The sequence below is a fragment of the Grammomys surdaster genome, unplaced genomic scaffold, assembly GCF_004785775.1.
Source record: "Grammomys surdaster isolate TR1022 unplaced genomic scaffold, NIH_TR_1.0 125612, whole genome shotgun sequence".
NCBI lineage: Eukaryota > Metazoa > Chordata > Mammalia > Rodentia > Muridae > Grammomys > Grammomys surdaster.
Genome location: NW_021620455.1, coordinates 1698034 through 1768057, shown reverse-complemented (window position 1 = coordinate 1768057; position 70024 = coordinate 1698034). Strand labels below are relative to the sequence as shown.

Sequence of the window (70024 nt, the reverse complement as noted above, 5' to 3'; positions counted from 1 at the left end):
AGGCCTGGGAGAGTGGACCCCCAGGGTTGCTTATTCATGTGTGATTTTGAAGTATATTTTCACAAACTGAAAAAGATGTGCACACTTGGATAAAAGAGCCCTGAAGGAGCTGCAGATGTGACCAAGTGAGGATGAAGACCTCCCATGGTCAGTGCTTGGCCTCAGTGTCATCTCACCAACAATCAGGAACGCAGGGACAGGTAGGTGGCAGGTGTGGCTGGGCGACAGCGCCATGGCGAGGTGCTGGGCTTGTTTTCAGGGAGTATTTCCCGACCACACCTACTAAACAACTTCACTTTGTCTCTTGAACCAGCTAAATGGAAGGAGGTTAGGTGAGGTAAAGACAGCCGAATAGTCTACGGGTGCTGGTCTCCACAGTAGCGCCTTATTCTGTAGATACCACCCAAGACACTAGCCTCCGAGTACAGCCTGGGCAGCGATGAGCCACCTTTGTCCATCCTGAGATCCCAGAGCCATGTATGAGAATGAGTCACAGGACAGATGGCAGTGTGCCCCATCTGTGCCAGCCTTGAGCGCCAAAGCTGGTCAGGGACAGCCAGACCCCCTCCCCCGACTCCGCCCTCGCCAACTCTGCTTTAAACCTGACTCTTTCCTTCCATTGACCCAGTGTACTGGGGGTCCTCCCAACCTTGGGTCCCTGCCGCAGCCACCCCTCACCTCAGCCTCAGTATTGCATCATGGGCTTGTCCTTTCTATACTGTTCCACCATGCTTCCCAGACTTATCTGTGGAGGGCTGAGGGACAGTGAGGCCTTGGAATGTCCCCCACCCTTCATTCCCACCCAGCCTGAAGCTTCCTGGGTCTAGTTTTTTTGTCACTTCCCATACCCCCAAATCTAAGCCTGAGTCCCCACTCACTCACAGGCATGCACAGTCTCCCACCAGACAAGTTCACACGTGGACATGCAGCACAGCCCTACTTGTCCACTGGTCCCTCTGACCCACTGAACAGTATGTGAGCCTGGAGCTGTGGTCAACCCGGACCTGACCTGCAGATAGAGGCCTTGTCTACTGAGGTCTATGGTTGCCCTTTGTTGTTCAAGGACAGCATCCCTGAATCCAACAACAGAAGAACCATTCCTAGATTTATCCAGATTCAGGAGGCACTCAGCCTTTCCAGCCATACCAAGGCTCAGGATAGGAGTCCCATAACAGCATGGCTTGGGAACTCCCTGGAGAAATGACACCTCTCAACCCAGCCAGCTTAAGCCAGGTGTCTTCTTCCTTGGTCAAGGTGTCCTGGGATGTTCTGGAAACTGGAGCCAGGAGACATGGGTACTGACTGTATACTTAACTGTTCTTCAATTTCTTCTCAGCAAATGTGGAAGGGGCCAGGATTAGGGTCCACAGGCCCAGGCAATGCTGAGGGAGCCAGGCCTGAGCCAAGAACCCAAAGAAAAGCAAATCTGCCACAGTCTGCCTAGATTTTCTCCCTGTCCAGCTTATCAAAGAGACAAGGGCAGGGTTTGGTGGGGCCTAAAGTAGCGACTCTTCCTGATCCTGGGAGAGCTTAGCTCATTTCCAAGAGACTCCCAGGTTCTAGGAGTTGGTGGACATGACCACGCTGACTGGTGTCCTGGCTCTAGATATACTTTGAGTTTGGTGTCTAGATCCCTGTGGACAGAAAAGTCAACTAAACATGCAGGCTGGCATGTATGTATGAGTGTATATGTGTGATGTGTGCACATGTGAGGAGCTTGAGTGTGTGTGCGTGTGCGTGTGTGTGTGAGTGTATGTGTGTTTTCCAGGGTACAGGTATGCTATGGATCTGTTTCCTTGACGCTCAGCTCAGGTGCAGCCTTCTGGCCAGGCACAGCAGGGTCCCCTGGGGTGGACAGTCAAGTGAGTACTCTGGACAAGGCAATCGCAGTTCTTCCAGAGTTATACTTGAAGAACTGTTGGCTTGGTGGCCTTGGAGGGCCAGCGGGAGTTCTCACGGCCTGCAAGTGTTCCCGGTTTGTCGATGTGGGCAGGGGAGAAAGAAAGAAACATCAAGAAGCTGAGATTATTTCTCTGGAGGGAGTAACAGATTCAGCCTTGAAATGAAGCCCTGGGGCAGGGGCCAGCTCCACCCAAAGCTCAGGGCCATCTGTGCTACCCACCCACCCCCAACCCTACACCAACCTCCAGGGCTTCACAAGCCAGAAATCCTCCCAAACCCTGGGGGCTTCCCATAATGCCCCTGTCTTTCCCAGCTGAGAATGAAGATCCAAATCTGGCTCCTGACCTTAAGTCCACATTCTCTCTGTAAACTGTATTAAGCCCACTAAATTTAGCTGGTGAAAATTCAGAACACCCAGTTGAATTCAAGTTTCAGATGAGTGCATAATTTTTGTATCCTAATGATGGGAAATATTTATGTTAAGAATGTTTCCATATTGCTTTCCAGGTTCAGGCCTAGGCCATGATGACGTGGTTAAAGGCACCAAGAAGGACGAGATTGTCAGGAAATGCAGCAACAGCTAGGGCTAAGAGGGCTCAGTCACGAGCGCTTCAGCTTTTGCAGAGGACCCAGCTTGATTCCTAGCACCCACATGGTTCACAACCATTGATAACTCCAGTTGTAGGAGATCCAATACCCTCTTCTGACCTCCATGGGCACCACGGAGGAGAAACATTCACTCACAGAAAATAAATAGTGTTTTTTTTTTCTTTTTTTAAGTGGGGCCAGTTATGGTGTCTTCCTCCAGAAAATGGTGGATTAAAAGCAGCCAGCACACCAAGCACTGTGGCTCCTGAATGGAAACACTGCATGGTGAGACCTGAATCTACAACGCCACCTCTGCTGTCACAGTCAAGTCTATGGTCAGAAGACTGAAGGACTGCAAAGACCAGGAGAAGCGCTACCATTTGGCACGTCCCTAGCCTGCAATAAATGCATCAATGTATATAATTAAAAAAAGAAAAAAAAAAGGCCAGGTGGTTGTGGCGCACGCCTTTAATCCCAGCACGTGGGAGGCAGAGGCAGGCGGATTTCTGAGTTCGAGAGTTCGAGGTTAGCCTGGTCTACAGAGTGAGTTCCAGGACAGCCAGGGCTACACAGAGAAACCCTGTCTTGAAAAACCAAACAAAAAAAGAAAGAAAGAAAGAAAGAAAGAAAGAAAGAAAGAAAGAAAGAAAGAAAATAGTCCATGTTCTCTGAAATTCAAATCTGACCATGACTCCCAAGTGTGCTCTAAGCTTGTGTGTGTGCATGCACATATATGCACCTGTAGGCACATATGTGTAGGACAGAAGATATTGGGTGTCTTCCTCTAACACTCTCTGCCTTGTTCCCTTGACATGATCTCTCATGGAATCTGAAATTAGATAGGTTTCTGCTAAGCTGGCTGGCTGGCCAGAGAGGTCTCAGGACCTGCCTATCTCTGCCAATGCTGGGGTTACAGGAGCATGCACCCATACCTGGCTTTTCTTTTGTCTTCTCCTCCTCCTCCTCCTCCTCCTCCTCCTCCTCCTCCTCCTCCTCCTTCTTCTTCCTCCTCTTCTTCTTTTGATAGGCACTGAGAATTTCAACTCGGGTCCTCTCAGTTTCATAGCAGGTGATTTACCCTAATCTGTTTCCTATTTACTTGGTTAGATCTCACAGAATCAGCTGTTAAACTGTCTCAGAATTAAGACATCACCCCCACTTTTCTGGGCAGCTTTCATTGTATTCTACTTTTGTTTGAGACCTGTTCGCAGATGGTGTGACCCACAAACCTTCTAGGGTTGGGGCTCAGTGGTGACCCTAGGTTCGAAGATTCCTTGGAATGCCCAAGTCAACAAATCTCTCAAGTTCACTATCCAAAGATTTGACAAATGCTCGTGGCTGTGACAAATGCTTGTGGCTGCGAGCAACACTTCTTGGGACCCAGCTCCCTGGGCAGCCTATTATCCCACACGATGCGTGTTGCTTCTTCTATCTACTGCTTCTCTGTTCATGCTTGCCATCCTTCCTATGGTCTGGGAAGAGGGATCCAGCATGGGGTCATCCTTGCTCAGGTGTTGAGAGACCAGTGACCTCAAGAGTTCCTGGGCACACGTCCTGGGTAAATTGCCAGGCTATTGGGTACAGCAAGTTTATAAAACTCCCAGGGAGTTGTCATGTCCAGCACTTAGTCTGGTGGGTGAGGACACTGAGGCCACAAGAGCTATCTGAGCAGCACTGTTGTGGTGAGCAACTGTTGTTCTGGATGTGCAATGCTGTCACTCCCAAGATGTTCGTCCCAAGGAGAGAGGAGAGGCATGTTGGGGTACAGGGCATGTTGGTGTGATGTATGTTGGGGGTCCAGGGAATGTTGGGCCATAGGACATGCTATAGTGTGAGACTTATTTGGGTGTGGGACATGCTGGGTTGTGCTGCCTGTTAGTCTGTGGGGCATACTGAGGTGCGGGAACATTGTGCTGTGATATATGTGGTACATGGGCTATGTGGGTGGGCATGTTGGGCCATGAGGCATACCTGAATTTGGAGAATGCTGGTCTGTGCAGTATGCTGGGGTATGGGGCTTTTGAGCCATAGGGCACAGTGAATTAGGGATCATGTTGGTTTGCCAGACATGCTAGTGTGCAAGGTATGTTGGAGAAGAACATTCTGGAGGAGGAGCTCAACCTTATACTGTGGCCAGTGCATGGATGGAGGTCACTATTGAGGTACAGTGGTGGGCTCTTACCTTGGGAACCTCAAGCATGAAGTCCAACAAGATTAAGGATGGACTGCCTTGGAGACTGAAGCCTGGTTCTACGTGAAGACAGCTGCAGTTCCCCTCTACCCCAACCCCCCAAGCTCTGAAGGGCACAGAATGGAAGGAGTGACTGAGCTGCTGAAGGCCACTGCTTATCGTCGGGGTTCCGTGCCAAGCACGTCCTCCTGATCCACAAGGATACTTTCTGTCTCCTAAGCAGAGGGAGGCAACCACATGACTGCTAGCACAGGAGCTACTGCTGGGGGGATACACAGTGCCCCTGACAGCAGGATCAGCTGATGTGAGCACGGAGGTCTTCCTGGGGCTGATGTCTGGCTGCAGATGGAGGGCTCATCATTAGGAATGAGAAGAAGGCCCCTGTCTGGAGTGTCCCCTTTGCCTTCAGCCCCTTTCTCTCTGCCACTGTGGATCTCAGGCTGGGGCTCATAGGCAGGTGGGAGCTGGGCTCAACATGCAATAGGACTTCCCTAGGGGATCCTAGCAGCCTGCTCATAGGTTTAGGGTTTATTCAAGGAACTGAAGTGCCATGGAGGAACATTGCAAAGGGGTAGCCGTGGGTATACCCATTGGATAGACAGTTCTTGAAAGGGTCTGAGACACCAGAGATCATAAGACCTTTTGTCAGTCATGGCCAGGAAGGCCAGGCTCTAACTAAAATCTTTTTTACTCTTAACCTCTTGGCTCCCCAGGGAAATCAGCCCAGCAGCCTGAGAGAGGCCTCTGACACACAGGTCATTTAGCCTCACAAGATTCATAACTCCCTCTGGGCCATGAGAAACATACTGGGTTCACTACCTAGCTAACCCCTATTCTCCCCAGGTCCAGCTGACGGGTCAGGAAGAGGACAGTCCCTCATACACTTTTAGAGGAAGAACTGTTCCCACACAGGGCTGTACTCCACTTCTTGTGTTGTGAAGCCTCTCTGGGTTTGTACATTGCCTTGTTGTTAGCGAGTGTTGGTTTTATAATCCGGAAGAGGGGAGAAGGCACAGAAAGGCAAAGAACACAGTTCCCTCTCCCGTTGTCTCTCATCTTCTCTCAGTCTCCGTCCTTCATTCTCCGCCCCCTGCGCTCTCACCCGCCTGTCTCTCCCTCTTCCTAGTCTTATTTCTTCTATTCCTCTTGCAAATATGAGGCCGAGGCCATAGCCCAAGGTTGGGGACAGCACTGTAGCTGCAGCTGCAGACGGGAGGCAGCTTTCATGATGTGCCAGATGGAGGCGTAAGGGGATGGGGCCTCTGATGGGGCCCTATGGGCTCAGGTCCAGAAGGTTGGTTCTGAGTGCTCTTTTTTAGGGCCAGGAAAATTTGAAAGTGGGGCTCTTACCAACTGGTATCCCTGAGAACACTTGCTCCAACCCAGGGGTCAGAAATGTGTCCGAGGACAGGCATGGTGGCACATGCTTTTAATACCAGTGCTTGGGAGGCAGAGGTAGTTGGATCTCCATGAGTTTGAGGCCAGCCTGGTCTACATAGTGAGTCAGGGCAGCCAGGGCTATATAGAAGAAAAACAAAACAACCAGAAATGGTCAATGCTCTCTCTCTCTCTCTCTCTCTCTCTCTCTCTCTCTCTCTCTCTCTCTCTCTGTGTGTGTGTGTGTGTGTGTGTGTGTGTGTGTGTGTGTGTGTGTGAAAAACTCTCCACCAGGACAAAATCCACAGGCCTTTGTGGATTAGCCTAGGCCTCATGGGGTCCAGACCTCCAGGAGCCCCAACCCCCAGTCTTCCAACCACTCTTTATAATGTCTATCAGCCACCACTGACTGCTATCATGGCCAAAACCCAAGTCCATGGGTGTGTGGTAGGAGATGACTCTCAGAGCTATATGGTCAGCAGATCCTGTCACCCTCAGTCTCCAGAACTCCTTAAACCTCAGCCCTTATGACAGTCCAGGGCTGCAGTTCTCAAGTATTTGTGCCCTGTGCTTCCATGCAGTGATCTGAGCTGCATCCCGGGCATTTGTCATGAAGGCTCTGAGCGATTGGTCTTCCCTGGATTTTCTTGTATGTGCCCATGTGCAGGGGTTCTGTCCTTGTCCACTGCTCTCTGGATCTGGGCCAGACTGCTTTTCCCTATGAGGAGGAGGATTACCCAAGGGCTGTGCTGAGGTCCATTGAACTCATGATAACAGATGCAGCCTTAGTCTTGCCGTAGCAAGGCAGTGTGGCCTCCCTCTGAACATTACAGACATTTGCCATCTGGGTTAGGCTACCTCCTAGGCCTGGCTAGCACTGACCAGTTAACATTCACACACCAAAGAGCTGAGCTGCCCAGCCTGGGTGAGGAGTGGTGTATGTATCTGGATGTCTTCTGTACTTGGGCTCTGGTTCTGCAGATTGGAACAAAGAACAACCCAGACGAGTCCAGGAAGTCCATGGAGACCTCTGCTTCCTCACAGCCTCTGACTGCCCACATCCTGGGGAGGTGCCTGGTCAGGGCTAGTCTATGAGACGCTAGGGCATGGTATTTTTGTGCAGTCTCTGCGTGGGTATCCTTGGGTCTTTGATGTCTCTAAAGAGCCCCCTCTATGCTGGACATGGGTTCTTGCCATGAAACCTTGTAACCATGTCTTCTACACCCTACTGGGGGATCTGGGAAAGGGATAAAGTCCATGCCAGTTCTGTACTACAGGAAACTCTCTGGTCAGTATCCATCTGACCCTCTGTATAGAAGCCACCAGAGGTCCAAGTGGGGCTTTCTGGGAGCTTTCCAGGGGCAGGAGTCTGAATCTCAGTTCTCAGCTAAATAGAGGACAGTTATGAGACACTGTCTTACAGACCTCAGGCCTGGGATCTAACAAAGTCCAGCCTCGGGGCTACAGAAGCACCCAGAGAACAGCTATCACTGAGCTGGGCAGGTCTAGGAGGAGGAGTGCCCTTCTCCCCGGACTAGCAGTGCTCCTCCGAATGCATTTTCCGGGCTCCTGACGCAAGCAAAAGATAAAAGTGTTGAGGGGCAGCTGGCCAGGACTGGCCCTATCCCAGTTCCTGAGCCAGCAGCCCCCCTACCCTGGGGGCCCCATTGCCAAAGGACCTGCTTATTCACAGCAGGTCTTTGTGCCCCAGCCTAGCATGTGCGGGGGTGGGACGGGGTCCTTGGCATGAAACAGCTCCCTGACCACATGGGACTGTGCTGCCAAGGTCTCAGCCATGTATAAATGGAGTGCCCGGGTTGCAAGCAGCAGGACTTCACCGAGCAACAGCCAAATCCTCTGCCACTTTTTCCAAGCTCTGCATGGTTCTTCGACCACTAAGGACCCAGTGTCGTCCCCCCACCCCCCACCAAAGTCTGAACTCAGGTAAGGCTGGTTTGCCTCTAGGGACACATCCTGTGCTCAGCGGGGCTCTTTATCACTTCACAGGACAACAATACCTGCTGTCCCTGGCCTTAATCCTAAGCTTTTTCTGGTTGTCTTCTTCAGGGGACTGACCTTTCTGGTGACTGCCGCTGCCTGCAAGTATCAAAGAATGGCCCGTACATTCTCGCTGGCTGTTCCTTTTTCCTATGCATATACTTCTTTGTGGATCTGTTCTAAAGAGGTATAGCGCATGGGAAAATGGAGCAGTGAGATCTTCCTCACCCAAAGTCATTAGCGTCTACTTCCTGGTCAGGTGACTTCTGCTTCCCTCCCACTGGACCCGGGGCTGGGTGCTTTCCTGTCCGCTCCAGGGCACTGCCTTTCCCTGTGTCTTTCGGGGAACAGTGCTAGTCCTACCCAAGCAGCTCTTAGGAACCAGTTGTGCAGGTGTTAAAATGGAGGGCTTGGGATAGAATGGAGGGGAACGTTGGGGCAGATCTGACCTATCCAAGGTTTTACAGAGGGAATTGGAAAAGGAACTGAAGCAGATTCATCTGAGTTTGTGCTTAGGCAATCCTGGGGAGCTCAGAGGAGGAGGATGGGCTCAGGACTTGATCTTTGAAAATTTTCTTTACAGGTGTGAAATCAGTGTGAACATATTTACACACTAGTGGGTGACCTTGGGTCTGATGTCGGAGGAGGTAAAAGAATCAGCTGAGGGGCCAGTGGGCTCTAGGTTCAGTCTGTGTAGTTTCTTCTCACCATTATTCCATTTTTATAATGATGGGTGTGGTTGATTTTTTTTGAGCCAAAGTTCTAGTGAAGCTGACCACTCAGTGGCAGAATGCTGGCCACTGATGAGTGAGGTTGTCTTTGGGTTCAATTTCCAGAACTGAAAAAAAAAAAAAAAAGAAAATCAGGAAAGCCAACAAAAATAAAACGTTTGGGCCAAATTGCTCTGCTACACTGTGCTTTTTCTCCCTCCATGACTGTGGCCTGGTGTGTGTGTGTGTGTGTGTGTGTGCATGTTGGGGGCAGGAGTGCATCACACTGTGGGGAGTCACACTGAAAGGATCACATCGAGGGATATCAGAGGTAGCGCATGTGGGTATTACAATGGAAGGCCTCACATCAAGGAAAGGATGTTATGAGTATCACCCTGGGGTTTGTCACATGGGAGTGTTACATGAGGAATATCACATCAGGTAGATGGACATTGGAAGTATCACATTGAGGGAGTGGATATCACATCGATGTGAGGGACAATGGGGTGCCACATCAAGGGGTGGAGCATCAGGGGACAGACTGGAAGATGTGATCAAAGTGTATAAACACGAGGAAATGAGGACTCCCGGGACCCTTGGGAGGGCCCTCCCTGAGGATGGCATACGTTGGCTCACTTTTTAAAGGGCCAGACTCTTGGGAACTTGCTCAGCCAAGGAACATGGACAGTAGAAGCCAAGATAGAGAGATTTGTGAGTACAGTCTTTATGAATGAAAATAAGCCTTTGTGAGCTGAGCTGCCAAGACTGCCCTTGCCCTTTGAGTCCTTGGTCTTGGGGGGTGTGGGACCTTCATACTGTTAGCCTCAAACTGGGCTCAGCAAGTGGCTACTAGTTCTGTCCAGTAGTAACCCCCACTCCCACATCTACCCCAGGCTGTGCCTCACTTGTCCCTTAACCTTTTGAATTGTCACCAGTGAGCACGTCCCATCATGGACCACTGCCTGAGTATGGGGAAGGGAAAGAAGAGAGAACACAGTGAGGAGCTTCCCAGCAGGAAAGCACCTTGCTTCTTTCCCTAGCTACCCAGTAGGAGGGAGAGACTTGGAGGGTGGGGCCAGGATAAGCCTTGAGTACTATGATTAAGGAATAGGGCGGGGCTGGATCCTTCCTGCCTATAGGAACACTGCAGATCTGGGGAGACTGAGAGCTCCATGAAGTTAAGAGAATATTGAACCATGAGGTGCCCGTCTCGCAAGTTCTCACCCACTGAGGGAAGGGTATGGCAGTTATGGCGGCACTCAGGACTGAGTCCTTGATTGGTACAATAAGCAAACTGTGAAATCACAGACAGCGCCCCTATTATCTATACTCAGCTATCTCTAGGCTCCTGTTGAGACACTAGTTACTGTACCCCTCAGTGCAGATTTTATTAAGGCTCATTGTAAACATCCCCACTGCACAAACACCAAGAAAGGGAAGCCTAGGTTTCCACAGTCCAAGGTTGGCTTGCTGAGATCTCAGAACTACAGGACAGGCTCATATCTCCTCTCTCACCCTAGCCTGTGGTGCACATGGGCATGGTTCACAAAGGTCAACCTCATCTTCCTGAAGACTGAACAGGGCCCTGGAAATGAGTGTTCCCTGCTGCATGTTCCAGAAACTCACGTGCCGGTTGGCCAAGTACAGGCCCTTAGTGTAGGACTGGCAAGGGGAAGCTCCCCAGATTAGTGTACCACTAATCACAAGTTGGTACCACATTCCTCCCTGAGGGAAAGCTGCTGGTCCTTGGCCATTGTGCTCAAGGAGGCTGCTGGAACGCTCTGTCAGCTCCTCCTGCAGATGAAGTGCTGGGTCAGGAAGACTCACACAAAAGATTTAGTCAAGGCAGCCCCGGGTCCTCTGTTTATCCTCTACTCTGGAAAAGTTGCTGAGTGAGTGTGTACCTGGCTGTTGACACCATGGTGGCCATTGGCTAGGACCTTCTGTGAGAGGGCTTTCAGAGACTCAAGTCCAAGCTGATAAATATAACACCTACCTTTCCTTCCACAGCTCTTTCTTATCTGCAAGGTTGATAATTTTTATTCATTTTTTAAGATTTATTTATTTTATTTATATGAGTACACTGTAGCTATCAGACACACCAGAAAAGGGCATCGGTTCCCTATAATTTTTATTTTTATTTCCCAGTAGGAAAATCCATTTGCCAACACTTTTTTTTTATTGAATAAATTATCCTTACAGATTATGGTAAAAACCTTTACACATAGGCCTGGTGTAGTGGCACATAAATGCCAGCACTCAGGAGACAGAGGCAGGAGGATTTCTGTGAGTTCTGGGCCAAACTAATCTACATAGTAAGGTCCAGGACAGCCAGGACTACATAGAGAAATCATTTCTCAAAAAATAAACAAAACAACAAGAAGAACTTCACACACAACAAGCCCACACCTGGCCTTTGAATCTGTGCACTCACCTATCAATTACTTCCCACTGAAATTACTTTCAGTGACTTTCAGTGAAAGAATAGCTCTAAAACTTCAGCTCTTCTTCTTCAGGATGGTAGTGGTGCATGCCTTTAATCCCAGCACTAGGGAGGCAGAGGAACGTAAATCTCTGAGTTCAAGGCCAGCCTGGTCTACAGATCTAGTCCTAGGACAGCCAGGAACACAACAAAGAAACTCTCTAAGAGGGCTTGGAGAGATGGTTCAATGGTTAAGCACACTGGCTACTCTTCTAGAGGAACTGAGTTCAATTCCCAGCACCCATATGGCAGGTCATAACTGTCTGTAACTCCAGTTCCAGGGGATCTTGACATCTCACACAGACATTGTTAATGATGTAAAGAAAAAAAAATCATTAAAGAACAAAACCCAACAAAACAAACAAAAGTAGCCATAAAGTCCCATCTTTGGACTGACAGCTCACACCACCAAATTTGGGATGAGGCTACCATGCCAGGAATGTAAAAACTGAGCTTTGAGCAGGCATGATTTGTGAACTCTGCCAGTGGGAGGCCACAGAATGAAGTGCTTCTCCAAAAGGCACACCTTGTCACAGGCTTAGACCCACAGAGATTGCTGATCCCAGCATTCCCAGTGTATGTACCTGGCTGCTATGGTCTGGGAAGCGGCTTACCAGAGATTATTCTGACAGCACACACAGAGGCCTGAACACTTGACATGCTTGACAGAACCCCCAGGAGGAGTCAGAGGGCAGTATGAAAGCCAGGAGGAAGGGCAAGAGTAACTGTGCCTAAGGTTGTAGGAGCTGTGAGTTATGGTCCAGAGTGGGAGACAGGGAGAAAGCCAAGGGTGTACGTTGAGGCCCCCAGAAAGGTGCATTCAGTGGAGAGCCCTAAGTTTGACTTTTGTTTCGTTTGATGATTCTGAGACCATTTTTATCTGCAGAAATAAACAAGCCCAGAACAGCCAGAGTGACACAGAGAAACCCTGTCTCAAAAAAACAAACAATAAACTCCTAAACTTCCTCAGCTGGAGGCATGGTGGTGGTGCACGTCTGAGGCACCCCAGCTCAGCCTGATGCTGGCCCACTCACCTGCACCCCTGAGGGTTATGTGTCTCTGGTCCACTTCATCCATCCCAGCAATGAATGATGCTGAAATACACTAGGTGGGGTGAGGAGGAATGGTGCAGGGTTCCTTGTTCAATACCAGGGAGGAAGAGGGAACACTGGGTCCAAGCAGCTAAAATACTGTGCACATAGGCATGTTTCCTAACTCAGAAGGGCCACAAAGGCTTAGGGCCTGCAGGTGGTAGGCAGATGAAAAGGGATGGAGTGGCCAAAATGCCAACTTCTCATCAGCTGCCCATCCCTGTTCCACTATCCCATGCAGTGTTATTGAATACTCAGCAACTGGGAAAGCTCTCCTGGCTTCTCAGTTCTCGGGTGAAGCAGAGTCAGGTGACCAAGGAACTGCAGATTCAGAAGTATCCTCAAACAGCCTTGTTTAATGCATCCTACAGAGCTCCTCCATTGCACACTGACAAAGCTTAGAATCATCCGCAGTTCAGGTACCTAAAGTTTCCTAATTTTATTGTCATGGCTCTGGGCCTTTTTGTACAGGCTTTTCTTTTTTTTTTTCACCAACTTTCTTTCTTTCCTTCCTTCCTTCTTTCTTTCTTTTGTTTAATAATTTTTTAAAGATGTATTTTTATGTATATGAGTACACTGTAGCTGTCTTCAGACACACCAGAAGAGGGCATCAGATCCCATCACAGATGGTTGTGAGCCACCATGTGGTTGCAGGGAATTGAACAGTCAGTGCTCTTAACCACTGAGCCATCTCTCCAGCTCTCCCCACCCCCTCTTTTTTTGAGACAGGGATTCTCTATGTAGCCCTGGCTGTTCAAAAACTTACTCTTTAGGTCAGGCTGGCCTCGAACTCAGAGATCCACCTACCCCTGTCTCCAAGAGTGCTGGGATTAAAGGCATCTGCCTGCTCTGCCTAGTTACTTTTTCCCTTTTTTTTTTTTTGGTTTTCCGAGACAGGGTTTCTCTGTGTAGCCCTGGCTATCCTGGAACTCACTCTGTAGACCAGGCTGGCCTCGAACTTAGAAATCCACCTGCCTCTGCCTCCCAAGCGCTGGGATTAAAGGCGTGCGCCACCACCGCCCGGCTACTTTTTCCAATTTTTAAAAATGATATTTATTTATTATTTATTTGGAGGAAGTAGGTAGCACACACATACAGAGGTCAGAGGATAATCTGAGGAAGCCGATTTTCTTTCCACTAAGTAGGACCCAAGATCAAACTCAAGTTGTCAGGCTTGGAGGCAAGCACTTTGCTGAGCCCCCTCACAGAGCACCTTCCAGAAAGGTGCACTAGTACCACAGAGGTCACATTAGCAGGTGTGCTGTCAGGAACCCTAAGCCTTCCCTAAGATGGTGTCCTCAGAGACAGCAGGCAGCCTACGGTGGCCTAGTTTGGACAAAATGCTGTCTCCTGATACCTACTACTGTGAAGCCTCAGTTTTCACTATAGCTATATCTGAAGACAGGGTCTTCAAGATGGTAATTAAAGTTGAGAGAGGTTTAGGATTTGCTAGAATCAATTTAAGTAGGTTGCTCACCAGAGGGAAACGGCTAGGTAACCAGGGAAAGTCAAGGCTACGTGAAGTCACACAAAGAGTATGGGGTCAGGCAGCCACTGAGCAGCCTTGGAGGAGTTTTGTTTTGGTAACCCTGGCAACCAAAAACACCTTTGCCTGGTTCTCTATAGTCGCCCAGAAAGTCTAGGCTCAGAGTTGGTAGAACAAAAAGAGAAGGGAGCGTTGTATTTTCAGGGAACTAACAACTGAAAATAGCAAGAATGGGCGGAGGCGGGGTGGGGGGGGGAACTCCCATAAAATCCAAAATAACCCAGATACAAAACCACACATACTTCATGCTTGTAATCCCAACATGTAGGATGCTTAAGAAGAGTACCTCAAGTTCCAATCCAGGCGGGGTTAACCTAAAGAGACAAAACCACAAAAACAAAACAAAACTGAGCTGGCAGGATGGCTCAGAAGCTGAACCTGCTTGCCACACGAGCTTGGCGACCTGAGTTCCCTCCTAAAACCCAAGAGAAGGAAAGAACCTTCTCATTAAGATGTCTTCTGACTTCCATACGCTGCTGTGCGTGGCGTGCATTCTAGCACATGCGCAATAATGTTTTGTTTGTTTAATTTTAGGCTGAGGTTGTAACTCGGTTTGTAGAGTGCTTACCTAGCATACCTAAGGCCCTGGATTTGATCCCCAGCACCACACAAAACAGGCTTCGCTGAAGGTACACATCAAGTAATTCCAGCTTGTAGTGCGGTTGTCCCGTAGGAGGGTGGAGCTGCCCTAGGACTCTTCCCTAACCCCAACTACCTAAGCGTTCCTTAAGTCAACAGAGGCTTTTTGAGGGAACCGCTATTTCTTGTACCCAAAGCTTTAACAAATGAATCTGAAGCCATCGACACTGAAATGTACCAGTTGGGTGTCTCCATTTCTAATTATCAGTGGTCTCTCGGCCTTTCACAGAACCTCCCCTCCTCAGGGTTCTCCCATCAGCAGAGCCACAAACTTTCTCCTTTCTAATCCTTTAAGTGGGGTTGGGGCAGTCCCCTTCGCCCCAACACTGATCTCCCGGCTCAGTCGTCTCTGTTCCCCCTCCCCCGCCCCTCCAGCAACACCTCTTTCCACACCCCGAAGTAGTCCCGAACGTTCCCCGCTTCATTTTCTTAATTCCAAAGCCCTTCTAGAGAATGAGCCCTGCACGGGAACTGTGAACCCCAGTAAGCGCCGTCTCCAGGCCAGCGAAGCGACCATAGCACTTCTCCAAGAAGGGCACACGGACTCCAGGAAGCCTAAGTGTTAAAGAGGCGCGAGGCGCAGGTACAAGTGACCTTCAGGACTTAAAAGACCGAGCAATTCCCGCCCTTCCATCAGGGGCTTTTGGCCCAGCCCGCCTACCCCATTCACTTTCGTGATTAGCTCCGCCTTCCTACACTTTACCTACCTCTCCAATATTTCCCAACTCTCTCTTCCTCCACCGTCCCTACAGATCTTCCTAGAACAGACCCTCATTCGCCTTCCACATTTGTCTCATCCCCACTCACCCCTGTCCGTTCTCCAGATCCTCCTTACCTCTTGCCACAAATCCTCTTGCCACAAATCCTCTTGCTGTTTGCGTTCCTAAAGGAGAGCCGAAAGGGTGTGTGTGTGTGGGCTGCGTGGACGTCACCACGTCCTAACTGGGCCAGCCTCGGGAGAGATCCCCTGTAAACAGAGGTTTCTAGATTCTCCGGAGGCTAAGTCTTAGTGCCAATCTGGGGGTGGGGGTGCCTTCTGTTCTAGCTTCTAAATCCTTCTTGGGTGGGGGTGGGGCTGCTCCCAGGACAAAGTGCTTTTCTCTGTGGGTTTAGGAAGGGGCCTGCTTCTGTTTAGGTTACCGCCTGGTATGGTTCACCAGAACTCTCAGGAGGGCTCGGTGGGAAAGGAATATGTGAGCTTGGGGCCAAGTTTGAAAAACGTCCCCCATCCACACTCAGGTCCTCGGAAGACTGGGAGAGGAAACCTGCAGCTGCGCATTGTGCTTGTAAAGCCCCCTGCTGGAACTCCTATACATAGATTAGAGCGCTTGTTTCCGCCTCGTTATCAGGCTTGGCCGGCGTCACTCGCTCTGCCAGTGCTTGGAAAGCTTTAGCTATTAGCTCTGTCCTGGCTGGCCCCAGGCATCCAAGCATCTTCCCAACCCACTATAATGCCAGTGCTTTAGGGAGCATTCATTGGTCGTCCACCCCTCAGGGGACCTTCATGTCCCTTGCTGTGTGACCTTGGAGAGTGTGATTTTCAGAAGGGCATGCTCATGTCTGTCTTAGTGCAGAGGTGGTCGGTCTATGGGCACAGTTCATTAAGAAGACGAGCTTATAGAAAGGCAGAAGGGGTGCTGTGCAGTCAGGAAACCAGAGCGGCCCGCTGTGGGCAGGACACGGAAACGCATAAAAAGCATGGGGCCAGAGAGGAATATGGAGCTTCAGCTCATCAGATGCTTCATCAACCCCGGTTTAAAGGCACAGGCAACCACGGAGTTAACTAAACATTAGTGAGAAATGCTAAAACCGGTAAACAGAGGGTCAGTCAGTCACAGAGGAACCAATCAAGAGTAAAACTGTTAGATTGGCACTGGAATCATAAAAAGACATGAAAATAGAGACACACATGTCCACAGCTCAGCTCCAACAGGAAGGGAATCACTGGGCTCATTTAACAGAAAATTCCCAAGAGCAACTGCTCACATGTGTGGAACAGGCTGAAACTGGGCTTCCAGCTGAGGAAAAGAATTGTGATGTCCAAGGCCTTGGAAAAGCCATGGGCTGTCATGGATATTCTCTGTTACAAACAGATGAAGCCAGATTAACCAAACCTGGCATGGTGCTGAGAAATGTGAGCAGGTGACCAAGGATAAGACAGACCTACGGTGGGCATGGAGGCCCAAAGACCAGTCAGTGACTGACAACTTTAGGATGTTGGAGTGAGCTGTAGAGAAGAGGGAACCTCCACACCATCTAAGGCATACAAAGAGGGTTTTCCAAAACCAGGGGATGTGTGTATCTACTGATACACAAGACCAAAATCTAATGTCGTGGTTAGGTTGGGAAAGCCAATAGTCCCAGGGCTGTGAAGGGATTTGAGGACACACAAGCTAAAAAAAAAAAAAAAAAAAAAAAAAAAAAAAAAAAAATCACTACTGGGACATTGTATGCCTGACATAATTGAGAGAATCATGTGTAGACCAAGCATTAATTCAGACTGATAAGAACCAGGAGACAGGGAATTATGTACTTAAAGCTGTGAAGCATCTATTTCTATATTGGTGGTGTTAGAGACTGAGCTGAGGGCTCTGTGCAAGCAAGAGCTAGGCATGTCATTTACATTTGCTACATTTTAGGAAGAATAGAGATGAAGACACAGTTGCACTGTAGATCCTTGCCCACAATAGACAGGGTCTTGCCTTTTATTTCTATCACAGTGAAACAAAACAAAAAACCACCACCACCACCAACAAAAAAAAACAAAAAACAACCAAACCAAAAACTTAATAAAAGCCACAGAGTCAACTACTCCTGGGACAATGAGCCCCCAAACTGGTAAGGTTCTTTAAATATAAAACAAATAAATATTCCTTTATCAACAATATATTGAACCATTAGGAGGACTTTACTAAGGCCCAGATCCCATTAGGCATAAACTTGAGGAAGCATCAGGATGCTGGTACCCTCAAGAGCATAGATTTTAGATGGGATGAGAAGTCCAGACAGGATGAGCAAATAAAGGGGAAAGCCTGGTCCTCAGAGTGAAAGGCCTTTGCCACAGGATAGCCCAATAGTAGAGGGCAGTACCCAAAGGCTCACCCCAGTTTCTTATAGGAGCCTGGTCCCAACTCAGTGTCAGTACTCAACAACTCAGGTGAGACTAGTTACTTGGCTCAGAAACTGGAAGGCTGCCCAAAGTGTCCTACTTGGTGTACAAACTCTATACTGATAGGCTATGCAGCACAGAACTCTTAAGCTGGAAGCACAGTTCACTGGGATGAGGGAAAAATAAAATACCCACTTATAAGGGCATTTCCGTAAGTTCATTAGCTGTAAAACAAGATGTGAACCTCACACCCACTGGGATGATGACAAATAAGTTTGAAGACTTAAGAAATAATCGGGTTATGCTAGGTATGGTGGGTGGCCCGTGTATATAGTCTCAGTGCTCAGGCAGAGGCAGACAGAACTCTGAGCTGAAGACCAGTCTGGTCTACAGAGTGAGTTCTAAGGCATACACTCTCATGTGAACATACACAGAGAGAAAGAGAGAGAGAGAGAGAGAGAGAACATCAAGAGGCAGGCCAATCTGATCTACATAGGGAACGGAAGGCCAGACAGAACTACATAATTAAGTCCTGTTTCAAAACAAACATACAGAAAGCAAGGCAGGTCAAATAAAGTATCAGCCCTAGTAAACACACACACACACACACACACACACACACACACACACACAGAGAGAGAGAGAGAGAGAGAGAGAGAGAGAGAGAGAGAGAGAGAGAGAGAGAGAGAACAAAGCTTTTCAGATCCCTAAGGCGATTAAAAATAGACAAAACTCCCCCAAGTTTGAAGACTGAGGCAGGTTTGAGACCGATCCCTCCAGTAGTCGTCCATATACCCTCAGGTGAAGCCTATTCCAAGTCCAGGGGCCATCTTCTCCAGGACTAAGATTCCCATTAAAGAGGGTACATTTGCTGAGAAATACAAGAATTTTTTTCTTTTTTCCTGAGACAGGGTTTTCTCTCTCAACCCTAGCTGTTTTGGAACTCACTCTGTAGACAGGCCTCAGACTCAGAGATCCCACTGCCTCTTGGGTGCTAGGATTAAAGGCCTGCACCACCATCACAGGCTCGGAGAAATAAAACTTTTGAGGCCCCGCCCCTGTGGCTCTGAACTCCCGGGTGTTTGCTGGGGAGGCATTCCTAGAGTGAGCTTATTCATAAGGTTTTAGGGACTTATTCTCATTGTACAGTGGGATCCTCTCCAAGTTTGTCTCTCACAGAAGGGGTCCCAGGACCTGGCAGTAGACCCATACCACAAGTCAGTGCTTAAAGGTCTAGTTCTAGTCTACAGAAGGGGGTGGAGTGGTGACCTTGGGACCACCTGGATAAACTCCTCACGACTTCCCTTAACCAAGACTGCCTTAGTCTTAGGGTTAGCAGTGTGGCCGGATGGGCCCAGAATTTGTAAATCGGAGCCTTAGTCTGAGCCTGCATTGTTATGCTAGTGAAGTGCCTGCAGCCGCTTCCTTTCCTCTAACTGCACCCAAGCCCTCCCCCACTCTGACTCTCTAGTACCTGAGGCTCTTGGAATTTCAGCTTTGAAAGTTCAGCAGGGCAGACTGGCTTTGCTCCGTCCTTTGGAGTTGTTGATACCCAAGCCCCAGACTTTCTCAATAAACTTGACACCTCCGAGGGAGTTTTCCAAGAAACAGTTCACACGGACCAGAGTACTCAAATTGAGTTTGACCCAGGATAGGCAAGAACTTTAGGGATGTTTTACTCAACAGCATAAATCTTCGAGAGAGGCCCTTCAACTTCTTACCCTACCCGACATCCACGTACCTTATCCAGCCAGTCCCCGGGCTTCACTCACTGCTGACCAGTGGAGGGGTTCTGCACCTTGAGAAGGTCGGTTACCCCAAACATCAGGTAACAACTGTGTACCACTCCGCCAAATCTTCACCGAAAAGATGCACAACAGTGGGGCGAGGGGCTGCGTCTTTTAGTCTCTAACCTCAGGGGTCCATTCTTACCGAGACCTGGAGTCCGAACTCATTCATAGGATTAAGTAGAAAACACAATCTTTATTTTGGTAAGAACCTAGGTTTGGGGTGGGGATGGGGACAGTAACTGGGATCGATTCTGGAAAGGAGGATTGATAACAAAGATTTATTGGCGCAAGTCCCCAAGGATGCCTCGCTCGGAGGCTGCACTGCCCAGAATGAACCCCACAGCCAGAGAAACGGTTTGGTCGAAGGAACCTCGTAGATGCTCCACGTGCTGGTTCAGGGTCGACAGCTGGTCGCGTAGAGGGCCCAGAACTGTAGAGATGTCACCCAAGTGCGTCAAGGTCTGCAGCAACGCGGTATTCAGCGACTGGGGAGCAACCTGCGGGGAAGCATGGCCCTGGGAAAGGCCAGGAGGCTCATTCGGGTTCTCCACGTCGTGGTCGGAGGTTGGCGTCGGGGAGGATTCGAGGGTATGGCCCGGCTCAGGAGGCAGAGTGTCGATCGCCGTAAGAGGAGGGGAGCTGGTAATGCAGTGGGCACCTGCAGACTTCGTAGTGGAAGAGCTGAATCTGAGCGCCGGGGCAGGCTCGGCGTTCTCTGCAGCCAGCGGCAGCTCAGCCTCTACGAAGGAAACACGCGGAACGTCCGGAATCCCATCTCAGGGCTCCGCCCCTCCCCAGGAGACCCAGACTCTTCTTGCCCACATGGCTGCTCTTACCTTGCTCCACCGGTGCAGGTGCGGGTGCTAACGCGGAGAGGGCCGAGCGGCCCCGGCGCTGGGGACGTCCAGGGCCAGAAGAGCGGCGGCGGACCCTCGGCGGCCCATCGTCACCCAATAGCCCCATAAGCTGGCGGATCTGGTCATCGAAGGGTCCGGACGGCTGGCCCTGGGAGTCTCGGAGTTTGTCCTTGAGGAACTTGTAGCGACGGCGGCACTGTGCGGGCGTGCGCCGAACTTGCTGACGGGCCAGTGCGGCGGACACGCGGCGGTAGGTGGGCAGAGTCTGCCGGCGGTCCAGCAGTAGTGAGCGCCACATGGCCGGCTGCAGCAGCGTGCCCAGAAGTAGCTCCGTCTCCCGGGCACTCCAGGGCGTGCGCTGCGCCGAGCCCGGGGACACGGGAGCCTTGGGCGAGCCGGGTTCCGCCATCGTACCCGAAGTAGCGAAGGCATCAGACGTAGTCACCGGGACGTCCCCGGCCGGCCGCAGCTCAGCGTCGGGGCTAGCTGGCGACGGCGGAGAAAAAGCGGTCAACCTCCGGGGACGGAGCAGCATCCCTGAGCCAGGTAGAGGTGCGTGTACTCTGAGGCGTGGCCTCACCGGAGAGGAGGGCTCCTCCAGAGCCGCCCACACACGCTCTAAGGACCCCGCACCGCCCTCTGCGTCTGAACCTGATCGGTGCGACCCTCCCATAGTCTAGCCGCCCCGCCCATCTCTCCTGCCTAGTTCCTCTTGGCCCATGCCTTGGTCATTCTAGCCCATCCCCTTTCTAGCCCTTTCCTTAGGGACCCTGGCCCTGAGAATACAATTTGGCCCTGTTACACAAAACAGATCGTGTAAAATTTTTTAATTAAAAAAAAACCCATTTAATTAAGGTACAATATAATAAGATCCAGTGAAGAGGACAGATAGGAGTCAGCTCGGTTTTTTGTTTGTTTGTTTGTTTGTTTGTGCTACGCCCATTAATACCCATAAACAGCCCATAAAAAGCTCCAGAAACACAAAACTCTGGCATCTTTTATGGCTAGTGCACAAGAATGTGTTGTTTATACATGTAATTAGTAGGACCATCCTCTCCACTCTCATCTGGCTGTGAGCTTTGGAAGATGGACATATGCTGTATCTAATTTACTAATCTAACTAAGGAGGCTATTTGGGTGCTAGATTTGATAGCAGTCATGGCATCTGGGTTTGAATCTTAGTTCACACACACTACAAAAAGGAGTCTTTCTAGTTTAGTAAAATGTATCTACTAACAAAGGTGACAAAATAACACTTCTCCCAAGATTAATACTAAGAAAAAGATGCTCAAAGTTACTCTTAGTGTAGAATTCTTGGCCAATGTAGTTCAGACAAGAAAAAGAAACATCATATAAAGATGGCAAGTAAGTCCCCAATAGCCTGTGGGCTAGCTATACAAGCCCTGGTTTTACAAAGATCAGTTTAGTCAGAAGAAGTACCAGACTGCCATCTTGCCTCTGGGATTGTAGTGGTCTCCTGCTGTGGGACTCAAGACAACAATGCAGCAGCAAAGATTAGCGGCTGTTTCATTAGTGATTTCTGACTAGGGAATTGAACAAAGATGTAGGACCACTGGCTGTGTTCCTCATGACTGGGGCCGGCCAGGGTCACCTTTACTTACCATACCAAGCCTAGCTTCCCGGGGACAGTATTCTGAGTTACAGCCTGTTGTTTTCAAGGTCTTTATCACCTGGTTTGAGCCCCATGTGATGGTATCTAGTGGCTCTGAGGCTAGGCAGCTGGTGGTGCTGGGACCTCTTTGTCCAATCAACACACCATGTGGCTATCTAGAGCTTACTCTCAGTCTAGTGGTTTTAGAGCAGTTAAATTCCATCTATGTTGGAAGCTTCCCTCAGGACTAAGCACCAGGCTCAGCACAGGACCCAGATCTGAGGGGTGAGATTCACTGAACCTTGAGGGCCACTGGTTGTCCCTTAAAAACAAACAAACAAACAAAAACTCTGTATTGTCACCAGGCAGGTAGCTCTATTGTCATTGTCTTCCCTGTGTCTGGATTGAGTACACTGACATGCAACCCACTCCCCACCTCCTTCATGTCTCTGAGACACTGAGGGCTCAGGAGAGGTCCCAATGGGTGGCCAAGGGAACCAGCCAGCTCTGTCTTGTCTACAGGCTGATCAGTAGAAACTGGTTGGGGTGGACAGATCACAGCAGGGCAACCTTCCCCTCACTCCTCTACAGTTGGTGCTATGGGGAAATGAGCTGTAGTCATCACAGTCTTGGTTTTGGAGAGGACAGATGCATTAGAGAGGTGAGTCTGCCAGACCTGGTCCCTGTAGTAATGAGAGTATGAATGTCATGCAGAATGTGGTATGACCTGGAAGTTTGGCTTTCAGTCCTAGGCTAGGCTGGGCTTATTTCCTGTTGAAGCACTTGGAGACCCTAGGTGAGATGCCCTTGCCCAGCCAAGAAAGACCTTAGCCAGGCTGGTGAGATGGCTCAGCAGTTAAGAGCACTGACTGCTCTTCATTTGAACTCTTCATGAGTTCATGTCCCAGCAACCACATGGTGGCTCATACCCAACTAAATGAGATTTGACGCTCTCTTATGGAGTGAGTGGGGTTGGAGCAAGAGGAAGAAGGGAAAGGGAAAAAAAAAGACTTTAGCCTCAGAGTGGATGTTGCTTTTGAAATCTACAAAACGGACCATATGACAGTAGCTTGGTAGAAATTACTTTATTTAGAAATCTGTACCTTGTGACATCAGGGCGCCATGCAAACAGTGCTGAAGCCAAAAGCCTGTTCACTTCCCCACGCAATAAGTCAGCACCATTGGAATGCTGGTTTGCGCTGGACACCTCCTGCACTAGATACAAAATCTGAAAATGTAGGCGTTGATCAACAGAACATAATCCTTATAGAAAAGTCCCAAAACATTAAGTTGCATATGCATGGCCAGGACTCTCAGTCCCACTTACATCCAGTGTAAGCAGGGTCTGGTGTCTCCAGCAAATTCATGTGAGGAAACACCTCTCAGCATTAAAAATCCAGCATTTGGTCACAAGTCACAGCTTCCTAGAAATACCACTAGCTGCTTCACTACAAAATCCCTACTTTTAAAACACAGAACAGTCTTGGTCTTGTGGCAGGCAGGACTTGGGTTGCTGCCAGCTGCCTAAGGTGTCCGAACAGGAGTTTTTCCCACCTGCTGTTCTCCATTTTATTCCCAGCCCTCCTGGCCAGACGACCCCTTCCCAGTGAGCCAAAGCCCAGCGCCAGCTGTTGAGGATCCAGAAATCGAGGTGTCTGATGCCACTAAGGCAGCAAGTTTGACTCACACCTTTGTCTGTCTAACAAAGCGCTAGTGGTGTGCAGAGCCAAGGGAACACAGTGGATGGGTGTGCGCATGCGCAGCTGCTGAAGGCTGGTAGGCCGCTGCTTCTGGGGCCCACATAACAGTTAAGAGGGACTTTGCTCCCAGAGGTCCCAGGAAGGAGAACCTGCATTGGTGCTGCTGTTAGTGCGCAGTGTTCTAACCCCTTTTCCAGGGGCAGAGCCTCTGCCCAGCATCCCGGTCAGCTGCAGCTGTTCTAAGCTGGGGGTGGAGAGCAACAACAGGCCATGGGGAGGGTCAACAGCTAAGGCAGAAGGCCTAGCTGGGACAGAGGCTGCTTCTCCCCACTCTTTGGGGACTGAGAAGACCAGAGGACTTGGCAGGATAGGCCTGAGGATGGGACAGATTTATAAACGTGGCCAAGACAGGCTGCTAGAAATCTTGGGCTCCAATGGAAGGTTCCAGACCCTTGGAGCTGCTGAGTGCAAAAGACAGTTTTGGTCCTTCTTGCTGAGTGGAAACAAAAACACCGGTCAGCAAGCAGCTAAGTTTGGGCTTTTTTGGAGTCAGATGTGTGTATGTGTTGAGTTTTGGAGAGGTCAATGATAAGTAAATGAGAGGCCAGGTATAAGAAGGTCCGAAGCTCTGGGGATAACTGAATCTATTCCCTTTTCATTTTTAAAATTTGATTTTTAAATTCTAGCAGAAACAGGCCCACTGAATGCTGTGCCCACCCTGCCTTGGGGAGAGGGCTAGGTCAGAGTTGTCTCTGGCTTCCCTGTGGCCTCAGGCTACTCCCTTGCAATTTCCACTTCTTTGAGGGAAGTAAAAAGTGTCTTCCCTAAGAGCACTCAGTGTGCCTGAGGTTCTGCCAGCAGCCCTCGGGGGTTCCTTCCACCTCACCCAACTTCCTCGATCTGGTCCCGTTTGGAGTCTACACCCAGGTGGAGCTCTCAGCTACTGGAATGTGGCTTTCATTCTCCTCAGTTTGTCTTGGATCTTCCGGGAGTGTTTTTCTCCTGGGATCTGGTGGAAGTTGGCCCTGTTATCTGCTGCTAAGATGGAAACATCAGCCCCGCTAAAACGGGCGATCCTTTGCTTGAGGTGGGCCTGTAGCTTGGGGTCAGGGCTGAATGTGTAGGGGTTCTCCTGGAACGCGTGCACCTGGCTTGCCACCTTGGCGATGTTTCTTTTGTTGAGAAAGAAAAGGTTCGTTAGTGAGTTTGCATAGGTTACAAGGCCCCTTGGCCAGCAAATCCTAATGTCTTCTCTGGAATGCCTCAAACCATTTCAAACCTTTCCCAAAGGGCAGCATCGAAGGATAGGGTTTTCTGTACTCATTCATAAGAACATACTTTATACCTGGGCTCCCCACCCCCTTCATAAATATTCGTTGAAAACCCTTGTCAGGTTGCTTCAGTTGAGGTCTTCCACATGGAAAAACAAACAAAACCTCCCAAGCCTATGTTGCTTGCTGTAGTTCTGCTTGGGGGCTTCTGGCTCTGTGTACTGGGAACTCTCAGTTAACACACAGGTAGACACACCTCTGGCGGTTACTGGTCGCTGAGGAACTCAGAAACCCTTACTCTTACTTAGGGGACAACAGAACTGCGGACAGGCCTGCCCACCTGAACTGGAGAATAGTACATTCATTCCTTTTGTTCTTTAAAAGACAGTCATGTCTGTGCATACACAAAGTTATGAAGAACAAACGAGAGTTCTTCACCCTCTTCTGCTGCATTACCTCCAGTGTTTAATTGCCTTTTTTTTTTTTTTGCCAACATAGCTTTCTTTTCTATTGCAGTAAGCATGCAGTTTTAGTGAATTTTCTTTCTTTCTTTCTTTCCTTCCTTCCTTCCTTCCTTCCTTAGTCTTCCTTTCTTTCTTTTTGATATTTTTGAGACAGGGTTACTCTGTAACAAGTGCTGGCTGTCTTGGATTTGATTTGGAGACCAGGTTGGCCTCGAACTCACAGAGATCCACCTGCCTCTACCTCCTGTGTGCTGAGACTAAAGGCATGAGCCACCACACCTGGCTTTTTTTTTTTTTTTTTTTTTTAAAAAAAACTAGGTGGCTATCTGAAAGAGGCTCTCAGGGCTGGCTAGATAGCTCAGCTGGTAAAGTGCTTGCTATACAAGCACGAGAGCCTGAATTGATCCCTAGCACCCGTGTAAATAAAAAATCTCAGATTTGATGGCGAGTGCTGTAATCCTGTACTGGGGAGATGGAGCTATTCAGAATCCTGGGTCTTGCTGGCCAGCCAGCATAATCTACAGTGGGCCTCAGGTCTTGCTGAGAAATCCTGCCTCAAAAAACAAGGTGAATGGCTCCTAAGGAATCATACTTAAAGCTGACCTTGGGCCCCATATGCATGTGCACATGTACGTGTACACACACACTCAGAGGGGGGCAGGAATCTTGCACTGGGCTGGTTGTGGCCATTATTTACAAGATCCCCTAGGACTCATCTACCCAAGAAGGCCATTCTTTAATTACTGTGGACAATGAAATGGGGATGGTGGGGCGGAGTGGGGGCCGGAGATGAGAAGATATGGAATATAGCTACAGGCTGGGGCCATGTGGATGGCTCTGGGAAGAGGAAGCCAAAGAATAGGTAAGGCACAGAGACCAGAGGTGACATACTATTGAATGTGCTCACCTTTGGGACTAATTGGACTGGAAGCAGCTTCCTTATCTCTGCTGATTTTTATCTGTGGGCTGCTTTGGTTATAATGAAGCCCCTACTACATAATGAAGCCCTTATTCCTAGGCTTAGTCAACTTGTGGGTTCTCCTAGGTAGAATAGAGTCCCCTTACCTCAGCTTACTCCACCTGTGGGCTCCATTAGTCATGGTGAAACCTCCTGTCTCCAGCTGCTGGATGTGCATGGCCAGCAGGTGGGCGGAGGGTAGGGTAGGCTGGGCCCGGAAGCGTCGTCCTTCCATCAGACACAGGCTGTCGCTCTTCAGGAATACCTGGAGGATCAGCCAGGGAAGTGAAGGGGGTTGGGGAAGGGATGGGAAGAGCGATGGGGGAGGGACAGATGGTAATTATCTCAGAGGGTCAGCCTGCCTTTCTCTGTTAATACTTGTCCTTCTAGGGCATGAGAGTTGCCTAATACCTCACTGCACAGCCAGTCCAAAATGAGGCTGAGGTTCCTGGATTGCAGGTCAAAAGCCCAGACATCGTAAGCTTGCTCCCACGGCACGCCGATAATCATAGAACTACTCAAACAGGGAGTTCCTTACTTCTGATCCCAGAAGGGTCAGGTGACTGACCGCTTCCCAAATGGAGTCTGCGTGAGCTACTGCAGGTCCTGAGCATACGTATACAGTGATCCTCTAAAGGATCAGGAGAGAACTGATCCTTTAGAGTTGAGGCTGGGCTTTGAGCTCAGGGACAGCACAGGCTGTGGCTACTCAGGACTGTCTGCCTCAGGCTAATGTCTGTGAGGCTCCTGCTGTGTTTCCTGTCTGTCTACTCATGAAGTCACCTCTGTGCCACTGGAACAGGCCTCTCACTTGTCCCAGTCCAGGATCTGATTGTATACCTGTATTCCTTCTCAAGGACACCTTGTCAACTGGGCTGGGAAGTCAAACCAGTAAACAAGTCAAACAAGTCAGGCCAGAAAAACCAGCCACCTGGTGTCTATGCAGCCCTGAGTCAGAGTCTCTCACTAGATAACTGTGGCTGGCCTAGAACTCTCTATATTGACGAGATTGGCCTTGAATTCACAGAGATATGTTTGCCTCTGGTTTTGGGATGGAATATAGATGAATTCTAGGGTTATAGATGTGTAATACCATGCCCAGCCTGTGTGTTTAGGATTCTCTGATATGGCCTGTTATGAGTTCCTCTAGACGTGTGAAGCAAGTTATTGGGGCAAGCTCTGCAAAGAACTTGTACGAACCTCCACAGCTTTCAGCTCTTCCATGACCTCAGCAATCTTCGCAGGCAGGATTCTCCAAGCCTGAGAAGGAAGCACTGGTAAGATACTTGTAGCCCTGTGCACTTGCCCATACCCTTAGCCCCCTGAGTCCCACGTGACACACAGGGGACTGCCTCACAGCCAGGTGTTCCAGCCCGCCCAGGATTTGCATGGCCGTTGCAAAGTTCCTCTGTTCGTAGCAAGATTTTGCAATCAGCAGGAATTTGGACAGCAAGTTCACCTGCAGCTGAAATGAGAAAATGTTGCTTAAGTGTCTTTAAAGACAAACAGGGAGGGCACAGCTCAACGGTAGAGCTCAGCCTGTACAAGCTTGCAGCGGGCAGTAAGCTTGGGCCCCAGCACCAACAAAACAAAAGTAGACAAAAATAGACAGGACAACTGAGACCTGTTGGAATAGCCCATGCTCAAGGCCCTGAGCCCTATGACTGACTTATTTGCTCAAAAAGAAAGTGCCAGGTAGATGCAGAGCTCCGAGTGTTCCCTGTGAGAAGTGTGGGGTGTCCATCATATGTGATAGCTTGAGAGAGTACCCATGGACTCCCAGGACAACATCTGAATGGGTCAGACTATTTCTCCCCAGTGCTTATGGTTGACTCCACTGGACTGTCTGGGCCAAACTCTGTGTTTCAACAATGTTCTGGGGCTATCAGTTCACAGGTATAAGATTCATTTTTCTCCTGGCCCTTGTATATGACAGTCACATGGACCTTGTTGGAGACATGACCTTTTTCCTTTTCCTTCTTATCTTCCTTTCATTTTTTTATATTTCTTTATTTTTTTGGGAGACAAGGTCTCTCTAGGTATCTCTGGCTGTATAGATCAGGCTGGCCTTGAACTCCTAGAGATCCTCTTACCTCTGCTTTCTAAGTGCTAGGATAAAAGGCATACACCACCATACTTGGCCTTTGACACATTTTAATAACACACATGATACTCAGAGCATCATAGCAAACTGAGTAGTCCAAGTCTTCTGTTGCCATGCCCTGACAGAAATGTGGATGGCGAATTTGTATAGATGTTGTTGGTTTCATGCTGGGAGAACCCTGATCATTGGCTTTGAATTATCTTTGAAGGAGTTGTGGTCCTGGTGGTGATGGGTGCCCACCCGGTTTGAGGTCTCCACTTTTCCTGCTGAAGAGGAAAAGAGCTGCATGGCCTAGACAGAGCCTTTGTATCCTGACGCGCAGTCAATACTTGTGTTTGTCTGTGTGGGAAGGAACCCACTTGATCCCACCTTGTATTGACCTAAGGGAATAAATTAGAGCCCTGGGTAATAGAGTGGTCACTCGGTGAGGGTGCAGACTTTCAGGATTGGGAGGACTCTGTCTTGAGAATCTATGGACATTGGCTCTTCCTGGGTGGGAACCTGGAAGGAGGTACTGACCCGAGGCAGGCTACGGTCACTGTGCTGGCTAGATTTATGTCAACTTGACACAAACTGTAGTCATTTGACAGGAGGAAACCTCCATTGAGAAAATGGTTGCATAAGATTGGGCTGTGGGCAGACCTTTACAGCATTTTCTTAATTCATGATTGATGGGGAAAGGCCTAGTCCATTGTGGTTGGTGCCACCTGTGGGCTGGTGGTGCTGGGTTCCATAAGATATCAGGCTGAGGAAGCCATGATGAGCAAGCTAGTAAGCAGCACCCCTCCATGGCCTGTGTATCAGCTTCTGCCTCCAGGTTCCTGCCATGTTTGAATCCCTGTCCTGACTCCTTCAATCGTAAGGAAGGGTAAGCTAAATAAACCCTTTTCCCTCCAACTTGCTCTTTGGTCGTGATGTTTCATCCCAGTAATGGAAACACTAATTAAGGCTGCCAGGACTTGCCTGTGAGCAGTCCGGGTCATACTCAGTCTAGCTCAAGGCCCATAGGACTTAAGGGTGACTAAGATTAGGCCTGCAAAAGTGGGACCTTGATCTTGACCAGGTACTGAGCAAAGTATTAGAGTCCCACAAGTCTGGTGAGAGCCTGCAGTGTGGGATCTGCCAGGGAGGAATAGTGACTCACAATTTAGCCAGGAAGCTCACTGCCTTAGTGCGAGCAGGGCAGCTCAGGGGGACAAATCATCCTGTGAATAGACTCAGGGAACGATAGGACAAGATACCACAGTGATAGGTGTGTACTGTGACTGGACTGGGGGTGAGGGAATATGCGTGAGAGAAATTGAGTGGGGGAATGGAGACATATGGGGAACAGTTACATGTGTGAAGGATTTTGCACGTGGGGAACTGTGTGAGAAGAAGTTTATGTTTGGGAGTCTGTGGACTGTGAAGGGATACGACGAAGGACTGCTTGAATGTAAGGGACTGATGGACTGTGTGTGTGTATAAGGAGCTAAGTGAGGGAATGAGTGTGAGCAACTGTGCACTAGGGCGTTAGTGTGAGCAACTGTGCACTAGGGAGTTAGTGTGAGGACTTTTTGCGTGAGAGCCCGGTGGTGCGTGTGAAGTAGTCTGTATGAGGAGTACATGTGTGAGAGACTATCTATTCGATGGTTCGTCCTATTGTTGACCTGACTGGACTGAGAAACACCCCAGTTTGTAAGGCTCATCCCTACGTTTCCATTTCTACTGGCCATTAGAGTATGAGGGAGGGCTCTAGTCTAATGAATGGTTTATTCCACTCATGGATTCAAGATCTGAACGGAGAATGATGGGACTGTGGAAGGATGGGCGTGGTTGAAGGACTGAGTCTATAAAGGCATGTCTTTGAAGGTTGTGCCTTGTTCTGGCTCCTTCTTGTCTCTGTTTTATGTCTTATCCACCACTGGGAGCTGCTCCATCATGCTGTCCCTACCACGACAGACTGAAATCTCCAGAGCTATACACAAAACAAGTTGTTCCTCCTTTCAACTTGTCTATGTCAGGCATTCTGCTATAGTAACAGGTAAGCTGACAGCTGTGTAAAGAACAGTGCATAAGGGATTGTGAGTGTGTGAAGGACTGTGTGTGTTGCATGTGACTAGTTGTAAAGGGCTAGCTTTGTGGACTGTGTGTGAGGGGCCGCGAGTGTGAGGAACTGTGAGAGACTTGTGTCTGGGAAACAGTTTCCTTTTCTCCCTCTGCCCTCCCAACCCCAGTGTGTGCAACTGTATGTTATGAGGGGCCATGTATGAAGGATTGTGTGTGTGTATAAAGAACTGAATGAGTGACTGTGTGTATGTAAGAGACTGTAGTTTCCTGTACAGTGCTCTAATGGAGGTGTCATACATCCTGCTTTCTAAGTGGTCCACAGATCTGGATTAGCCTCAGTTGAAAGAGGAGACAGTATCAAGATGGGCTATGACTACTATGCACTCAGTGTTAGATGTTCCTGTTGGCGTTAGTAAGCGCATCACTCTTTCCATTTGCCTTGGGCTGACTATGGGGCTGAGACACAAAGTGTGGATTCCCTGTACCCAGAGAAGAGATCACAGGGGCACTGCCATACAGAATCCTGCAAGTCATTTGGACCGCAGAGCCATGGAGATGTCTACCTTGGAGGTGTGACTGGTCACAATTTCAGCAGCCACCCAGGTGCTGACATCATCTGCGTTTCTTAAAAGCTGTAGCAGATATTTGTCCTGGATGTAATTGGGTAGGAACAGACTGCAGGTTTTGGCAGAAAGAGACTCGGAAGAGCTGGCTCTGGAAGAAAAATATGGTGCATGTCACCAAAGGTATGAGAATTTGTCCTGCTAGGCCCTGGGATTGTGGGCCTCTGTGTAGACTGGGAGGACAAGGCATCTTCCTCCAAGATGAGAAGCAAGTGTCTTCCTTCAACCAGGAGCATCCATGGAGCCTTTCAGAGAATCCCCTTCCCCTAGACCTCTCACCAACCTTCAAAACCAAGGATCCCAGGGTCACCTTCAGGAGTGGACACTTACTTGGGAATGGCTGCACTTTTATCCACGACACCCAAAGCCCGTGAATTTAGGAAGTGGACAGGGTGGCACTTTTGAAACAATTCCTGTTGGAGACAAAAAAGCAGATGGTCAGCCCACTGTTCCCCAATAGCTTCATGTCCAAGGCAGTGTCCCAAAGGGGGCTTCAGTATTTTGAAGCCATTTGTACAACCCTAAATCAACCTGCTAAGTTGTCATAGCTGGGCTGGTAGAGTTCACTATGCGCAGGTCACCTCAGGGGTTGTGACACTATTGAGGTCTGATGATATTATCAAAGGTCACCCAGTGCTGTCATCTGACTCATGACACTGGGTTACAGGATGTTGAAGACCTGGGTAGGACCTGCCTGGGCTCTGGGCTGAGGACAGGAACAGAGGGAGTAGTTGATCAGTGCCCAGGGCTGAATAAGAACATGAAGACCTATTGGTAGGTGAATACACAGTGCATGATGTTCTGTGTGCCCTGTGTAACTGGAGAGGAGAATTCTGCTGGGCTCTCTGCTTTAAAGACAGAATTTGTGTACCCAGCAACCAGGTCCTTCTGCTGATCATCCATCTTTCCCTCTATGAAGTATCTGCTGAGGCCAGCACCAGATCCCTGAGTCCCCACCACGACAACAGCAGTTGGCCCAAATGTAGAGGTCTGTGTCCTTTTCCTGATGTCCCAGCTCCCACACACCTGCTGCAGTAGTGTCAGCTGAGTGAAGAGCTGGTTGGTGCTGTACTCTGTCAAGAAGTAAGGACCCTTCTCACTGGCTTTGGCATAGGGGCCATAGAAGTCTTCGAAGAAGCAGGGCTTAGGCAGGGCTGATGCAATGGTGTACTGGCGCTCCTTATGATGTGGCAGCACTAGCCCGTTGCCCCGAGGCAGTCTCCAGGAGAAGCTCTGCAAATAAGACAGGTGCCCCCTCAAGGCTGAGTAGGCCAGGCTAGATGTGGCAGGGTAAGGATAGGCTAGTCTAACCTAGGACTCTTCAGACAGGCTCAAGTAAAGTCAGAGGGTAAGTGCCTTCCTCCAGGCTTGTTGGCAGGAAACCTGTCCTCTTCACTTGGGCAGATCACCCTTGCACATTGCTCAGACTTAGTGCTGTCTCCTTGTATTGGTGGAAAGACCATTCACTGACCCCAGTGGATTCTTCCACTCAGGTCTCTGCCTTGGAGGTCAGGAAGGTGGCTTCAGGGAATCACAGTAGGGCTCTGGCTAGGATAGAGTGAACCCTGCTGGTCTGTGGCTTTCCTTCCACGGGGTAGGAAGTGCCAGCCAAGTAGGGAAGTGCCTGGGTCATGAATAAGGAGTACTTATGTGCATTTGAGTGTGTGTGTGTGTGTGTGTATACATATCTATATATGTGCACTTGTCTGTATATGCAGAAGTGAATGTGTGCATTGGGTGTGTGTACATGCACACCTTGTTTCTGCATATGTGTATATGTGGACAGCTGTGCATGCGTCTGTGTACATGCACATGCTATAGCTTCCAGAATGCACTATTGCCTAGAGAAACCTTCCCCAGGACAGATTCCCACCTTCCGGGTGATGCCATCCTCTGAGAACCTCTTGCAGAGGGCATTAAAGGGTCTGGTGTCCTCCTCTGCCTCCTTAGGATCCTCTAGGTCTGCACCTCGAGAGGCACTGTCAGCCCGCCGCTCAGTGCCCACCTCCAAGAGGCCCAGCAGGTGTTCGGCAGTACCATCTAAGGGTAGGATCTAGGCAAAAGCAAGAGGTGTCACTGTTGTTCCTGGGACAAGGCAGTGGTTTTCTCTGCCAGAGCTCAGAAGGCTGACCAGGTTACCAGGTGGGTGCAGCTTTCACCTTGGAAGAGATGAAGTCCTCCAGCTGTCCCAGCAGCCCCGCGTTTCTTATGAAGTCCACGGTGTAGCAATCTTCCACCCAGGCCTGCAGGACGCAGAGGCTCCGCCTGTAGATCTTGGTAAAGGTCGAGGTAGGATCCTGGTGAGCCCTGGAGGCAGATGGCAAGGCTCAGCATAGGCACAGCTGGGCATGTGAAGGGTCAGGAGTTCAGGGGGAGCCCAAGTGATGACAGGCCAGGTGACAGTGGAGGAGACAGCACCCCGCTCATGTTCACCACCACTCTCTCTGGGTCCCAATCTTGTGTGTCCGCCACCCCCACCCCAATCTGCTTGCCTGGGTGCCTTGTAGAAAGAAGCTATATGGTTGACAGGCCTCTTTCCGTTTAGCCTATACTTGCTAGGCTAGTGAGCTCATCTCTCTCTTGTCTTCTTGCTTGGGACTCGCTACCCCCTGCTTTCTTGAAGAAGCAAGCTGTAAGGGCCCTTTCCCGTGTTCTCCCCCACCCTAGCACAAAGACCCCAGCTGTCTTTCCCAGCTGGGTTCCTTTACCCATGATCCCTCAGTCCTGCTATCTTGCCCTGACCTTTCCCCAGGGACACTTCATCTGTACCCTTACCCCTGTCAGAGCCCTTCACAGCCTAAACAAGGTGCCCCAGAATCCAACTCCTATTGGCCAGGAGCTCAGGCAGTGGTACCTGGATAGGGTGCTGCTGATGCGGTCCAGGAGGAAGTGCAGGAAGTCGTGCGGTGTGCAAAAGTACCGGAAAGTGTAGAGAAACTGCTGCACGTAGCCCTCGAGGAAAGCATCACTGAGGGTAGAATGTGGTATTGGGCCCTGGGCCTAGGCCAGCTGGGATCCTCCCTGCAGCCTTGCCCAGCAGTGAGTGAGTGTGCCTGTGATTCTAAGTGCATGTGTGAGTGTGTGTATGTGTGCATGTGTGTGTGTGCATGTGTGTGTGTGCACGTGTGTGTGCATGTGTGTGTGCATGTGTGTGTGCAGCTTCTCATTGTATGTGTGTGTGTGCATGTGGGTGTGCAGCTTCTCATTGTATGTGTGTGTGTACATGTGTGTGTGTGTGCATGTGTGTGTGCAGCTTCTCAGTGTGTGTGTGTGTGTGCATGTGTGTGCAGCTTCTCATTGTATGTGTGTGTGTACATGTGTGTGTGTGTGTGCATGTGTGTGTGTAGCTTCTCAGTGTGTGTATGTGAATGTGTGTGTGCAGCTTCTCAGTGTGTGTGTGTGAATGTGTGTGTGCAGCTTCTCAGTGTGTGTGTGTGTGTGTATGTGTGTGTGCATGTGTGTGTGCAGCTTCTCATTGTATGTGTGTGTGTACATGTGTGTGTGCAGCTTCTCAGTGTGTGTGTGTGTGCATGTGTGTGTGTGCAGCTTCTCATTGTATATGTGTGTGTGTGCATGTGTGTGTGTGTGCATGTGTGTGTGAATGTGTGTGTGCAGCTTCTCAGTGTGTGTGTGCATGTGTGTGTGTGCAGCTTCTCAGTGTATGTGTGTGTGTGCATGTGTGTGTGTGCATGTGTGTGTGTGCATGTGTGTGTGCAGCTTCTCAGTGTGTGTGTGTGCATGTGTGTGTGTGCAGCTTCTCAGTGTGTGTGTGTGCATGGGAGTGTGTGTGTGTACATGTATGTGTAGCTCCTCAGTGTATGTGTGTGCATGTATGTGCACATGTGTGTAGCTTCTCAGTGTGTGTGTAGCTTCTCAGTGTGTGTATGTGAATGTGTGTGTGCAGCTTCTCAGTGTGTGTGTGAATGTGTGTGTGCAGCTTCTCAGTGTGTGTGTGTGAATGTGTGTGTGCATGTATGTGTGTGCAGCTTCTCAGTGTGTGTGCGTGCGTGTATGTATAGCCCCTCAGTGTATGTGTGCGCGCGCACATGTGTGTGCACGTGTGTGTAGCTTTGCAGTGTGTGTGCAGCTTCTTAGTGTGTGTGTGTGTAGCTTCTCACTGTGTGTATGTGTGTGCATATATGCATGCCAGTTTGCCACATCTCATTGAACATCCCTATCCAGAGCAGATACTCCCCAGAAAGTCTCATGCAAGGGACACTAACAGGAGTCCTGAATGTGACTCTTTGACAACCTGGGGAATATGATGACCAGTTACCATAAGATGAAGGGTCCTAGCAAGAGACCTCTTCTACAAATGAATTCTAGGGTAGAAAATCTGGTTGTCCCATCAGGTTGTCACCAAAGCAGTGCTCATACTCAGAGAGACAGAGGACACAGAAATAATACAGAGAGTGCTCTGTGTCCATTATGACATGTTTTGGTTAGTGACTTGGGTCCATATGGTACCTTGGAGGCTCGCGAAGATGGTATACCAACCTAGTAGCCTAGCCCAGACTCTCCCACAGTGCTGCCCCTGTGACCCAGTACCAGGGCTGGAAGGGGTCTTCTGGGGAATGTGACAGACTGCTCTGGCTAGCAGCATGGCCATGCAGTAGGTGGAAGCTAACACACGCTAGACTAAATTCTAACAAGTCTCTAAATAATTGCACAACCCATGTCAGACAGAGCTTTCCTTGCTTTTCTCCTCCTTGTTCTCAAAATCTTGTACATCAGGGTCAGAGAGTCCTTTGGGGGCACCTGACACACCTGGAGTAGAGGTAGGCCATGAGTCCCAGTGGCGTGCCAGCCTGTAGGATGCGAGCCTTCTTCTGCCGGCCGCTGCACGGGTGCTTGTTGACATTGTAGAAGATGAGGGAGGAAGACTCATCCAGGGGGCTGAAATCCAGTGTGTCACAGGGGGCTGCTGCGATGTTCACAATCACAGGCAGAGCACAGGGCTCCAGCCCCCAGCGTTCCGCATACATGACCTGTGGGGGAAGGAAGTGAATTATGGCTGACCACTGGGTGCACGTCTATGGGTCACTTTGCTACTGACCCAGGGATGGCAGGGTTTCTCAGTACTTTGAACCCTTACACAGGATCCGTGTGCCCCCATCTGAGGCCTGGTTCTCACTCTGGAAGAAGGGCAGGATGGAAGGCTACTTGCCTGGAGGTACTTTTTGACCAGGCCCAGGAACTGCACCTTGGACTTCATTTCATCTAGCTGTCCTCGGAGTTTAGACAACATGGTCCTTACCTCAGAGCCTGTGGGCAGAGCAGAGTCAGCACATGGTACTCAGGAGGCACAAAGCACCTCGTTTGTGGCAGGTAGTTACCTTTGTTTCGTTTTTCCTTCTGTAAGAGTTTCTGGTAAAACTTTAGGGTCTTCCTGTAGTTTCTCTTCTCTATCATGAGCTGCTGCTCCAGCTCCTACGAAGAAACACAGCATGTGAAGCCTGAGCAACTGTGGGCTCAGGTACCACTTGCCTTCTATACAAGGTGAAGACATGGCAGGCACATCTGCCTAGTGAGCTGCCTGAGAACCCACAGGAAGAACAGGTAGGTATGTCAGGACCGGAGCCACTTGGTTGGCATAAGAAGGACAAAGGAAACAAATGAGGGAACACCTCAGGAGTGGGCTCCAGGGGGTCACCTTGAAACCAGTACTCGATCTCTTAAGGATGCCAGACTCCACCAGTGACCATGGTCTGACTGCTGAAAGGGGAGGCACAATGAAGATTCTTATGCCCTTAGGGAGCAGTTCTCAACCTGTAGGTTACAACTCCATCGGAGGTTGCTTGACCCTTTCACAGGGGTCATCACAGGGATGTCAGATATCCTGCAAATCAGATATTTACATTACTCCTTATAACAGTAGGAAAATGACAGTTATAAGGTAGCAGTGAAATAATTTTGTAGTTGATGATCACCACAACGTGAGACTGTATAAAAGGATTGCAGCATTAGGAAGGTTGAGAACCTCTGCCCTAAGACTTGGCCCAGTCTTAGGATGTGTCTGTCTCTTGAGGTATCCTTCTCCTCACCCACCAGGTTAGCCCCACCTGGCTGCTTCTGGAAAGTTCTTTAGACTCCATCTCAGAAGGGCCAGGGGCAAACCTTTTTGTGGCTTCCCTGTTTGGGGGGATAGGCTGTAGAACCAGAGTCTACAAAGACAAAAGTTTATTCAGTAAGCAAAGGCAGGCCCCTCTATCTCCAGTATCCCTGGCTAGTATGGGCTCAGGGTAGGCTGCTTTTCTTCTCTGGCCAGTGCATATCTAAGATATCTGGTCAATGAGGGGATATGGAGACCCTGAGCAGGCAGGGGAGCTATGTTCGAAGCTGTGATCTGTTGCTGTTTGTTTGAATGGGGCCTGAGGTCTGAGGGTCTCCATAGCTGTCCACTCAAACACTGTTGTGATCCTGGTACCCTGCAGGGTCAGTTTGTGAGGACTGAGGCATTAGGTAACCAGAGGAGAGTCTTAGGAACTCATCAAAGTTGGTGTCAGATGGTAGTTAGTTTGATATTTGTCAGGACCACTTTTCTCCATATTCAACGGCAATCAGATCGAGTTTTGTTTTATTAGAGTACTATTTCAATGATTTTAGAGAAGTATACATGACCTAAAACTCATGCAGCATATAGGATGATGGAGAAGAAGATGTAAGTGTTGGCCTCCCTGTGACACCCATTCTCTGGTAGATGACTCTGTCACAAGATCTAAGTTAAGAAGAAAGGCCAGTTGGGGCTAGAAAGATGGCTCAGCAGTTAAGAGCACTGACTGCGCCAGGCGGTGATGGCACACGCCTTTAATCCCAGCACTTAGGAGGCAGAGGCAGGTGGATTTCTGAGTTTGAGGTCAGCCTGGTCTACAGAGTGAGTTCCAGGACAGCCAGGGCTACACAGAGAAACCTTGTCTCGAAAAATAAAAAAAAAAAAAAAAAAAAAAAAAGAGCACTGACTGCTCTTCTAGAGATCCTGAGTTCAATTCCCAGCAAACACATGGAGGCTCACAACCATCAGTAATGGGATCTTACACCCTCTTCTGGTGTGTCTAAAGACAGTGACAGTGTACTTACATACATTTAAAAAAAATCTTTCAAGAAAAGAAAAAAGAAAGGGTGATATAAGTTCAGCTTTAGCCTGTGGTGAGATTTGACTCTGAATTTGTTATAAAATTTAGAAGCATTGGTTTCTTAGAGGGAGAAAAGAATGATTTGAGGACTAATTTAAGCAGGAAGGTTACTGGGTTTAGTTGGATATATATGTATGTGTGTGTGCACACATAGTGCATAGTGTGTGTGTGTGTGTGTGTGTGTGTGTATCAACAGCCAGAAGGAAGCAGAGTCACCAGAAACTGTAGACAAAAAGAAGATAAAGATAAACCTAACCCCAGTACTACCTTAATCCCCTAAAGCAAGGCCTATTTGATGAGCAGGAGATGCAAGGACTAGAACTAGGCCAGAATGCTGGGGTGCCGGGGGCTGCCTGTCTGAAGTGTGGAGGTGCCTGCAGTTCACATACCTCATACATATCCATGCTAAGGCTGCTGACCTCCCCTCCCCTTGTCAGCAATGGCCCTGCCCGCACATGCTGCACCTCCAGCACTGCTGGAGTTCTTCTGTATACTACGCTGGTTAGCCGTAGCTGCTAAAGTCAGGACTCCTTTCTTCCTATTGATCAGGGAAGAGCCTTGACTTTTCCTAGTGCTACTTGGCAGAGAAACCCTTGCTGATCCCACTGACCCCCAAGTCCAGGCATGATACTTCTGGTGTTCTCTCTCACCTAGGTTTAAGACCCCATAGGGAAGAGATTGTTGCACCTGCAGCCATGTGCAGCAGATTTAACCCAACACTTACCATACTCACAAAGACCAAGTGACCCCCTGACTACTGTCATCTGGGACCCACGGAAAAGTTACTCCCTGCTTTCCAGCTGTGGGAACATGTACCCATATTGTAGACCCTCTAATATAAGCTAAAAGGAGTTGGGTCTATCAGAGCAGAAGAATACTGAGAATGACCACAGCCTAGAAAGCCTTTTCTAAGATTCCTGTCATTGGGCCTAAGTGGCCTGAAAGCCTTGCTTGAGCAAAAGCATCATTGTCCACGGTGTTCCTAAGGTTTTATAACCTTAGGAATACCCTATATCCTCCTAACTCACAATGGGTAGATTCCCTGGACTCACTGGACTCTGGGCTTCCAGTTCTGTGTGCCCATTGGCCTTCTGCCTCTCCAGATCCTTCACGTAGTTGTAGACATCAGCTCCGAAGCAGTCAGCTTCATAGAAGGCACTGGACCAGCCAGGGCTGCAGTTCTGGAAATCAGCTGCACCCGAGGACACAGCTGGACCACCATTCTCAGATCTAGGTAGCCGGGCTACTGTGTCTGAGGCATTGCTGGTTGACTCCTGGCTTGGACCTGGCTGTCCATCCACTTCAGCCTCTGGTTGCTGCTCTCGTGTGACTTTTATTGACTTCTGAGACCGAAATCCAACCTCAAAGTTTCCCTCAGAGAGCGTGTCAGAGTCTATATCTGATAGTGCTGTGGGCGAGCAGGGCCCGCCGCTGCCCCAGGTAGTGGCTGGCTTCTCCTTGCCTTGAAAGAAAGATAATAGTTAGTGGGCACCTCCACCTCTGGCTGTGGAGGAAACCAAACACCCTCATCAAGGATCCTAGCTAGCCCATGACTGTTGTGCTAGGTAGAACTGAGAGGGGCTTCAGAGAACACCGAGGTGCTTGTGAAGAGACAGGCTTAGCCAGGATCAACTCTCCCAAGTATTCATCCTACTCCAAACTTCTCTGAGACCTGGACTCTCCTCTGCTAGAACCAATTCGAACCAAGACCTCTTCCCTCTGATACCATCTGCTCGTCTGGAGCATTTAAAACGCAAACCTAGCTCAGTCATCCACATACAGTCCACATACAAACCTGTCAGGCTACTTGGAACTCTGTCAACTCTAGAAGCTTCTCTCTGTGCCAGGAGCCTCCTGGCTCCTTGGCCATCAGGAGTAGGTAGACTTCCTGCCCAAGACATGATCACCTGCTCCTTGATTTACTTAAATGGGGATGAAGCCACAGCCATGGTCTTATCATGGTAAGTAGACAGGCCCACGTGATCAGTCATGCAGTTGTCTCTAGAGACTGCCACATGACTGGCTGGCCTCCCTTCCTCAAATTGCTTATTGAGGTATTTGTTTGTTTTTGGAGACAGGGTTTCCCTATGTAGCCCTTGTGGTCCTGGAGCTTGCTATGTAGAAGAGGCTGGCCTCGAACTCTCAGAGATCATATCATATTGTCTCTGCCTCCTGAGTACTGGGATGAAAGGTGTGTACCACTAGGCCCAGCTCTTTGAGTTTTAAGTTGTTTTGTTGTTCTGGCTAAGAATCTAGAAGGCCAGCTCTGTTATCTAAATGGCTTTTACTTTGATAGAGGTGAAGAGACATCATGCTGGCTGTTGAAGGGACAGGAAAACTGTTCCCTGATAGCCCACGCCCTGAGGTCTGGGCTTCTTGGATATCTCCCAGCACAGGGCTGTCCTTGACAACAGAAGTCTTCCTGCAGCTATCCAGGGGACCTCACTGAAAATAGTTCTTGCTTGACCTCATGATGTAGGCCATGTCTCTTACCGAGTCCATGCAGGGAAGGCCTTTTACTGGACAGTGAGCATCTGCTCGGTGAGTGTTCTGGCTGGGATCCAGGCTCCTCAGAAGTGCTGCTAATGAGAACAGTAGTCAGTCCTCCCACCCCCATTTGGATGAGACCCGAGCTTGTGCAGAGAGGTCCCAGCATGGAGCATCACCTGCACAATGGGTAGGACAGGACCCTGTCATTTCCCTGGTGTCAGAAATGCCCTGGGTAGTGGCTCCATAGTGCCACTTGAGAGAGGTTGAGTGTAGTTAAGAGCTCCTTCTCAGAGCTGTGGAAATGCTGTTGAGTTGGGTGCAAGACAGGAAAAGCATACTTGCCTGTAATTATTTATTTATTTATTTATTTTTTTAAAAGGGTCTTACTATGTGGCCCTGGCTGAGCTAAAACTCAGTACGTAAAACATCTAGCCTGGAACAGTGGTAATGCTCCTGCCTCTGTCTTCCAAGTACTAGAATTACAAATGTAGGCCACCACGCCTGGCTGCCTAGTGCAACCTTTACTGCTAAGTAGAACTGGGCCAGACAGTGGTGACATATGCCTTTTATCCCAGCACTCAGGAGGCAGAGGCAGGTGGATCTCTGTGAGTTTGATGCCATCCAGGAAACTCTGTCACAAACAAAACAAAACAAAACAAAACAAAAAAACAAAGTTGAACTGACAGTCACAGTGGCCCCTCCCCTTCCTTCTCCTGTCCCTAACCATGAACAATAGCAACAGTCACAAGCAGCACCATGGAGTTGCCCTTGGCTGTTCTGGAGCTGCTAGAGGGAACAAGGATGACTGTGGGCACTGAGCCTACAGGGGTTGCTTGGCTTGGTTTGCCCAGAACGCTAAAAGGGGAAGGGTGGGCACACATGCTTACCTCTCAGAGGGTGAGGCTGGCCCATTGACCACCTTGAAGAGGTTCTTCAGCAGCTGCTCATCCCAGTACAGGTCACAGAACTTCTCAGATATGGCGCCACAGAAGGTGGCAAAGGTGAGGTCTTTCAAGGCGTAAATATACTCCCCTGGTTTACAAAGAAAGGATAGATAGGTCAATCAGGTTACACTCGGGAGGCTTTCTGATTCCCTTACACTTGATCACTAGGAAGTCGTCTCAGGGCTTTGGGGTTGAAGAGGTACAGGCTCCACATTGGAAGCTGCCCTTGTTTGTCCTGACTGACCTCAGCAGGAAAGATGTGTGGTCCCCTGAGTCCCCTCAGCAGGACAGATGTGCAGTCCCCCGAGTCCCCTTCATACTGATGCTTTCTGGACCGGGTCTGCCTCCCTCAACCTCTCCCTTGTCTGGGGCTTCCAGGGTGATCCCCATAGCTTTCATACCCATGATCAGTGCCTCTAGCCCATTTTCCATGTAGCCATCGAAGGCAAATTCTTCCTGGATGAGGCGCATGGCTTCCTGCAGCGAGGGGCAGGCTGTCATCTTAGGGGGGGATGAGGTATCTACACCAGATGGACAGAGCTTGTGTTCTGCTGGCCGAGGCTTCTCAGGATGACCATCAGAGCCCCTAGGGCTGCCTGAACTCGATGCACCCTTGCCCCTGGGTGGCTTACATGGATGTCGAGAGCCTTGGCTGGCTGAGGTGGGCCCTGGGGGCACAGTGGTGCCTGGTGGTCCCTGACCATCTGGCCTGTGCTCAGGGGGCAGGGAAGAGGCAGGAGAGCTGGGTGTCCCTGATGTTCCTTTTTGCTGGGTGACCAGAGCAGGGCTATGTGGGCAGGAGCATTCTGTGGCTGAGCTGTGGGGCACTGAGTCACCAGAAAGGTCTGGAGTTGCTCCCTGCAGCTCTGGACCAGGTGGCACCTGGTTGGACATCTTTAGGTCAGTGTCCTCAATAAGTTCCAGGGCTGCCTGCTTTCTTGTTCCCTCTCTGTCCAGCTGACCGCTTCCCTCTTTGGGCTTCTCATTTGACTCTGAGGACAAGGCAAGCTGGTCTCTGTGGAGAGAAATGAGAACTCAGGAGGAGCCACCTGTGCCTGGGGCCTCTGCTGGCAGGGAGTGGGGACCCTCACCTGGTAACACCCATGTCCTGAGCCAGGACTATGGGCTTAAAGTGAGTGGCCTCAGAGGTGAAGGCTGCTGGTAGCTCATGGGCTTCTTTGCAGCAGGGGGGTAAACCAGGCACAGGTCCGGGGACAGAGACCAGCTTGGTGTCATTGCTGACCTGCAGGAAGCCTGGGAACAGCAGGTAGAAGCGGTGACAAGCAGGGATACAGGAGAGGGAGCAGTGGAGAGATCAGTGGATACTTTTGAGTGACTCCACACTAAGGTCCCACAGGTGGGCACTGCAGATGCCCAGAGGCTGTTCTATATCAAGCTTAGTCCCGGAGCCTAAAGGTGTGTGTGTATGGATGTGTGCATGATGGTGCCTGAGGGAGCTACTGTGAGGAGACTGAGCACAGCTGGGAGGCTGAGGTCCCGTTAAGCTGGGGGGGGGTTGTCTTTTCTCTCCTGAGAGAGAAGCCAGACAGAAGGAGGACTGGCTTACAGATGAGGCTGTACATTGGTGAAGACTGGGACTGGCTTTACAGAGAGCAGCTGTAGGTGGCAGAGTCCTCAGTGAGGGAAGCTAAGGCTTAGGTCAAGGCCACATGCTTTGACCTGATCATTCTGCTTTATGGGTAAAATGTGTTGCAAGTGTCCACTCAGGGCAGGACTATGACGGAGGATAAGGGTCTGCTATGGTTAGGGGGTACTGGGACCGATGAGTAGGAAGCTTGGGTAGACCCACCTGGACTACTCTCAGGAGTCGGTGCCATGGTGGGCTTCAGTTCAACCACTGAGAAGGCATTTTGGAGGCCGATGGTCTCTTCCTCTGGGTGAACCTGGTGTGGAAGGCCATTAAATGGTCAGTTAGGGACAAAGGGTCTGAGGAGGTAGAGTATGGATGTGTGCTTTACAGCTACCAGACCCAGCCTCCAGCCTAGTTCAAGGGGCTTTCTATAGCTTGGGGGAGCTGGCACAGAAGGGTTCAGAGCCACAAAAGCCCCTTCAGTGAAGCTGTGGTGAAGCTTCACATTTCTAGGGAATGTGAAGATAGTGGAGAATCAATCCCCAAAGCCTCCCAGAGAACCTAGTGTTCCTGCCCACTGCTACCCTTAATCCTCAGGGCGAGCCCCCCATCTCCTGGGTCTCCTACTCAGTTAGGAGCTGACAGGTTCCTATGTAAAGGTCATGGGGGGTCCATAGAGGGGTCAGTCTCTCAAGATAAAGTGTTTGCACTGTCAGTGGTCGGCAGCACACCTAAGCAGGAACTGCTGAGAAGGTGGCTGCTCACTGCCCCTTCCCTAGAGTCCCTCTAAGCCTACAGTGCAGCAGGGGACAAGCAGGGTCCTATGGATGCAGATGGGAGCCTGAAGGAGTCCCTGTGAATCTTGGAAAGCATCGTCTTGCCTTGCAGGTGGATGCCCGCAGGTGGGCTAGAATCTTGCTGCTGTCCATGCCTCGCTGGAGGAGGTAGCCGCTGCACACCTGAAATGAAGGCAACATCCCTGCAGGGTAGGCTAGCAGGGCAGGCATTGGCTCTGCTGAGCCTGTCCCATTTCTCCTGATACTGCAGGGAACATTTGTGACTGAGACCCTTGGTGCTTTTCTAAATAATCCTAGTCCTGGTGTGAATAAAACAGTCATAGCTGTGAATAAAACTGAAGAGCTGAGCCGGAGTCTCAGATAGCAGGGCTCAGGGGAGGCTGCATGGGGAATTGAAAGGCAGGGTGCTGGGAAGGAGGATGTGATTGCAGAGTCACAGCAGGGTTGGATCAGAACCGTGCACCAGATGTGGCAATCCTTAACATGCTGCCTACACAGGTAGAGGAATTCTGGAGATACCTGTGGTTACATTAGCTTCAGCATCAAGGAAGGACCCTACCGCCCTCCACCCTCACCCTTGAGACTGTGAGTAGGCCTGACCAGTGTGCAGTTAGTTACCTTGATGGCCTCGGCTGCAGATGGCCGTTCTGAGGCATGGCGTCTGGCCATGTCTAAAAGGAGTGTCTTGAGTCTACGGGGCAGGGCCAGTTTGTGGTCTCGGGGTACGCTGAACTTGGCTGCTGTCCACAGAACCGCAGCCACACAGTACACAGAGGCCTGGGTGGTGGGAAGACAGGAGAGAGAGGTAATAAGAGTGGGGTTGGAGGAGATCACCCGGAGTGACTGTTTCCACCCCAAGGCACAGTTCCTCAGCTCAGTCACCAGCCTAGTGCCTGGAGCCCCACATTGGCTAGATGGGTTGAGCCTAGGGTGATGACCTATGGCCTTGGGGGGATCTACATGTTTAACAGAACCAGGCCCCTCCCCATCCTGTTTGGGTTTAGACACTGTAAAATTTCAATAGTTTGAGAACCAGTTGTTCATGTATCATATAGAACCTGCCTAGCTGGGACTTCTTCCCAACTAATAGTGTGCTGCCAAATGGTTACCAACTGGCTCTCTGTGTAGACAGCCCTCTGCATTCACAGAGCAGACACTCTGTCTCTGATGGAGGAGCGAATAGCACAGAGTTTAAGGTGCTCTCTGTCAGGCTGATGGCTCATGCCAAGTGCTCTCCCTAGTTTTTATTCAAATGCATCATCTGTAGCCAGTGCAGGCTCCTCGCATCTGCCTGGGACACTGTCATGGATCTGAATAAGTGTGATCAAAGCAAAGCATGATAGTGTGTAGTGGCACATGCCTTTAATCCCAGCACTATGGAGGCTGAGGCAGGTAGATCTCAGAGAGTTCAAGGCCAGCCCGAGCTGCCGTATTTCAAAACAGTCAGATAAGACCAAAAGTTTGGGTGGAGGAAGGTCACTTTTTCAGGCTCCTGGGCCACACAGTATAGAGTATGTTTTGTTAACTGATTGTTAGTCAGTTTTGTCACTGCTGTGACGAACACCTGCGAAGAACAAGATAAAAACACACTATGCACGTCTGAAGTCACTGACGTCTGGGGTCTCCTCTGCAGCCTCAGCTTTAAGCATTATCCTGTCAGGAAAGCAGCACTACCTTACTTTCCTTGAGTTTCCAGGGCCCTTGTAATTCTTCTGCTCTCTTCAAAAACGGCATTCTGTGGATGACGCCAGGGATGCTGTGGGCTGGAGCAGTAGCCTAAGTCACTTGGACCACGGCTGTAGCAATCTCTGAGTGTTTGGAAGGTTGATTTCAGTAAAATGAATCCTGGGAAACATTTTTCTAGGCTGATCTTTGCCAGCAGATCACCCTGGAACGCTTCCCTTTTATAGGAAAGATCTCACAAAAGCCTGTATGGGTGGAGTCCTGCCAGTTCCTGAGATTCCCTCCAGGCATGTTCCCCTGTGTAGCCTTGGCTGTCAAGGAACTTCCTGTGTAGATGAGGCTTGCCTTGAACTAACAGAGATTCTTCTGGCTCTCTAATGCTGGGAATAACGGTGTGCACAATCACTGTCCATGGTTTGGCTTCTTTTTAGTGGTTGTAATCTTTTCAACAATGTCTTTCCTTGGCCCTTTCTTTCCAGATGTTTCTGTTAGGGGCAAATGTCTCAAACCTTTCCACTCCACTGTAAATTCTAGTGACAAGCACTCAGCAGTAATCATGCTATAATCTAAACAATATGTTGTCTTGAAATTCTCTCCACAAAAGTAATAAGTCCATTACTTCTAAATTCAGTCTTATCAAAATTACTAACATGTACACTATAAATTATTTTCCAGACTGGAACACAAGTGGCTTCCAATCCAATTCCCAGTAAGGTCCTCTTTCCGCTTGAAACTGTATGCACCCAGCCTTTTCTGGTTGCATGTCTGTCAGTATTTTGAGCTGAACTTCTTTTTTTTTTTTTCACTCTGTAGACCAGGCTGGCTTCAGACTCAGAAATACCACTGCCTCTGCCTCCCCAGTGCTGAGATTAAAGTAGTGTGCCACCACTTCTGGGTAGCTCTGCTTACAGCTTCTCTAGGACTTCTCTAATATGCCTTGTTCAATGCTTCCAAATACTCAAAAAACAACTTCCTAGAACTTTAGAACCACTTTTCAGGCATTCAGACCAATTACCCCACATATATAGCACCAGAGTTATTTCTGTTAATTTTTTTTTGGTTTTTTGAGACAGGGTTTCTCTGTGTCGTCTTGGCTGTCCTGGAACTCAGTCTGTAGACCAGGCTGGCCTCGAACTTAGAAATCCGCCTGCTTCTGCCTCCCAAGTACTGGGATTAAAGGCGTGGGCTACCACCGCCCCCGGCAAGAAAGATAGTTTTTAAAAGATTAAGTACTTTGTTCTGCCTGTATGTATGCCTGATTGCCAGAAGAGGGCGCCAGATCTCATTATAAATGGAGGTGAGCCACCTTGTGGTTGCTGGGAATTGAACTTAGAACCTCTAGAAGAACAGTGTCTTTTTCTTTCACTGCCCAGCTTCCCCCTCCAACCCCCCCCCCCCACCCCTCCGCCCTTCCCTTCTTCCTTTCACTCTGGCCCGCTAGCTCAGGCCCTCCTGCTGATTTTTGTTAAACTTTATGTGAATGGGTTTTGGTTTTTTGCCTGTGCACCATGAGAATGCAGTGCCTTGGGAGGCCAGAAGAGGATGTCAGATCCCCTGGGACTAGAGTTACAAATTGTTGTGAGCCTCCACGTGGCTGCTGGGAACTGAAACCAGGTCCTCTAGAAGAGCAGCCAATGCTCTTAACCTGAGGCATCTCTCCAGCCTGCATCAGTTTTTGTTTTGTCTGGTTTGTTTGTTTGTTTTTCAAGACAAGGTTTCTATGTGTAGCCCTTGAACTCACTGAGATCTGCCTGCCTCTGCCTCCCAAGTGCTGGGATTGAAGGTGTGCATCACGACCGCCCTGCTTCAAGTGGATGGGACGTGTGTGGAGGTCAGAGAACAGCGTGTGTGAAATCATTTCTCTTTTTCTATGTAGGTCCCTAGATATAGAACTCAGATTGTCAGCCTCAACAGCAAGTGCTGAAGAAGTTTCCTCTATTTCTACTTTTCCTGAGCTTCTTTTTATTAATTAATATAATAAAGAGATTTTTCTCCTTTTTTTCATTAATACATTACATTAATTTCAAGTATTGAAAAAGACTGGTTTCAATATCTCTGGAAGAAACCTTCCTTTTTCATAGTAGAGGATTGGTTTTACATACGACTGAATTCTGTGTATGTTCCAAGAGTTCCGTTTTCATTTGTATGATAGAAAAAAGTTTGTACTCTGTCTAATTTGAATATCAGGGTGAAATTAACTTCATAAAACCAAGCTGGGAAGTGATTTTCCTCATGTGTGTTCTGGACAAGATTATGTAGGGATAAGGTCAGTCTTTCTTTACTCATCAGTATCATTTTCCAGTAGAGCAGCAGTTCTCAACCTGTGGGCTGCAACTCCTTTGGCAAACCCCTGTCTCTACAATTTACATTACGACTCGTAACGGTAGCAAAATTACAGTTATGAAACAACAACAAAAATAATTTTATGGTTGGGGATCACCACAACATGAGGAACTGTTCACAGCATTAGGAAGGTTGAGAACCGCTGTGAGAGAGAGTCTTCACATTGTAAGCTCAAGTCCCCCGATAGCTATGGGCCATCACAACAATCTAGTTCATGCTGGCTGAGCTGTGGAGTTTGTGTCCATCTCACCCAAGCTTCTGAGTGCATGGAGAAGCTGCTTGAGGTGTCTCCTGCAAATGCCCCTCTGCCATCCCTGCTTCAGATGTTTTCTCTCTTCTTGCTCTTCTTGCTCCCAGTTCTGTCTGCCTCACCTGCCCTGTTCCTAGGGCATCTGTCTATCTACCAGGCTGTTTTCGTAGTGGCTTGTTTGGATAGTGGAGCCGCGTCAACACCTGCCAAGTCTGCATACTGCCATTGGTATCCTGTTCGCCTCTCCCACTTGCAATTGTTTTAAGTATTTCCTCCACATACATTTATAAACAAATGAAGCTGTTATCCAATACCCTGGAGCTAGCGTTACAGGAGAAGCCACCTGCTGTGGCAGCTGGGAATAAAACTCTGATGCTTGCTCCATGCCATCTCTCCAGCCCAGTCTTTATACTTAACACACACACAAATACACACACACACACAAAACACACATACACACACAAAACACATACACACACAGAGCCCTCAAACCACATTATTAGTGTGTGTGGATGGTGTGTGTAGGGGGACCAGAGGACAACTCTGTGGTGTGTAAGTTCTCTCTACGGAACCTTTGCGTTCTAGGGCTTGAACCCAGACTGTTGGGCTTTACTCAGCAAGTGTTTTAGCCACTGAATAATCTTGCCAGGCCAGTCTTTTGGCTGCTTAGAATGTACCATACTATTCTTCTCCGAGATACATTTTTAGTTCTTTTTTTTTCTATCTTTTTTTCTTCTGAGAGCATCTTGACACATAGAGGTTTTGCAGAAAAGAGGACTCTCAGTGAAAGGTCTCCACTTCTAAGGTCATCAGGAAGGAACTCTGTTGACATTTGAATAGCTTGCCCTAAACATAGGTGAATTGTTTCTCTTTTCATCTTCAGCTTTCAGAAGTTTTACTACAATCATGGTGTTGGTTTCTTTAGGTTTAGTCCTTTTTTCTTTTCTGTTTCTCGAATGTGTAGGCTTATGTGTTTTGCCATAATTGGATATTTTTTCATTCATTACTCATTCATTGATTGCTCTTCTGCCTCACCCACCATTTTCTTTCCTTCCAGAATTCTGATGACATGAATGCTTGATTTTCTAGGGCAAGCTTCTGAAACATGTTCAAATTTTGATCTCATTTCTTTTTCTTGTCTAAATGTCTATAGTTGCAGCTCCCCTGCACCTGTCGTGGGTGGCTCCTCAGCATCAGCAGCCGAGGCCAGTACACCTCTGTTGCTCTCAGGGTCTCAGGTCTAGGCCGGCCAATGGACCCTCATACACATTGTGCAAGCAGAAGGAGCAGTCAGGCCAACTGAAGTCACCTTGCTCATTTCTGGCCCTCTGGCTAGCAAGCCTGGCCTTGGGGAGGCTCCCTTTGCCTGTGCAGAGTTTCCCAAGGGCCACTTCTCTAGTAGTAGGGTCCAGCATAGGAGATTGAAAAACCACTTGGCTTGCTCTGCCCTATCTGGTATCACCCTGCTCCTTCACTCCTTCCGCCCACCCCCATGGTCCCGCCTTCTATATTGCCCCGCCCATTCCTTCCCTGTACCTAGTTCCTTGCCTTGTGGAGTACCAGGTGAGCCAAAGTCTGGTGGATCAGCTAACCTGGTTCTCAGGGTGGGGGTTGCATCAGGTTCTGAGTGTAATTTAGTTCATTAAATTTAAAGTTTATAAAAGCCTATTATGTTAGCCTGTTAGTGGCGGCGGGTCTAGCCCTCGGACCGGAGCTTGTCCCGCCCACGGGTCCAGGGCACGCCCATAATTCAGAAGACATCAGTGAACACTGCTACAGTAGCCCCACGCGTAAGATGGTGCCACATTTAGGCCATCTGACCCCGCGATCCAATGGGCAGAGGGTGCGGACGGCGCGAGAGGTGATGTGGTTACCTTCTCTGTCACCAGCTTCTCTTCTGACACCTCCGGAGCCAAGAAGAGCGAGTTGTAGGCGCCTAGAAAGGCAACCGCAGTTTGGTTATTCTTCCCACCTTGGAGAACCCGCTCTGGTTCTCCGCTCTCCCGGCCCCCATGTGTGTGACTACCCCATGGAGTGACCCATGTGTACCATTGGCAGGGGGTGGTCCAAAGAACACAGTCCCGTCCTCAGCCACCAGCACGTTGTCCAGGCACAGGCGAGCTGCAACAGAGCAGATCAAGTATGCAGCGGTGTGTGGGCAGCGCCCTCGCCACTATCAGGGAATTTCAGGCCACACAGAGATCCCAGAGAAATCTGTCAAGACTGGACAGACACTGGAGGGCTGACAGTTCTATCCAAGAGTTGCCTAGGAACACTGTTAGGGTGTATCACCCTCATCAAGTTAAGAATAAACGGGAGGATGGGTGGGGACACGGTCCACATTGCTTTGCCCCTGGAAATGGCTGGGTGAAGTAGGTTGGGCCCTTCAAAATCTCCAGACTTGTGGCTAAGGGGCAGCTTATCACAGCAGTGATCTTGCCACTCCCTTTTCTCCCTCCCCAGCTTTTGGGCCCGGGGCTCAGGCAGAGCAGGGTGACTCATCACCTGGGTGCTCCTTGTGTGTCTGCAGAGTGCTAAGGCAGGAGAGGCACAGTGCCCACAGCTCATACTCCCTGAAGGGCCGGCCTAGCTTAGACAGAAGATCCTGCAGGGATAGACTCTGTGGAAAAGAAGGGTCACATAAGAACGCTCTGTCCACCTGGTGTCAAGGAAGGGGTTCCATGGAGAGGGATGTGTACATAGTGCTTCCGTTTCTACTTGCAGTGGCTCCCTATGCCAGAGACTAGAAAAGTTCTCCAAATTAAAAATGTGTGGGTAAGTGTATGGAGTAACTGTACCCATGAAATGGTACAGTTACCATGAGAAAAGATGGCAGCTCCTCTGAGAAAGCACAGAGAATTACCTCAAGATCCAACAGTTTCATTTCTGGGTACCCCTAAGACCTGAAAGGAAGCTCGAGTGGACAGCTGTCCACCCAGGTTCAAGGTCTTTCACCATTCACCAGATCCCAAAAGGGAAGGCAGCTCAAATCCCCACAAATAGATGAACGAATAAAGAAATGTGATCCAGGGGCTGGAGTGTTGGCTCCGTGGTAAGACCACTCGATGCTCTTGGTGTAGAGGATAGCTCAATTCCCAGCACCCACACAGCAGCTCACAACCTTCTGTAACTCCAGTTCCAGGAAACCTGATGCCTTTTTCTGTCCCCTGCTGAGTACCAGACATGCGCATGGTGCACAGTCATCCATGCAGGCAAAATATTCATGCACACAAATTAAAAATAAAGGTTAAAAGAAATGTGGTCCATTCATGGGACAGACTATTACAGTATTCCTCAATCTATAAAGGAAGAGTGTGTTCACTTCCGTGAGCTTGTGCTTTAAAATATACAGTGTAAAACTTAATGTTTTAACCATTTTTAATGGCATGGCCTAGGGCAATAAGACCGTTCAGGAGCTGGATGTGGTGCCACACATCTGTAATCGCAGCATTTGAGGCAGAGGCAGGAGGACCAAGAACTCAAGCTTGTTCTTGGCTCTACAATGAGTTCCAGTACTGTTCGGGCACCATGAGACAAGAAGGAAAAAGAGAAGGGGTGGGGGATGGAAGAAGGGAGGAGGAAGAGGAAGAAGTGGAGGAAGAAGAGGAGGAGAAGGAGGAACACTACAGTGTTGATTATTGATGAATCTTGAGGATACTATGCTGAGTGAAACAAGCTAGAGAAAACAGAAGGTTTTTGATTTCACTCATGAGGTTTTATCTGTAAAGGCAAAAAGTGTAGAAGGCAGTGAGGCTGTGGAGAGGGATGGAGGCGAGTCAGTGTGTGCTGGGGGCAGAGCTCAGGTGTAGAGATGATTAAGTGGTAGATGTTGTGTTTATGGGTGTTTTAACACATCTTCAAGTAAAAGGAACTAATGGAGCCTAGAAGAGAGAGTTCCTGCCTGTGGAGTTCCTGCCTGAAGGTCACCACAGAAGTGCGTGTTAGCAGATGGTTTCAGAGGCTATCCCTTTACCCAAGATGCTATCCACTGGCCCTGTGCATTGCAAGGGTTGACATGTTAGGTCAGTCTGTGGCTCTTTGCTCACTAGCTCATCTGGACTGCTTTCGGACCGCTATATCCTCAGGTGAGAACAATGGGCCTGAAACCTGAGGTGAGGGCTCCCAGATCTGGGCCATTCCTATGTGGGAGTCTGAGGTCTGGAGGGTGCTGGTCATACTCTGTCTGAGGGAGGCTGACCAGATGGTTAAGGTGAAAGCTAGGCTCATCGGTCTGCTGTGTTCTGTTCCAAGGGAGAGACCTCAACTCTTTGCCTGTGGCAGTGCCTTCCCCTGCACAGGCTACCCAGCTCCCCACGCCATCTGTTTATCTAGTAGGTGGTGCTGTGTGGTGGCTGTAACCTGTGAGAAAATCCTGAGATGGTGACTGAGAAAATGTGTGCATCCCTGGCCCAGACAACACAGATTATCTGCATCATTGACCCTACATGTCTTTAAGTAACCACACCTCCCATGGGAATTCTTCAAGCTCTCAGCAGTGTACAAATGACAACAGACACCACAGAGTCACCTGCCTCACACTCTCTCCTTTGGGGCAATGAAGCCTAGTGGGAGATGGGGCTAATGGTTGACATCAGCAGGCCCATGTCTTGGTAGACAGATGTATGTATACTGGGCCACTGGCTCAAGTGTCCTTACCCTGAGAAACAGGCTGGGACGCAGAGCTTTGAGGAACCCACTGAGCAGTCAAGTGGGGAATCACACTTAGTGTTGTGGTCTATATCTGGCCTGCAGACCCATCGTGCACTAGAATTTCATCCCATTGTGGAGTATAAAGTTCAAGGAACCTAGTCTGAGGTAAGGCTCAGAAAATGATTGGGCCTCTGAAGTAGCACTACTGGGAGCCATTAACTGTGGGGTTGCACCTCTACACTGGTGGATGGAGGCTGAGCAAGTTAGTGCTTTCTAAGGCTGTCCAGAGGTTAGCTTACATGTCTGAGGGTGACATCTGGCACTTCCACCAATTTGAATTTGAAGCTCCCTTTAGAAACAGGAAGTCCCTCCAAAACACAACTAATTATTGCCCAGGACTGAAGGAAGGGCAGGGCAGGTCATTTGTGAGCTATACACTGAGTCAAAGGAGAGACAACCTTTCATCTGTTCCTTCATCACATACCTGCTCTGTGGCTGCACTTCCCAGTCGTCTGGATTCTTCTGGAATCTTCTCTTCACTGCTAGGTATTTGGCCTTCATGGTCTGCATCTCCAGGGTCTACAGGGCTGGGTGAAGGTTTGTATTTTACAGATCCCTGGCTAGGAGATGAAGCCTCCAGTTGTCCCGAGGCTCCAGGACTCCTGTGTGGATTGCGGCCTGCACCTGGTGTCGTATCCAGCTGGGCTCCAGGCTCCTGTTCTGGCCATAGTCTGCTTTTGGACTGCGTCTTGAAACCAGAAAGGCCATTTTTCCCTTCCAGGAAGAGCTTCCTGGGGTCTGGGGGAAAGAACTCAGACATGGCCAGCTGGTTTCTTGAGCTGCTCAGTGACAGGCAGAGGGTGCTGGCCTCTGTGCTTTCCTGCAGTAGCCTGGGAAATGTCTGAGCCTTTTTCAGACGACTTCGCCTGAGGATGTCTCTGTCCAGCTCACCCAGGGGGCACCTGGCATCCAGAACAAGGCTGGCCAGCCCTTCCTGTCCTGGGTTCTCACCGTTTCTCATGGGGGCTGACAACAGTGGTTTGGGGGATGGGGCTCTGGGCCTCTGCCCAGCCTCCTGCTCTACCTCTCTGGAAGCAGGAGGCTGGAGTAGGCCCTTTGGTAGGGACAGTGCCTCTGGATCAGTGCTGAGGTCTCCTGGCATCTTCTTGGGCCCCACATTTCTTGGAGCAGGCCTTCCCCTCCATGTGTTCTCGCTGAGCTCTGAGCAGAAGGTAGGATACGGTTACAGCAGGGAAGCTGCTTGTGCTAGGGTGGTTCCCCAACAGCCACCTCTAACCCTGCCCTACACACCATCACAGATCCTTCCCTCAAAGTCTCACAGGGCAGGCTTACCTGTCCTGCACATCCAGATTCCCACTCCTCCCCTTAGCATAGGCTCCAGACCCACCCCCCCCCAGGATCTACTGTCACATAATTCAGCCAATTAGAGGCTCTGAACAGAGGCTTCTGGGTCTCCCTCTCGGCTGAGTGTCCCAGAGGATCAGCTCTCGCCTGTCTAATTATTGTGTCCCAAAGCTCCTTATGTTTCTATTATGATCACAGAAGCCACTCTGTAAGGGGAGAAACGGAATCTGGTGGCAGTCATAGGGCACATAGTTTTCTACACACATGGCATGCAGCATGGTCTTGCACACATGCTATGGACACAGCCTTGTGCATACACTGAGGCACGCAGTTTTGCATACATGCCGCAGCGACTCTGCTGCCTGTTTTACTCAGTAGCCTGTCTATGACTCTGCATGCAGAAGTTACCCTCTGCTGGTGTTGGGATGATGTTGTCAGTCACCAGGGCTACAGCATTACAAACACTGCTGCTGGGGTGGAGGACCCTTCACCCACTCTGAGCCTCTGGGGACTTGAGGGGTCAAGCACAGTCCTGAGACTATGATAAGTTCCAGATGTATAGCAACAGCTCGTCATTCGAAGAGGTGAGTGTATCAGACAAGGCTGGCTAGAGTCACTAATCCTGAGTTTGAAAATTCCAGTGTGTGCCCAGCATGCACGTGTATGAATGTATGTGATGTGCACTTGAATGTGGATGTGTGCACACTTACACTGGAGTGTGTAGTATAAACAGGCATTTGTGTATTTACATATGCAGTGGTATAAACATGTGAGTGTGTCTGCATGGGATACACATGCTGGATCTGAACATGTGTGTGACTGGTATACAAGGACATATGAACATGAGTAAGGGTGCATGATCTATATGTGCATACTATGTGCACACTTCTGGGGGTGGTTGTATAGATTGTCCCTGTGGACACATATGAATGTGTATGTGTGCGTGTATACATGTGTAGGCATAGACGTGGAGGTGATGGCGCTTACCCTGGAATGCTCCGAAGGACTCAATGGAGAGCACCCTTCTTCCAATGGCTGAGAGACTGCGGCACAGGCGGCATGAAGACACAGGCTGCATCTTCTCCTCACACAGGGCTATGATGCTCTGCAGGTGCCAGGGTGCCTCTCAGGTGTGCAGCTCACCAAGAAGGAGATCTATCCTCCTGAGCGCCCCCCCCACCTCCCCCAACTGCACAGCTCTGGGATGGCACCCATCACCCCCAGATCAGGCCTCTTGCTTTCACATGCACTTTCTGGTACATATAAACACGTACATCCTGGCAGAAAAACTCTCTTTTGTCCCTGATAACTTTTATTACAAAATTCATTACAAATGTGTAGCAAAAACTTTAACAGAATGCAGCACCTCCAGATTCTAGTCAAGGAACTCCTGTGAAGCGGCAGGGTCTGTGCTGTCTGTGCTTATGTGTTCATGCAGCATGCATGTCGGGCTGGGAGCTTACCTCCAGGTCTGGCCGGTCCCTGGGGTCTTCTGCCTGCATCTGGCTCAGCAGTCCCTCCAGGTCTGTGCTCAGCTTGGGCTCCAGCTCTGGTTCTACAACGTACTCCAGGGCAGCCTTCAGTGTGGCCCCCAGGGAGTAGATGTGAGCCTGCGGTACCAAGGAGTGTTAGTACCTGCCCTGCGAATGGCTGCTTTTCCCTGCCAAGACTCAGGTCTAAGCAGACCAGAGAGTCTGCCATTCCTCTGTTCAGTGTGCTGCCTGGGCCTGTTGCCCAAGGCATAGAAATTCTGTTCTCCCCAGCTGCCTATTTTGCCTTAGGCACAAACAGGATGGGAGCCGGAGCAAAGAAGAGTTTTCTTTTGGTTTAAAAGTTGCCTTTGTCCGGTCTGTGCACAGGAGAGTGGGGGTGGGGGGGAGGGAAGAATGGAGGGAGGGCGGGCTCTGCACAAGGCTGGGACACCAGGTGTGTGGAAGGCTTCCATGGGGGTGGGGAAGTCAATGTTATTCAAGAAGGACTAGCTCCTCTTTTAATCTGTTTACAAAATGAAATCACTATGTGTAGTCAGAGCATTTTTTAATTTATACTTTTAACTCACAAATAACCATCTATATTTAAGAGGCACAGTAGGATGTCTCAATGTATGTTCATTGTGTTAACAACACTCGATTTTTCTTATTTCTTAAAAATCTGCTGCCTTAATCTTTGGGATTCCTGTGGGTTTTGTTGCTCTTATAAGTGGCACACTTAAATTATATTTCTAGCTTGAAATTATCGATACAAAGGAACCCATTTGAGCTGGGCTGTTTTCATATGTGGAAGTCTTTTGTTCTCTCAGGCCGAGGTCCTAGAACGCAAGCCTGTACCGTTCTGGATTCAGCCCCTGCTGTGCACACCTTGCTTAGGGTCTTTGTCTGCTGCACTCCTAGCCAGAGCTGGAATCCTGCTTTTCCAGCCCTGTTGTTCCTTTATCTTCTGTGAGAGGAATAGGGGTTAGGAAAGGGGACTGCAGACCTCCTGGCTCCTGCCTAGTGGGTGTGAGCCTCCTTATCCAGTAAGTGGATACTCACGCAACACCCTGTCACCACCCCGGCTCCTTGTTTTCCTTAAACTCATCCTTTGGTCTGTAGCCTGAAGTCTACCTTCGAGCAGGGGCCTGCAGCCCTTGAAGGACCTCGTTGCATCTCAGCCTTGCTCACAGACTCATAGTCTCCCGTCGGCACGGTTGCCTGTGTGGACCGTGGTCTCAAGCAAATGATAGGTAACAGCACTGAGGCATCAAGGCTGCTACTACAGGAGCCCATCAGAGTGACAAAGGCAAGACAGGGACCTGTGTATATGGAGGAGGGGACATCGCAGAGGCTGGGAGATTGTTAACTTTTGGAAGCTAGTGAGCCTGTGGGGGTTTTGGAGCAGGGCGTTGACATATTTAGTTCTGAGAAGACTGGCTACAACAGGCCTAGGAAGAGCATGTGTTGGGGGAGTTAGTCTCAGAAGCAGAAGAGGAGAGGGTGTGTGTGTGTGTGTGTGTGTGTGTGTGTGTGTGTGTGGTTAGATGGCTTGTGGAGCACAGAGGGTCCAGAGTGGCTGAGCTGGTGTTAGAAAGTTCCAGAAAGGGTGTACTTGAGCCACAGTGAGACTGTCCAGGACACACACTTGGACCCTGTGCTCCTGTTGATGTTCTATCACCTGGACTGTTTACGACTTCTGGCAAGCCCCAACAAAGGCCTCCGGAGTAAAGCCAATCTGGGACGTAACAAAGACCCTGAGAACCATGGCTTATACTAGGGATACAGGAACACTTCCCATGTACACACAGAGTCTCTCCATAATAAGGCTAATGTAGGAAGAAGAACCCACTCTCTGTATGTGTAGAACACAGGAAAGTCATAGATCATCCAGGGACCAGAGGAAGCTCAGGGACCTGGGGGCCCTCTCTGACACACATCCCCAGCCTCCTGTTCTACCTTGGATAACCACACTGCAATCAACCCACAGGAAATCCCCTCCACACAGGACTCAGCCCCCAGGGGAGCAAAGGATCCTTTCGTGCTCAGTGGCTACTTGCTCTGTAACGGTGGGAACATACTGCCCTCTACAGGAAGAGCCCCATTCACCACTTCCTAGAGGCAGATTTTGATAGTTACAAGGGCAAATAAATAAACAATGAATAAACCGAGCAGACAAACAGATGAATGAGCCTGAGATGCATGGAAGAGGCTGCATCCTGCTCAAGGAACACAAGGGTTAACAGAACAAAGGAAACCTGCCTGCGCTGTATCCAGCAGGTATGCAGGGGGTGGGGGAGGGACAGAGCAGTGGTTCAGCCGCAGACGACTGAGCCAGAAAGTCAAAGGAAAAAGACAAAGATGCATTAAAAAGTCCCAGTGTGTTCAGAAATAAGAAACGATTCTAGGGAATGAATGCTTTCAGTGACTCTGCTCCCATGACAGCTCTCACAATGCGGGGCAGAGGAGCCAGCCTCCACCAGCCCTGCTGAGTCCAGCCACGAAGCAGCAGAACAGGATGATAGCAACATCTCTGTTCTGTGTGGTTGGACAGCCACCCTGGGGGTGGTGGTGCCAACTTCTCATTGTGATAACTCCATCTGGATACTGATTGTCAAGACCCCAGCCTTTGAAAAGTTATGGGGCTGTATACTTGTTACACGTGTGCCTTCTGTGTATATATGTTCATAAAAAGGAAACCCAACCTAGTCACATAACTGAATAACTCATGTACTGAACTAAAAAAAAAAAAATTACCCAGAAGCAAACATGGTATGACAAAGCTCACACGCAGAGGGAGAGTCACAGTGGGAAATACCGACTCTAAGAAGATGAAGATGGATGAGCCAAGGTTCCCCATGAAGTGAAAAAAGAATCAGCTACTGAACTCAAAGCAAACAAAAGAAAAGAGAGAATAAGAAATAAGAACCAAAAGAAAAGATAGAATCAGCAGTAAGAACCCATAGCAGAGGGCACACAGATGCCCCCAAAAACCAGAGGATGCTCTAAAAGAAATACTAAGATAAACAGCTTCTGCTTACACTGACAGGAGAAAGAAAGAGAAGGCAAAGAAGAAAGGGCCAGCACATGGAAACAGGAAATTTGCAGACATCACAGAGATGCAAAGGGCATCACCCAAAGCTTGTTAGGTGCCTGTTTTCATCTGCTGTAGTTAAAAAAAGAAAGAAAAACCTTTGTAGCACAAACAAGAACGCTTCTATAACTATTAAAAATTGATGGTAGTTAGATATTGTTCACAAAGAAAGCCGAGGCCCTTTTTAATGACTCTTCCCAGACTTTCAAAGCATAGACCATCCCATTCTTGTACAAAGAGAGCAAACATGCAAGCCCAGAGCAATCTTGAAACCAATGCTGGTTAGAAACCTTCATAGAGTAAAATGTACCAGCTGCTCATAAAAACCCTAGAAGACCCCTGATAAGTACTCATTAGTCTGATTCAACAGTGCCCAGAAGAGACATGACACTTGGTTACCCCGGGCTTTCCTAAGTGGGGCAGAACAGTAACAGTAGAACATAAAAACACACACATTAACATCTCAATGAAGGAAACTGCACAATCATTTCCAGAGGACAGAGAAATATTTCATAATATCAAATACGTATTCATGGTAGACCATGATAACCTCAGAAAAGATGGGAACTCTTGGGGTCCAGGCCAATGCCATCCCTATGGTTAGGTCAGGGTAACCAGTTCTCCCAGGCAAGTTGCACTTATACCAGTGACTAGATGCTGCACTCACTGAGGATTGGAACAGAAATAAGCTTTGTCCCTGGGAGAGACAGCATGAAACACTGTTGGTGATTTGATCAGTGAAAGAGGAAAAAAATGAAAAGGTCCTCTAAATTGTTAGAAATAGCAGCAAAATTCTGCAAGACGGTGTGATATTACAGTGGATAAAGTTAACAAAGAAACAGAAAATAGAAAGTAAAAACAACCAAACCATCATTTTTAGGATGGACTCAGAACCCAATTTATTTTCTTTTGAGGCAGGATCTCACTATGTAGCTCTGGTTATCCTGGAACTCACTATGTAGACCAGGCTGGCATGTGCCACCATTTCTGACCTGATAAGTTCTTAGGTAAATGTAATAAAAGATATCCAGGAACCCAACAATAAACTATTCCTAGGAGATGTCAAAAGAGATCACAATGGCTGGGCAGATAGCATAGACAGTTATGGTGCTTGCCTAGTATATAAAGACACCCAGCTCTGGAAAAGCCAGACATAGTGGAACATGCTTGATCCCTGACACTTGGGAGATGGAGGCAGGAGTTAAGGTCATGTTTGGCTAAATATTGAGTTTGAGGCCAACCTGGACTACTTGAGATCCTGTTTCTAAAAGATAAGAAAGGAAGAGGAGGAGGAGGAAGAGGAGGACGAGGAGGAGGAGGAGGACGAGGAGAAAGAGGAGGAGGACGAGGACGAGGATGAGGAAGAGGAGGACAATGAACCAAAAAGTCAATAAGCAAAAGATGTTTTGGAGATGAAGAACATAACATGAATTCTACCCAGACTGATTCATGATGTAGGCCGTTCTAGTCACCATGCAGAAAGAGCTTTGGTGGAGTTCAGTAACCAGATTTTACACATGCTACAGTGAAGAGGCTGGCAATGCAGTGCCCCTGCAGGCAAGCTCTCCACCAGGTCACAGGGCTTGCCAGGAAGTGGGTATTTAAGAGAATAGGGCTGGAGCTCAAGGGTGAGCACATGATCATGGACCAGAGTGAGATGGACATCTGGAAGCTGATGGCCTTTGCCTGGATCCTAATGGATGGTTGTTGTGTGCAGGACAGCTAGCCAATAAACAGAGCTGGGAAATGACCATTCCACCACAGAAAAAGATAAAGTTCTAATTCATGCTGGCTGAAACAAAAATCAAATGCTGTATTAAGCATCAGTGTATATTGAAGTCATTATAGCATCAGAGTGTATTGGAACATCACTTAGTGCACTGAAAATATACAACTTTGGTTTGTCAACCACAGTTTAATGATGCTAAGGAAACCAGCTTCTCTGAAAGGCTCGATGGGAAGACTAGAGAGGATGTCAGTGAACTCGACACAAGCTGGAGTTATCTGAAAAGAGGGAAGCTCACTTGAGAAAATGCTTCCTTAAGATCTGGCTGTTGGCAGTTTCTTGATGTTTGATTGGGGAGTGCCCAGCCCATCACGGGTGGTGCCATTTCTGGAACAGTGGGTCTGGGTTCTGTAGACCGAGGAAGTCATAAAGAGCAAGCCAATAAGAAGCAACCTCCATGGCCTCTGCATCAGCTCCTGCCTCCAGGTTTATTCCTGTCCTGATTTCCTCCAGTGATGGACCATGATGTGGAAGTGTAAGTCAAATAAATCCTTTCTTCCTCAAGTTGCTTTGGTCATAGTGTTTCACCAGAGCAATAGTCACCCTAACTAAGACACCTGGGCAATGAAGTCAGACCCTTTTCAAACAAAACAAAAACAAAGCATAGAAACTCAATCAATAGATACCAGCAGGCACCGGATCCCTTGAAATTGGAGTTAAAGATGGTTTGAGCCACTCTGTGGGTGCTGGGAACCCAACTTGGGTGCTCTCCAAGAACAGCAAGTACTTTTAACCACCGAGGCATCTCTCCAGCCCTCAGAGGTGTTTCTTAAGGGTGGTGACCATACATAGCTTTTTCGGGTTCCTCCCACAAGTCACTGGTGAGACTGAGAAGCCTTCTGATTTGAGTTGGCAATAAGTAAGCTCAATCCCAAACCTAACAGAGACGTCCAAGGCCACTGTTCCCAAATACCCACATGTCTTCCAGTAAGTCACCAAAGATGAAAGTAGGGGCCCCAAAGGCAGCCCCCACTGGGGACAGCCTTTGCCCCACCCCCTGTCTGGGCACAGCCTACTACACTGAGACTACAGGACTATGGTAACCAAGGTAATCCCATAGAGGATGAAGGCAAGGCTTGGTGAGTCACTATTTGCTGGTACTTACCTCAAAGGTGTTTCCTGTCAGGTCAAACTCTGGGGGCACAAAGGCACCCTCGGGGTCATCTTGGAGAAGAAAAGAAAAGGTGTCCTGATTTTGCCCTTTGGCGAAGAATAACCCCACCCACCAGAGCTCAGACCCTGGGAGCCTCCTGGGACAGGAGGAGGATTCATCCCCGGGAGCCTCTGTCCTTTGCTCAGACTGACACCTCTAAGGAAGGCTGTAAGCATCTGAGGCAATGACATCCCACACTTGAGCCACAAAAGTTCCAAAGTGGAAGGAGCAAAGGAATTTGTTTCCATTCTTGAAGAAGGTACCCTGGCCTCTTAACTTGAGAAACCCAGCCTTACCCTAGAAGGGGCCCTAATGGGTGGTCAGCTTAACTAGCCAGCTAGGCCTAACCTTCAGGTCCCTGCATCTACTTCCTGTAGGCAAGAAGTGTCCGCTTAGAGGAGACAGTGACCCAGGCATCCTCTTATGAGGAAGGCCTGAATAGAGCTCAGAATTATGGCTGAGCACTTTGCTGGCTCTTTGAGGTAGTATATGGCAGTCTTAGGATGCTGTGGCTCACAGAGGCCACCCAAACTCAACATCTAGCCTGCCTTTCTTTATTTCTTTTTTTTTTTCAAAGATTTATTTATTTATTATTTCTGAATACACTGTAGCTGTCTTCAGACATACCAGAAGAGGGCATCAGATCTCATTACAGATGGTTGTGAGCCACCATGTGGATGCTGGGATTTGAACTCAGGACCTCTGGAAGTGCAGTCAGTGTTCTTAACCACTGAGCCATCTCTCCAGCCCTAGCCTGCCTTTCTTTCTCCCTCTGTGCTGCCCTGAACAGAGGACCCCATCAGACTCCCAAGGAAACCCAGGGCTTGGGTCCTCCCTTATGTCCTCAGCTGCTTGGTGCTCACAGCCAACCTTGAGGTTGCTCCCCTGTGCTGCACGGGGTATCCCCCACGCCCACTGTGCTCCCCTTTTCCTCACCACTGAGCTGCTCCATGAAGCACACGTTTCCACTGGTGTTGAAGGCCAAGGTGTCAGGTGTGATACACAGGGTCTGGAAGATGGCTGCATGGGCAACACTCCGCATGGACAGGCTGCACTCTAGGCACACAGCCCAGGCCTCCTGCTCACTGAGGCCTCGGTCCCGCAGGGAGAGGATGTCAGCCAGAGACACATTTTCCTGCCAAGACAGGCTTCGTGTGAGCCCACAGAGGGCTGCCCCAGGAAGGACCTAGTACTCCATCTGGAGAACAGTGCACCGGCGACACAGACACTTCACCCACAGTCAGGAAAAGGGCCTTAGGTCAGGCCCTTATTTAGACAGAGTCATCCCACTGTCCCTTGAATGTCACAACCATGGAGCATTTGGTGAAGCCACCAGTGTGCTGCTTGGAACAGGCACAGACATTCACGGATACTTGTATCCATGTACACATACTCGCACTTAGTAAAAATGCTTCCATACAATAATGCGGACTGCTCTACACACCTACACTCACAAGCACAGCTGAAGTTGCCCACACATGTTCACACACACTCAGACTCATTCGTATCATATCAGATATCTAAGGCTGCAAGGCTATTGCCTGGCTGCTGTCGGGGCCCTGGCATCCTCTGTGTCCATGTGTTTGTGTACCACCCACTTACAGGTGTGGGTGGAAGTTTCTTTGGGAACTGGGCTGGAGGCTGGTGTGGGCAGAGGATGTGGATACCCCTTGTTGGGATTAGTAGGGTGCTGAAGAGGCTTCTCCAGGAGTGGCTGTGGCCCCAGGACACAGGCAAATGACAGTTCTTAATGATCTTTGCCTCTAGCTGACATTGTAAGGCATTCCCATGACCACAGATAGCAGACGAGAAGACAGAGTGCTTAAATCAAATAACCAAGCAACCAAGCAAGCGACCAACCAATAGGCATGGAATCAAGCAGGAGCCTTTAGGTTCTGTGTGAGTGTTAGACCCTACATATCCACAAACCATTTCATTCTTTGAGTTCAAGGTAGGGCTTGGTGAAGTCACTTGCCCAGACCTCCTACTCCTGAGACAGAAGCCCCCTGACTTGTTAAGCTGTTTTTCTAACCAGGGCTTAAGGCTGCAGCCTGCAGTTTCTTTGTAGTATCAAGGACTCCTTAGAAGTCAGAACTCAAGCTCCAAGTGATGTCCAGTGGCCCTGGCCTAAGAGACACACACATATAATGCATACACATGTGCACACCACCCCTTGACACCTTCACACAGGAAACATGCCTGCACAGTGTACAACATGCCTGTACATACAAGTTCATGCAAATCGACACAGACACGTAAGTGAGGTAGTATGCAACCTTGTCGATCCTGTGGGCTGTGCCATGTAAGAGGAGTGAAGCCAGCTCACTCTGAGTCTGAGTCAGTGTCAGTCCCTCAGCAGGGCCTGCTGGCACCCTACTGCTGCTGCTCATGCTGGCCAGCAGGCCTGCCTGCTCACAGCCATGACAGGATGTGCCGCCAGCAGAAGGCAACCCTGCCAGACATGCTGCTTGGCCATCCTGTAGCCTACATCACTGCCTCCTACTTAGGTATGGTAAGAAGAGGCTCCTGACGGTGGGGAGCCCGGATGGATCTCAGAGCAGCTGAAGACTTGCAGCCCCCAGTGTCCATTTGTGGTAGGGGTATGTATATAATTTGGAAAAGCAGGAGCCCAGGCTTATTTGTATGATTCTGGGATGAACCTGTGGGCCCTGAGTCATTGCTTCCAACCACTGCCTTCTCCAAAGACAGGATTATTAGCTCTTCTACACATGACGATCTCAGGTCAGAGTCGGCTTACACAGCTGCAGACCCTGCCAGTGCCCCCACGCTGAGTACTGAGGGACCCAGAGGCCTGAATTCTGAACTCTGGAGTCACCTGCTTCTAGGACCTATAGCTGCTCCAGTTTTGCCAGGCAGGAGAAAAGACTGCCTTTTGCCCAAATCTGTGCCACTGGAGGGGGTAGGGTGGGTGGGGGAAAGCTTTGGATAATGGGTTGGGGACAAGAATAACGGACCAGGAGAGACTCAGCTGTCATTTGCCAGCTACCCCCTCCATTCCGATAGGAGCCCACCCTGTGTGTCTTCACTGCCTTCCTCAAGAGACTGCTTGCCTGGAGATAGGGTAGCCCGGTTTATCTGCCATACAGCTTGGTCCCAGTGGAATATGTTCAGCCTGTCACAGGGTCTAACTTTGGCTTCACAAGGTATTGTATCCAGGAGCCACTACAGACATGATCTACTATGATGCCCATGAGCAGTAAAGCTCACTCCTATAGATGTGGGTCTGTATGGAGTTCCCACACCAAGCACACTAAGGCTCTCGTGCAGACCCAGACATTGTGAGCCCCAGGCTTGCAGTCTCCTACAGCTCTTGCCAGCATGGCCTGATCTTCAGCCAACTCTGTGGCTCCATTTGCCCTATATAGGCTCAAATCCTCAGTAGATAAGAAGTTCCTTCACAGTTCAGCCTGCTCCTCAACCATCCTTATCAGGGTGGTACTTAAGGGTGTGGGGTGGGGGATCACCAATGTAATTTCCCTGCAGACAGGAAGATCAGCTCTCTGCTTGCAGTATGCTGGCACAAATTCAGCCAGATCTTGGCTGGGAGGGATGAGACCCTGGGGATTGGGGACTATGCTCCAGAGAGACACACTTCAGCTGATCCCTGAGCTTTAGAGGGCAAGCCCTTATCTGGTTTCTGCAGAGTGCCCTGCGTAGGGCTTATATGCACTAAAGAGTTTCTCCTCCCTTAGACAGACTTGGAGCTGGGTTATAGGGACTCAAGGGGTCATCGTGTATACTTCAAGAGCATTTATAACCAATTAACTTTCCAGCTTATCATAACAGGAGCTGCCAACATAAAACTCAAACTGATGCTGGCAGCATTTGTTGGCAGCCTCAGTTCACGAGCAGCCAAATCCCACCAGGGATGCAAGAGCTTGCAAGGTACTCTGTGGGCCGTGTCTGCCCCCAAGTGCCTACCCTGCTGGCTCAGGGTTCCTTTCTGGTTTTAGGCTGTCTTCTGCTCAGAGTCTGTTTTGAAACATATTATATGGACTTTAAGGGCATGATGGGAAAACCCCTTTCTAATGGGGGAATCTCTGCTGTGGATCCTTGTTCATTTTCAGTCCCCACGGCCTGTCCAGCACCAGAAGGTTATGGGAGGCTTTCCATTATGGGGAGGCTTAGGAACAGTGAGAACTCTCTGCTGATACCCAATGGTGTTATCTTCATTGCCAAACCAGTACTACTCTGCATTCCTGAAGTCCAATTTTATCATCTACCTCTTGATCAGCACTGCTGGACCCCCAGCCACAGCCATTTGGTGCATGCCTGCCTTTCCAGCAGCTATGGCTCTTACTATTTTGTCTCTGACTCCACTTTCCATGTCCAGAAAGACTGATGTTCTGTGTTAGACCCAGGAAAGGCCATCTCCTTCAAGAAGTCCACCTTGCATAATTCTTGGTCAGAGTATCTCTACTGTGCATCCAGGGTCTTCTTGCTGTTTTAGTCTAAGAGAGCAGGGGACACAGCATGGCTTCAGCCTCCACAACCTAGTGGGACATGATGATCTATTCATGATGAGTCTAAGTGTCCAGTGGGTTTTCTCATAGGCACATGGCCTGCTCATGTTGCTTGTGTGTCTGGAGAAATCACTGGGATGCAGGTGCTGGTCTGATCATCACAAGAAAATGCCAAGATGTTTTCTAACAGGCATTTTCTACCCCCACCACAGAGGGAGGACCTGCTCACACATATCATGTCCAGTGTCATCTCTGGCCATCATGGAAGGCCTTGAGCCTGTTTAGCCCTCTACCAGTTATCAAGGGATTAGACAGCATGTTCTCAAGCCATTTGGATTTTCTTTGAGTCATGAGAGGGTAGAGATATTCAGGGGCCCTTGGAGGATCTGTAGGATTTTATTTTTTGGTTGTAGTAGAGAGAATTCTGATGTCCTATACGCTCTGTATGTATCCTGGATCTGCCCTTAGCCTCACCCGTACAAGAGCTGTCAAGGTGTGGGTCACACTGACCCCATGGGATTAACCAGCACAGAGATTCAGGATGGGCGGCAGCCTAACTTTTTGCCACTCTACTCTGGACAGCTTTCAAATGCAGCCAGATACAGAAGGCCGTGCCAGGCACCGAGTCATGTGACCTTGATGAACACAAATTTAAAAACCTTAATGGGGACTGAGTTGACTGCAGGAAGCCTAAAATCTAATCTCAGCTGTATTCTTAGACACGGGATTCTGTTGGCTCTAGGCCAGGACCTCAAGACTCTTCTTCTATTTTAGAGACTAAGTTTTTGTTGTTGAGTTTCCTTGTGAATCCAAAGCCTTGTGTATGCTAGACAAGTACCTACAGCTGAGCTCTATTAAGATCCACCTCCCGTTTAGAGGAATGAAAATAACACTCTTGCTCAGGTGAGAGACTCACCTGAACTTCCCATTGAATGCCATTAAAATGGGGAACTCCATTTCACACAAAGGACTCACCATAGTCAGAGGCTGGCTCTCTAATGCACTGTGTACAGGAAAACTCTCCAACCCAGAGAGACTGAGGACGTTTCTAATACAGAAGGTTTCAGGGCATGGTAGACAGATGGCACTCTGGGTACAAGGCTCAGCTTCAACCTGCAGGCTTAGGTTCTGTTGATGTAGTGGTACCCACTGCCTCCAATGCCAGGCTCAGAGTGAGCATTCCAAGCTCAGTGGCTGACACAAAAGGGCACAGAGGTTCTCGGATCTGCTTCTAGTGGTGACCAAGAGCTCAGGCTCCCACAGATACCCTAGAACACGTCCTGTCCTCCAGCAGTTCTGAAGGCCATGTGTGAGGGCATCCTTTCTTTCCCATCAAAGCCAGGGAGATGTCCAAAGGTTTATTTATTCCCTGGCCTCTCCTCTCCACAGCCTTAAATTGCACCAAATCCAGGCCACTTGGGAGGTGGAGGTGGAGGTGGGGGTGGGGGCAGCACCAACCCCAGCACTACTCAGAGGGCCCTGAGGGAGGGGCAGGCAAGAGTAATGGGATTTTTATTCTTTCAGAGCCTACTCTTTTAGGGAAAAGGAAGGGAAGAGCTGTCAGGGCTTGGTGCTACAGACCACAGGCTTATGCTTGAGGAGGGTTCTGGCCATCTTTCACTCCTCCACTGGCCAGGCCATCGGCAAAGGCTGGTGGAGGGTCTCTAGCACCAGTGTACTTAAGGGACTAAAGAATGGTGGATTCTTCACAGAGCCTGGTTTGAAAGGATCTCTCCAAATATCCTGTGTTCTTGAGGGAGGTAAAGATACCCCTGGGAGCATTTGGGGGGCTGCTTGCCATGCTCTTTCAAAGCATGGAGTTTGTGCATGACCATCATTTGGGGCCCTGGGGGCGGGGTCCCTAGCTTCTCCAAACAAGAGGGGTTCTGTGTAGACACTTCTGTACTAGAAGCTCTCAGGGGACTTGAGGGAGGGAGGTTTTCCAGAGCAGGAAGAACCCTCAGAGCTGGGCAGGGGTCTCATTGGGCATTCCCAAGCTCATCTGCTTCAGCACCTGGCCAGCTGTGGAGGTCAGGAGTGTCCCTATTGTCCCTACCTGTCAGAATCTTCACCATCTCCCTCTCCACCCCCAATTCTGTTCAAGGATTAAAACTAAGAGCCCATTCCTCTAGTAGCCAACTTTGCAGGGACAGTCCCATTGCTGTCCCATATAGCAGTCCAGCTGTTCTGTAGCGGGTGGGGCTGAGGACAGGATCTCTTAGCAGTTGCTACTATGAGGGGCCAGAATCTATGCAGCAGGAGAGCTGTGTTCCACCCACTCCTTTCCCCACCCCTTCTCAGGAGCAGGTGGGCTTCTGGGACAAGCTCACCTCATCCTCCGGCAGGGTGGGGAGAGGCTCGAAGTCGTAGAAATCCAGGTCCTTGCCATCTTCCTCGTAGAAGCCCCGGGAGGTTGGGTCCATGGCCTGCATCTTGGCGCTCAGCAGGGCCTGCGCGCAGGTTGGAACTCTGGTCCTGGACAGAGCTCCAGTCTGGGATCCCCTCCCCAGCAGGTTTCCTCTGGGTCAGATCCCCTCTCTGGCGGGTCCTTTCCTGGGCAGATCCTCGTCCAAGCTGGCCGCTGCCTCTGAGCCTACCGGGTTGAGCTGGGCACCGCCAGCTACGCGCGCCCGGCCGCCATGGCAACGCGCCCGCTGCCTGCCGCAGTGTCGCCAAACGGTGGCGCGGGGACGCCTGGGGCGGGGCCGGGGGTGGCTCCCTGAGGGCCGTGGTCACTGGCGGGCCAGGGCCGACTTTGGACTCCGCAGATGTCTTCAACTACGTCAGCCTCTGGGGTGCACCCGGCGCCTGCCTGCGCTGTCCGTGACAGTTCGGGGCGGAGCCACTCCGCGCAGCGGCTGCCCTGGGGGTCTGCACCCACCTAGGCGCTGAAAGGGTATACCAGAGATGAGCCCACCTAAATCACGCCGGACCTCAGGACTTTCGCAGTTCCCTCCCCACCCAGCCCAGGGGCGGGGTTGCTGCAGTCACCTCCAGTGGCAGCCGTGAACTGGGGCAGGTACTAGGTCCTTTAGCACCTAGAGCCTTTTTCTTGGCTGCGTCTAGTGATGGGCAGGGAGTCAGGTGTTCATTCACCCCAAGCACGGCAAAGGACTAGATGGCTCTCCTGAACTTGGCCAAGGACAGTCATAGAAACCCCTTCCACTGGCTAGTGTTTTTGTTTCTGACAGTCTCTACAACCTTAGCGAGTAGAGCATCTCCTGAAGCACACTGCAGGTCAGATTGGCTCCTGACGTTGCTGGCCCTATCCCCAAAGCCTAGCCTGATCAGACATAATAAGCAGACACTCTACTATGTGCTCCTTGAGTGAAGGAGGGTGGGTTTGTAACTGTTCAGGCAAAGTCCGAGGGTACAGTGCTGTTAGCGATGCTAATCGTCAACAATCTGCCCTTAAGCCTTCCAACTACTAGCCATTCATGAGCTTGCAGCCAGAGTAGGCGATGGAAGGTGCTGGAAACTTGAGTTGGAGAAAAGACATCTCACAGGTGTGCTGCTCTGGTCTACTCACTCCTCTAACATTGTTTTGGGCCAGAAGTGGGCAGATGTGGCCAGCAGACCCTGCTTAGACGCCTGGGCATTTAGCTGCAGCCTGTCCCAGGGCTGACCCTGTGCCTCAGTCCTCTGCTTCGGGTCTGGGAAGCTGCAGCCTTCCTTTGTTCAAGCTTTGATACTTCTCAGCCACCCTTTCCTTCAGCTTGTGCTGCCCTGGT

The 70024-nt window shown here is 49.6% G+C and overlaps 2 protein-coding genes across 3 annotated transcripts; both read right to left on the bottom strand.

Moving 5' to 3' along the window:
• Window positions 1-19596: 19596 nt before the first annotated feature.
• Window positions 19597-20830, bottom strand: Utf1 (undifferentiated embryonic cell transcription factor 1). 2 transcript variants are annotated; one of them, XM_028787197.1, is made up of 2 exons: window positions 20260-20830; window positions 19597-20162 (listed from the first exon to the last, which is right to left on the bottom strand). In XM_028787197.1, exons 1-2 carry the CDS (start codon window positions 20813-20815, stop codon window positions 19702-19704), a joined length of 1017 nt encoding a protein of 338 aa, XP_028643030.1. In that variant the 5' UTR covers window positions 20816-20830; the 3' UTR covers window positions 19597-19701. The 2 variants fall into 2 exon arrangements, with proteins under 2 accessions (XP_028643030.1, XP_028643029.1); XM_028787196.1 differs by having other exon boundaries at window positions 19650-20154; window positions 20270-20815.
• Window positions 20831-22961: 2131 nt separating this feature from the next.
• On the bottom strand, window positions 22962-69219 carry Kndc1 (kinase non-catalytic C-lobe domain containing 1). The gene is made up of 30 exons (XM_028787167.1): window positions 68624-69219; window positions 62746-62944; window positions 61762-61820; window positions 55771-55917; window positions 55295-55412; window positions 53427-54163; window positions 50798-50912; window positions 50342-50413; window positions 50167-50228; window positions 44635-44793; window positions 44101-44178; window positions 43439-43532; window positions 42720-42882; window positions 42030-42643; window positions 41572-41716; window positions 40688-40773; window positions 39247-39656; window positions 36398-36491; window positions 36229-36326; window positions 35829-36049; window positions 33916-34029; window positions 33221-33368; window positions 32935-33114; window positions 32088-32294; window positions 31392-31474; window positions 31002-31152; window positions 27628-27750; window positions 27486-27545; window positions 26393-26550; window positions 22962-24764 (listed from the first exon to the last, which is right to left on the bottom strand). Exons 1-30 carry the CDS (start codon window positions 68723-68725, stop codon window positions 24533-24535), a joined length of 5229 nt encoding a protein of 1742 aa, XP_028643000.1. The 5' UTR covers window positions 68726-69219; the 3' UTR covers window positions 22962-24532.
• Between the last annotated feature and the right edge of the window lie 805 nt (window positions 69220-70024).

Coding starts and splice junctions, on each gene's coding strand:
- Utf1 (XM_028787197.1), bottom strand. CDS start 20,815: ATGCTGCTCCGTCCCCGGAGGTTGACCGCTTTTTCTCCGCCGTCGCCA. Junction 20,163..20,259: donor ACCTGCACCGGTGGAGCAAG/GTAAGAGCAGCC, acceptor TTTCCTTCGTAG/AGGCTGAGCTGCCGCTGGCT.
- Kndc1 (XM_028787167.1), bottom strand. CDS start 68,725: ATGCAGGCCATGGACCCAACCTCCCGGGGCTTCTACGAGGAAGATGGC. Junction 61,821..62,745: donor CTTCATGGAGCAGCTCAGTG/GTGAGGAAAAGG, acceptor TTCTTCTCCAAG/ATGACCCCGAGGGTGCCTTT. Junction 50,913..53,426: donor GAAGTGCAGCCACAGAGCAG/GTATGTGATGAA, acceptor TCTTTTCCACAG/AGTCTATCCCTGCAGGATCT.